The sequence below is a fragment of the Nicotiana tabacum genome, chromosome 16, assembly GCF_000715075.1.
Source record: "Nicotiana tabacum cultivar K326 chromosome 16, ASM71507v2, whole genome shotgun sequence".
In the NCBI taxonomy this organism is placed as follows: Eukaryota; Viridiplantae; Streptophyta; class Magnoliopsida; order Solanales; family Solanaceae; genus Nicotiana; species Nicotiana tabacum.
In genome coordinates, this window is record NC_134095.1 from 3,685,363 (window position 1) to 3,757,451 (window position 72,089).

At 38.9% G+C, this 72,089-nt stretch overlaps 1 protein-coding gene and 1 pseudogene across 1 annotated transcript; one reads left to right on the forward strand and one right to left on the reverse strand.

The window, feature by feature from the left end:
- The first annotated feature begins 12,937 nt into the window (after positions 1–12,937).
- On the forward strand, positions 12,938–24,224 carry LOC107805091 (putative methyltransferase PMT28). The gene is made up of 16 exons (XM_016629073.2): positions 12,938–14,292; positions 14,375–14,524; positions 14,955–15,225; positions 15,318–15,410; positions 16,004–16,178; positions 16,832–17,074; positions 17,171–17,365; positions 18,238–18,409; positions 20,712–21,320; positions 21,420–21,535; positions 22,091–22,266; positions 22,469–22,659; positions 22,761–22,847; positions 23,206–23,363; positions 23,480–23,690; positions 23,795–24,224. The coding sequence occupies exons 1-16, from the start codon at positions 13,282–13,284 to the stop codon at positions 23,948–23,950; spliced, it is 4,014 nt and encodes a 1,337-aa protein (XP_016484559.2). The 5' UTR covers positions 12,938–13,281; the 3' UTR covers positions 23,951–24,224.
- Positions 24,225–41,049: 16,825 nt separating this feature from the next.
- LOC142170626 (uncharacterized) lies at positions 41,050–50,969 on the reverse strand (annotated as a pseudogene).
- Between the last annotated feature and the right edge of the window lie 21,120 nt (positions 50,970–72,089).

A 72,089-nucleotide genomic window follows, 5' to 3' on the forward strand; every position in this document is an offset into this window, starting at 1 on the left:
TGAAAACATGAAATCTCATAACGGCACAATATAACGCTATCCCAAGCAGTAAAATCAGTTATACAGTAAAATAGTGAGTATCAGATAATTCTTCTTTTAAAACAGTAAAGACAAATAATTTCCACAGAAAGGATAAATCAAAAGCTTGCCCCTCGGGCTCAATATGTAAATCTCAGTATAGTATCAGCCCCTCGGGCTCACTCCCAACTCACCAGCACACAACATCAGCCCCTCGGGCTCACTCCCAACTCACCACACACAAGCAACGGCCTCTCGGGCCCACTCCCAACTCACCTGGGTACCCTGCACTCACTGGGGGTGTGTACAGACTCCGGAGGGGCTCCTACTGCCCAAGCGCAATATCAATAGGCCTGAAAGCTTTCACACATCACACACGAGGCCTGAAAGCCTCCTCATATAACACTCGAGGCCTGAAAGCCTCCTCACATCACTCAACATATTCTCACGTATGGCCCTCAGCCTCAATCAGTCCAGAAAATAATCATAAGCCTCTTGGGAATCAGTAAAACAATAGTTCTCAGCTCAACAACATTATAAATATCATTAAATCTCGAGTTGAGTATAAATGTAGCTGAGTTCACAAAATAATATAATTCAATTAGACTGAGTTCAAATTATATTTCAATTCGTGAGGAAAATAGTGATGTAAATTCACAAAAGATTTCAGATAATTGGCACGAAGCCCAAATATGGCAATAAGTCCAATCATAGTGAAAAATAATAAATTTTTATCAATTACGCGGTAAAAATATCAACTGGGATGGACCAAGTCACAATCCCCAATAGTAAATGACCTCGCGCTCGTCATACAATGCGTGTCTCATCTCAACATAGCAGTATGTTGTGCAATCCGGGGTTTCAAACCCTCAGTGCATCATTTAAAATCATTACTCACCTCAAGACGGTCCAATGTCTACTCCGCTATGCCCTTGCCTCTCGAATTTACCTCTTCGCGCGTCGAATCTGGTCAAAACCACAACGAATACATTACAATAGGCTAACGGAATATAACCCAATCGAAAAGACTCGAAAAATATCGAAATTCACGAAATTCGCAAAACCCGAGCCCCGGGCTTACTTCTCGAAAAATTACGAAAGTCACATCACCGGATTCGTCGTCTCGCCACGAGTCCGTACATATAAAATTTACCAAAATCGGAGTTCAAATGACCCCTCAAATCTTCAAATCTTATTTTCAAATCGCTAGGCCTAAATCTTCAATTTACTCCTCAAAAACATATAATTTAGTCGGATTATTTCTTGACAATTCAATATTATGGAGTAGAAATAATCACATACCTCAAGATTTCCCAAGATTTCTTGCTAAAAATCGCCCAAAATCTGAGCTTGGAAGTCAAAAAATGACCAAACTCGGACTGCTGGACATTAAATCTGTCCAGAAATTTTCGGTATTGTTCACGCGGAGCACTGCTCATGCACGTGAGGTCACTGTTCACGCGTGGGTACTGTTCACTGCTGCAGAAAATACAGCAGCTTTTAAGAAATTTGCAGCACAACCATTTTTCACTAAAATGGCTCTAACTCCATCATACAAACTCGGAATTAGACGATTCTTGTTCCTATGAGTCACAAATAATAATACAAACACAACCCTTCAATCGAAACTGAATTCGGAGCTCGTTTGCCCAGTTCAATACCCATTTCGCTCGTTAAACAATTAACTCACATTTCACGTCAAAAACCCAATCACGACTTGATGAAATTAAACCAAAATTTCAGATCAGTCCTATAATTCATGATTTAAATTTTGGAAGTCTCGAAATCAAATTTGGATCTCTAGAACTAAAAATGAACCTTTAGATCATTACATTTATGCTCAAAACGGCAAAAATCTTCCAAAAAAGACCCGTTGGGCATCCGAAACACACCCGAGGCCCCCGGGACCCCGACCAATAATACCAACCAGTCCCAAAATACATTACGGACTTGCTCGAGGCCTCAAATCACATCAAACAATGCTAAAATCATGAATCAACCTCCAATCCAAGTTTTATGAATTTTAGAATTTCCAACTTCTATTTCCGATGCCGAAACCTATCAAATCACGTCCGATTGACTTCAAATTTTGCACACAAGTCCAAAATGACATAACGAAGCTACAAAAATTTCTGAATTCCATTCCGACTGTCGGATCAAAATTTCACCTATCAACCGGAAATCGCCAAAATACTAACTTCGCCAAAATGAGCTAATTTCTTCACCGGACCTCCAAAATTAATTCTGATTGCGCTCCTAGGCCTTACATCATCCCCCGAAACTAACCGAATCATAGGAATTCAATTCCGAGCCCTCTAACTCACAAGTCAACGTCCGATTGACTTTTCCAAACTAATTCTTCCTTAAAGAGACTAATTGTCCCATTTCATACCAAACTCGATCCGAATTGACTCAAATTCACCAAGTACACATATTGAAACATGAATAAGCATTTAACGGGGAATACGGTACGAAAATACAGGAAACGACGGTTCGGGTCGTTACATTCTCCCCAACTAAAACAAACGCTCGTCCTCGAGCGAGTTAAGAAACATACCTGGAGTTTCAAATAAGTGCGAGTACCTGCTCCGTATCTCCTACTCGGTCTCCCAAGTAGCCTCCTCCATGGGCCGACCTCTTCACTGTACTTTCACTGATGTTATATCTATTGATCTCAATTTTTGAACCTGTCGACTCAAAATAGCCACTGGCTCCACATTATAAGTCAAATTTTCATCTAACTGTACTGTACTGAAATCTAAAATATGAGACGGGTCCTTAATGTACTTCCGGAGCATGGACACATGGAATACCGGATGAACACCCGACAATCTAGGCGGCAAAGCAAACTCGTAAGCCACCTCTCCAATCCTCCTAAGTACCTCAAATGGTCCAATAAACCGCGGCCTCAACTTCCCTTTCTTTCCGAACCTCATAACACCCTTCATCGGCGAAACCTTCAGCAAAACCTTCTCGCCTTCCATAAATGATACATCTCGAACCTTCCGGTCCGCATAACTCTTCTGACGCGACTGAGCTGTGCGAAGTCTTTCCTGAATCACCTTCACCTTTTCTAAGGCATCCTGGACCAAATCTGTCCCCAACAACCTAGCCTCACCGGGCTCAAACCAACCCACTGGAGTTCTACACCGCCTCCCATATAAGGCCTCATACGGTGCCATCTGAATACTGGACTGATAGCTTTTGTTGTAGGCAAACTCTGCAAGTGGTAAAAATTCAACCCAAGAACCTCCAAAATCAATCACGCAGGCACGCAACATATCCTCCAATATCTGAATAGTACGCTCGGACTGTCCGTCCGTCTGAGGATGAAATGTTGAACTCAACTCCACCTGAGTGCCCAACTCGTGCTGAAAAGTCCTCCAAAACTGAGAAGTGAACTGAGTACCTCTATCCGAAATAATAGTAACTGGAACACCATGCAACCGCACAATCTCCTGAATAAAGATCCTAGTCAGCCGCTCCGCAGAATATGTGGTACACACCGAAATGAAATGCGCTGACTTGGTCAACCTATCCACAACGACCCAAATCGAATCAAAATTCTTCAAAGTCCGAGGAAGGCCACTCACGAAATCCATAGTAACTCTCTCCCATTTCCACTCAGGAATAATCATCTGCTGAAGCAAACCGCCCGGTCTCTGATGGTCATATTTCACTTGCTGACAGTTGAGACACTGAGACACATATCCCACAATGTCATTCCTCATTCTCCTCCACCAGTAATGTTGTCTTAAGTCCTGATACATCTTCGCAGCACCCGGATGGATGGAATACCGTGAACTGTGGGCCTCCTCAAGAATCAAATCTCTAAGCCCATCAACATCGGGCACACATATACGGCCTTGCATCCTCAATACACCATCATCACTTATAGTCACATCTTTGGCATTATCATGCTAAACTCTATCCTTAAGGACAAGAAAATGCGGATCATCATATTGGTGCTTTCTGATGCGATCATATAAGGAAGATCGAGAAACCACACTAGCCAATACCCGGCTAGGCTCAGAAATATCTAACCGCACCAACTGATTGGCCAAGGTCTGTACATCAACTGCAAGAGGCCTCTCCCCAACTGGGATGTAAGCCAAACTCCCCATACTGACTGCCTTTCGGCTCAACGCATCGGCCACTACATTGGCCTTTCCCGGATGATATAGAATGGTAACATCATAGTCTTTAAGTAACTCAAGCCATCTGCGCTGCCTCAAATTAAGATCTTTTTGTTTAAATAAATACTGAAGACTACGATGATCAGTGAATACCTCACAAGATACACCATATAAATAGTGCCTCCAAATTTTTAAGGCATGAACTATAGCAGCCAACTCCAAATCATGAACAGGGTAGTTCTTCTCATGGGGCTTCAACTGACTAGAAACATAAGCAATAACTCTACCCTCCTACATTAGCACACAACCAATCCCAACTCTGGAAGCATCACAATATACCGTGTATGAACCTGTAGCTGATGGTAACACCAACACTGGAGCTGTGGTCAGAAGTGCCTTGAGCTTCTGAAAGCTCTCCTCACACTCGCCGGACCATACAAATGGGGCACCTTTCTATGTCAACTTGATCAAAGGCGATGCAATAGAAGAAAACCCCTGAACAAATCGGCGATAATAGCCTGCTAGCCCAAGAAAACTCCGAATCTTTGTGACCGAGGACGGTCTAGACCAACTCTGCACTGCTTCTATCTTCCTTGGATCAACCTGTATACCCTCACTAGACACTATGTGTCCCAAAAATGCCACAGAACTTAGCTAAAATTCACATTTGGAGAATTTTGCATAAAGCTTCTCCTCTCTCAATCTCTGCAACACTACACGCAAATGTTAGGCATGCTCCTCCTAGCTACGCGAGTACACCAGGATATCATCAATGAATACCATAACAAATGCATCCAGATAAGGCTGAAATACACTGTTCATCAAATGCATGAACGCTGCTAGGGCATTGGTCAGCCCGAAAGACATAACCAAAAATTCATAGTGACCATATCTAGTCCTGAAGGCAGTCTTGGGAATATTCGACTCCCTGATTTTCAACTGGTGATAGCCCGAACGGAGATCAATCTTAGAAAATACCCTCGCTCCCTGAAGCTGATCAAATAAGTCATCAATGCGAGGCAAAGGATACTTGTTCTTCACTGTTACCTTATTCAACTGCCTATAATCAATGCACATTCTCATTGTGCCATCTTTCTTCTTCACAAATAAAACAGGTGCACCCCACGGGGACACGCTAGGCCGTATGAACCCATTATCTAGGAGTTCCTGAAGCTGCTCCTTTAATTCTTTCAGCTCTGCTGGTGCCATACGATATGGCGGAATAAAATGGGCTGAGTGCCCGGCACTAAGTCAATGCCAAAATCAATATCCCTGTCCGGCGGCATGCCCAGCAGGTCTGCAGGAAATACATCAGGAAAGTCCCTCACAACTGGGACAGAATCAATACTAGGAGTCTCAGCTCCAACATCCCGCACAAAAGCCAGATATGATAGATAACCCTTCCCAACCATACGCTGGGCTTTCAAGAAAGAAATACTAGGGCTTTCAAGAAAGAAATTACCACGCCACTCGATCCTCGGAACACCCGGAATAGCCAAAGTAACTGTCTTAGCATGACAGTCTAGAATAGCATGATATGGAGATAACCAATCCATGCCCAGAATAATATCAAAATCTACCATGCTCAACGGCAATTGATCAACTCGGGTCTCCAGACCTTCAATAATCACAACACATGACCGGTACACACGGTCCACAACAACAGTATCGCCCACCGGGGTAGATACATGAACAGGTAAAGAAGGAAACTCTCGGGGCGTACCCAAATAATAAGCAAAATATGAGGACACATAAGAATAGGTGGAACCGAGATCGAATAATACAGAGGCATATCTGTGGCAGACTGGACAATTCCTGTAATGACATCATTTGAAACAATAACATAAAAAAAACAGGCCCGTCCACCGCCTGATCGACCTTAATCCCTGTAAGCAATAACCGACTCACCAAAATGCCTCAAACTGGAACCAATATAGCACAAAATCGTGCAATCAACTTATTTAATAGCAAACTCCCCAACTTGGCTCAAAGACATAGATCAAAACGCACTCAATAAATCATAACGCACATACTCTATTATTGTCGTAATACCATAGTGAGATTGAACTCACTCCTTCATAAGCTTGTGGAAATACAAATCATCTAGAATTTTAACTCTTCTGCAATTCTTGCATTCACTCACATAACAGTTAAGCCCACTCTCTAGGCGACCAAATTAAGATTTCAACGCATATTCTTTACTTGTAAATGAGATCTTCTAATAGACAGTATAAGAATCGCACCACCTTAGAACACTCCTCAGGAGATAACCCACATGTTTCACTTCTAATTAATATTTTTGTATACCTTCCACCGTCATTCACATTACACAATCACTTAGTCTTCCTAAGTCTAAACTCATACCGTAACATGAAATTTACTTCACTCCTAACAGGAGACATGAAAGGATTCTTCACGCGCCCATAACTCGGGGATACACATCAGATCACAATGAAAATCAAACACTTAATAGATCATCTATTATCCTGACGCCCTTCCTCGTCACCTCCAAGTCATATAGATATATCTCGCAGTACTAACATACTCCCCACGTGGCTATCCAACGATCATTCCCACTAATAGGGACAATACCGGACATATAATTTCAAAACTCTTGCTCGCACAATCAGCACTTCAGTGCTCGAGCCATAGGCAAGGATCCAGCCTCAAGTCCTCCAGACTGGTATAACATCAAACTCATAGCGATTACGTCTCGCCCTTCGTCCGGGGAATTACAAGCCATCAAGGCACATCTAATACTGAGCGCTCGTTCGCGCATACGAACACGTAGATGGAATTGTAAGAGTTACTTTTTTTCAGCTGAATCAAGGACGCACGATAAGAATTCAAGAGTATGAAGTTTTCCTAAAGGTTATGCAGCCTCTCAAGGAAAAATACAGACGTCTCCGTACCGATCCGCGAGACTCTACTAAACCTGCTCATGACTCGCGAGACCTAGTAACCTAAGCTCTGATACCAACTTGTCACGACCCAAAATCCCAACTCGGTCGTGATGGTGCCTCTCGTGAGGACAAGGCCATCCAATCAACAAAACAGTACATCTCTTTATAATTACTTAGCAAGAATAAGTCTAAATCATGGGCAATATAATCTTAAATGCGAAATAAACGTGATAGAACAAGGAAAACCCTCCCAACTCAGCCCGAAATCGGGGTGTCACAAGTCATGAGCTACTACAGAGTTTACTAATATTTTACAAAGTCTGGAATTATCATAAATAACAAAGATAAGGGAGAAAACGGGGTTGCGGACGTCAACAGCTACCTCGTTACTCCTAGTCACCGCCTGGTCTGGAAAGAATCAGCGCTCAGGAGCGAACTCAGCTCTGCCTGTATCTGCACACATGGTGCAGGGAGTAATGTGAGTACTCCGACCCAGTGAGTAATTAAAATAAATAACGACTGAAAACATGAAATCTCATAATGGCACAATATAGCGCTATCCCAAGCAGTAAAATCAGTTATACAGTAAAATAGTGAGTATCAGATAATTCTTCTTTTAAAACAGTAAAGACAAATAATTTCCACAGAAAGGATAAATCAAAAGCTTGCCCCTAGGGCTCAATATGTAATTCTCAGTATAGTATCAGCCCCTCGGGCTCACTCCCAACTCACCAGCACACAACATCAGCCCCTCGGGCTCACTCCCAACTCACCACACACAAGCAATGGCCTCTCGGGCCCACTCCCAACTCACCTGGGTACCCTGCGCTCACTTGGGGTGTGTACAGACTCCGGAGGGGCTCCTACAGCCCAAGCGCAATATCAATAGGCCTGAAAGCCTTCACACATCACACACGAGGCCTGAAAGCCTCCTCATATAACACTCGAGGCCTGAAAGCCTCCTCACATCACTCTACATATCCTCACGTATGGCCCTCGGCCTCAATCAGTCCAGAAAATAATCATAAGCCTTTTGGGCATTAATAAAACAATAGTGCTCAGCTCAACAACATTATAAATATCATTAAATCTCGAGTTGAGTATAAATGTAACAGAGTTCACAAAATAATATAATTCAATTGGACTGAGTTCAAATAATATTTCAATTCGTGAGGAAAATAGTGATGTAAATTCACAAAAGATTTCAGATAATTAGCACGAAGCCCAAATATGGCAATAAGTCCAATCATCGTGAAACATAATAAATTTTTATCAATTACGCGGTAAAAATATCAACTGGGATGGACCAAGTAACAATCCCCAATAGTAAATGACCCCGCGCTCGTCATACAACGCGTGTCTCATCTCAACATAGCAGTATGTTGTGCAATCCGGGGTTTCAAACCCTCAATGCATCCTTAAAATCATTACTCACCTCAAGACGGTCCAATGTCTACTCCGCTATGCCCTTGCCTCTCGAATTTACCTCTTCGCGCGCCGAATCTGGTCAAAACCACAACGAATACATTACAATAGGCTAAGGGAATATAACCCAATCGAAAAGACTCGAAAAATATCGAAATTCACGAAATTCGCAAAACCCGAGCCCCAGGCCCACTTCTCAAAAAATTACTAAAGTCACATCACCGGATTCCTCGTCTCTCCATGAGTCCGTACATATAAAATTTACCAAAATCGGAGTTCAAATGACCCCTCAAATCTTCAAATCTTATTTTCAAATCCCTAGGCCTAAATCTTCAATTTACTCCTCAAAAACATGTAATCTAGTCGGATTATTCGATGATAATTCAATATTATGGAGTAGAAATAATCATAAGTGACTTACCTCAAGATTTCCCAAGATTTCTTGCTAAAAATCGCCCAAAATTCGAGCTTGGAAGTCAAAAAAAATGACCAAACTCGGACTGCTGGACATTAAATCTGTCCAGAAATTTTCGGTACTGTTCATGCGGGGCACTGTTCATGCGCATGAGGTCACTGTTCACTGTTCACCTGCACGGTTACTCTTCACGCGCGGGTATTGTTTACTGCTGTAGAAAATACAGCAGCTTTTAAGAAATTTGCAGCACAGCCATTTTTCACTAAAATGGCTCTAACTCCATCATACAAACTCGGAATTAGACGATTCTTGTTTCTATGAGTCACAAATAATAATACAAACACAACCCTTCAATCGAAACTCAATTCGGAGCTTGTTTGCCTAGTTCAATACCTATTTCACTCGTTAAACAATTAACTCACATTTCACGTCAAAAACTCAATCGCGACTTTATGAAATTAAACCAAAATTTTCAGATCAGTCCTATAATTCATGATTTAAATTCGGGAAGTCTCGAAATCAAATTTGGATCTCTAGAACTAAAAATGAACCTTTAGATCATTACATTTATGCTCAAAACGGCAAAAATCTTCCAAAAATGACCCGTTGGGCATCCGAAACACACCCGAGGCCCCTGGGACCCCGACCAATAATACCAACCAGTCCCAAAATACATTACGGACTTGCTTGATACCTCAAATCACATCAAACAACGCTAAAATCATGAATCAACCTCAAATCCAAGTTTTATGAACTTTAGAATTTCCAACTTCTATTTCCGATGCCGAAACCTATCAAATCACGTCCGATTGACTTCAAATTTTGCACACAAGTCCAAAATGACATAACAAAGCTACAAAAATTCTCGGAATTCCATTCCGACCGTCGGATCAAAATTTCACCTATCAACCGGAAATCGCCAAAATACTAACTTCGCCAAAATGAGCTAATTTCTTCACCGGACCTCCAAAATTAATTCCGATTGCGCTCCTAGGCCTTAAATCATCCCCCGAAACTAACCGAATCATCAAAATTCAATTCCGAGCCCTCTAACTCACAAGTCAATGTCCGGTTGACTTTTCCAAACTAATTCTTCCTTAAAGAGACTAATTGTCTCATTTCATACCAAACTCGATCCGAATTGACTCAAATTCACCAAGTACACATATTGAAACATGAATAAGCATTTAACGGGGAATGCGGGATGAAAATACAGGAACCGACGGTTCGGGTCGTTACACTTTCATTCTAAATGTTGTGAGCTCAGTGCGTATCTAATATAGACTTGGGTTTAATACCCCCGAGTCTTAGTATAGGTTACTTAGTATGCCATAAACAGTTAAAATTTCAGTGTTCATAATCAGTTCAAGAATACATGTCTCAGTCTAGTCCTATTCAGCATTCCAGTATTATGTAACTCAGTGTGATTCAGTATTTCACTATCATGTATTGCAGTATGATTCACAGTTCCTGATTTTAAATTCCTGAATGTTGAACAACTGTATTTGGGCCTGAGGCTGTAGTCTATGCTTTATGCATGTTTGGGCCGTAGTTTAGGCTTTATGCATTTTTGGGCCTAAGGCCGTAGTTATGTATTGTATATTTGGGCCTGAGGCCATAGCTTGTACACATATATATTGGGCCCGAGGCCGTAGCTTATTCAGATAAACAAGTTGTTCATCATTCAGAAGAGGGAGTATTCATATCCTTACTTCCTTTGTTCAGTTCAATTATTAGTTATCAGTTCAGTTATCAATTATCATTTCAGTTTCAGTTTCAATAGTTATCATTTTAGTTATCAATTATCAATTCTTAGTTATCAGCTTAGTTTCAGTTTCAGCATTTATAATTTTTTCTTTCAGTTGTTTTACATACCAGTGCAATTCAAACGTACTGACGTCCCTTTTGCACGGGGCCTGCATCTCACAATGCAGGTAATGATTTACAGGTTGATGATTCTGAGTGCTAGGATTCTCGCACCAGCTATTTGGTGATCCCCAGTTCTTTCGGGGCATTATCATTACTTTATAGTCTTTCAGCATTTACAGATAGTCAGTGTTTTCAGTACTTCATTAGAGGCTTCAAAGACTAGAGTAACAGTTAGACAGAGTCTCAGGCTTTTCATGTTATGCTATGTTGGCTGCAAATATGTTTCAGAATTGTATTACTATTTCCGCACCTTCAAATACATACTTTACCCATCGACCTTGTCCCCAAAACCCTCTTACACACCTCTTAAATACGGGAATAATATTGCACACCAAAACTTTTAAAGGTGTATCAATTACACACCACTTCGGTGTTTGACCATATCTGCTCAAAGATTGCTCTTAAACGTGCCAATCAGCATCTGCCATGTGTCAAATCGAGAAAAAAACTAAAAAAAAAACCTCTGCACCCTCCCCCTTCCCCACCAAACCCCCTCTTCTCATCTTCTCAAAGAAAAAAAAAATACAGAAAAGAAACCCTCCCCCCTCCTCTTCATCTTCCTAACCCCATCATCTTCTCCATCACCACCAACCCTTCCACCACAAGAACCTTCTTCCATAACTATAGATTCAATTCTTTCACAAATCCTTATACAAATTTCAAATTCAAGCTCAAACCCAAAGCTTCAAACTTGTTAATGGTGTTTTTTTGAATTTTATCAAAATTAATTACCTAAGTAAATTTTTACTCAACAATAATTACGAATTCAAACTAATTTTTTAGGTCATGAAACACCAAAATCAACAAGACCCGATTAAATTTTTAAGCTTTTTCAAAAAGTCAATAATGATGATTTTTACAAGACCAATAGCTCATATGTTCTTCTTCTTTTTTCTTTTCTTCTTAGTCATGGGGTTGGAGAGATGAAACATGAGGGGTAGATAAAACTAGGATGGGGATTGGGGAAGAAGACGAACCAGGGGAGGGGGGAAGAGAAAACGCTGGGTTTTGGAGTTGGGGAAGAAGACATGGGTTATATTTTTTTTTCTTTAATTTAAAGGAAATAGTTAAAAAAGGGGAAAAAAATTAATTTCAGGTGAATTTTTTAGTTTTCACGCGCCTCTTTTATGTGTAATACAAGCGTGTGACAGATGGCAAAAGAGGTGTGTAATTGACACACTTTTAAAAGTTTTGGTGTATAATAATATTCCCGTGTTTAACAAGTGTGTAACAGGGATTTGAGTACAAGGTCAATGGGTAAAGTATGTATTTTGCCTTTATATCATCCAGACTTTCAGCATATCAGCATGTGTTAGTTTATCTTCCGCATTCAGTATGTTATGATATCACATGTTGATTCAACCAGCCAGTTGGTTTGCTCGGTCACATGTAGTCAGACACCGAGTGTCGTGTTACGTCCAGGCCCAGATTCGGGGCATGACACATAAAATTTTAGAAACTTTGTATAATAATATACATATATAGGTGTAATAATAAATTTTAAATAGCTACTTCAATAGTCGGTTTGGTTTGATTTTTTCGATTATTTTTTTATTTAAATCAAAATCAAATCAAATTTGTTTGGTTTTTCAAATTCAAAATCAAAACCAAATCAAACCAATTTTTTTTGGTTGGTTTGGTTCGATTTTTTAAATTTTTATGAACACCCCCTAATAGTAATCAATTTTTTTTAACTACCTTAACCTAACTCGAGAAACGAGTCTTTTGAGGTCAATATAAAAGTCTACTGCTACTTTGCAGCAAAATGAGCTAGAAATTTTTATTACTGTATTTTTTTTATCCTAAGAGAATAATAGAGGTCAAAATACAAGAATCAATATATCCAAGTTTTAAGATTGTGTATTGAAAGTTTTATTTAATAAAATACTACTCGTATAAATTATCAACTTTTACAGTTAAAATGTTTTTCTTTTAAATCGTAAAAAAATGTTATAACTCCTTAAACCGAACTGCTGTCATCAGCCAAAAAATTTCAACGCGACACTCGATTTGGTAGAGCATGTTGGAAATCCGACAAACTAATTAAACTCCTCTTTCCCCTGCCTAGAACTTTTCTTTGTTACTTAATCACGTAAATGACAATTGCTAATTACAAAACCAAAGTAACAAACCCCACATAAACACCATCTTTTTTCAGCATGTTAAACATTGATTACATTATAACTAGGGTAATCTCTATGTTTGAACTTATCCTTTTACCAAGATACTGACTGTTCCCATAAATGACTGCAAACAAAAAGAAACATTTTTATATCTACTAATGAATCTTGCTTTTACTTCACTTCACTTTGTTTCAAGTTAGAACTTCACTATCATTTCTCTCTTCAGCTTCCAAGATTTGTTTTGGGTCAAAAAATTGTTTCTTTTCTTGTTTTTTCAACTTCTGCAAATAGGCTAAAATTCTGGGAATGTCTCTGAATTTCCATTGACTTCAATGAGGAAGCAGCACACAACTTTAACAAGATTTGGGCGCAAGGTAAAGGGTTCATATCAATCTTTTGGATTAGGTGTAAAGTTAGCTGCAGTAGTAATCTTGGGTCTTTGTTTTGTTTTCATTTGGTCTGTTTTTTCACCTTCTTCTTATTCAATAACATATCAAAGAGAAAACTTTGATGATATTAGAGAACCCATTTCAGCTGCAAATAGAAAAAAGGTCACTTCTTTAGTTCCTTCTAACAAGAAATCAGAACCCCATAAAGGTCATGTAGTTAATAAAGAAGATAAGAAATTGAAACATAGATCAAGTTCTGGTGAAAAAAAGAAAAAATTTGATGGTTCTTTGCCTTCAAAATCTGGTAATAATTGGCATAAAAATGAGAAAAATGGAGTTGATAGAAAAAGAAAGGTTGAGGATCTGAAATTACCCAAAAAAGTTGATGAGGTGAAAGATCAAATTTTGGAAGGATCTGAAACTGAGGAAGAGAAAATAGAAAACAAGAAACAAGAAGAAGAAAAAGAAGTAGTTGAGGGTAAAGAGAATGTTAAAGAAAAACCAAAAAATAATAAACAAGAAGGAGAAGAAGACGAAACAGTTGATGGTAAAGAGAAAGAGGAAACAGATACTAATAAAGAAGATGAAGAAGGTGGAGTAGATGGTAATGAGGAAGGGGAAGGTAATGGTGAATTGACTAATTCTGAGGAGTTGGATCAAGAGGTTGCTGAGAAAGTGGAAGATGAGGATGAGAAATCTAGAGATACCGAGAAGAAAATGAAGAAGAATTTAGGACCGCTATTCGACCCCGAAGCACATTATACTTGGAATTTGTGTAGTACTAAAAGCAAGCACAATTACATTCCTTGCATTGACATTGAAAGTGTCAGTGGAAAGTTGCGTAATTTTCGGCATCGCGAAAGAAGTTGCCTTAAAGCATCTCAAATGTGTCTTGTTCCCCTTCCTCCTGATGGTTATGAGACTCCAGTAAGCTGGCCTGAAAGTAAGTTAAAGGTATAGAACTCGAGCCCATCTTCTCTAAATACAGCTTAATTCTTCTTTCTTTCTTATGTTAAGTTCATAGTAATATTTGCAGATACTTTATAAAAATGTGGCACACCCGAAATTAGCGGCGTTTGTTAAGACAGAAAGCTGGGTGGTGGAGTCTGGAGAATATCTCACTTTTCCATTGAACCAATCTATGCCCAAAGGTGGAAGTCAACATTATCTAGATTTCATAGAAGAGGTGAGTTCCTTTTGTTGACTCATGTTTCTCTAGCAGTCTTAGTGCTCTAAAGTCTAATGATTATCTTATACAACAAAACTTCATACATATGGTTGAAGTGACAGAGTCCAACATTGTCTTTGAATCATCATACTACAGTTTAAAAGTATGATATTTTTCCGTTAGTTGAGAAGATGAAAGATAACTTGCCTTCACCGTGTTTAATGCTGGTGCAGTAGCTGGTTGTAGTTGATCTGGAATCGGTTAAATCTTTGTTAATTATGTTTCTTCTGTTGAAGTAGCTCGATTCAGAATCAAGGTGTATGTCTGGGTCGTTTGAGAATATTGCTATCTGTTGTATGATTATTTACTAATTTAGATGTCAATTGAAATTTTAACTGCAAAATCTCTACTTGTGTTTGATGTGTGAACTGATATTGGAGATTGATAGATGGTACCAGACATTGAATGGGGGAAGAACATCCGTGTAGTGCTGGATATTGGGTGTAAAGATTCAAGCTTTGGGGCTTCTCTACTCGAGAAAGGTGTATTAACACTTACTCTAGGCTTAAAAGATGACCTAGTGGACCTAGCACAAGTTGCGCTTGAGCGTGGTTTTCCAGCAGTAGTTACCCCATTCGGAACTCGGAGGCATCCCTTTCCTAGTGGCGTCTTTGATGCTATTCACTGTAGTGATTGCCATGCGTCTTGGCATTCTAATGGTTAGTGTTAAAGTTAATAGGCTAGAGATTTTTTTTTCCGTTTCTGTTTCTTTGTCCATAATATCAGGAGGTTTAATTTAGTTTACTTTCAGGGGGGAAGCATCTTATAGAGATGAACAGGATTTTGAGGCCTGGAGGTTATTTTATTTTGTCTTCAAAGCACAGTAGCATTGAAGTTGAAGAAGGTTTGTCCTTTATAAGTCAAGAATAACAGCTTTTGCTTTTCTGTTTTTCTTTCCGTTCAGGTTAGTTAAAGGCTATTTAATTACACTTTTGCATGTTTTACTCCAACCAGTAAATACCTTCCTGAATGATGAAAATGCCTTTAGCTCACTGTACTTTCCTACAGTAAAACCATTTCGGAAGTGAACACTTGTCCTCCACTGTCACGGGATACTTTAGTGGAATCATGAAATCGTCGCCTCTATTTTCACTTTTAATCTCAAGCTTCTTGTTCTTGCTAATGATGACTTCCTGATATTCTCATATCACTCAAAAGACTTGCTATTGAACTCATATTAGTTTCACTAAAGAAACTCTCAATTTGGATGGATGGATCATTTTCTGGCTTGTAGCTTGAAATTATTTTGCATCGTTATTAAGACTTTTTCCCGTGTGTGGAAACTTGAAAGATGAACCTTCATTGTGTGATCTCTGGTATGGTTCATCTTTTTAAATTTTTCAATTTTGCGTGTTCTGCTTTTTTTTTTTAAGCATGTATTTAAGCTAGCCCATTTTGTAGAGGACTCATTCTTATAAATTTTACCTTCTTTTCCAGCTATGTCAACGCTGACAGCTTCAATTTGTTGGAATATCCTTGCTGATAAAACTGATGAAATCAGTGATATCAGGATTAAGTTATACCAAAAACCGCAAGCAAATGACATATATCAGTCGAGGAGGAAAAAAGTTCCACCTCTATGCAAAGCAAACGAGAACCCGGATGCTTCCTGGTGAGTTGCAAAAGCTTGAGTTGGAATACTTGTCTCTCTCTCTTTGGTCAATATTGCATTTCCTTTGCACATACTTCTGCTACTGCATATGGACGAGTGATCTTGGGAAATAAGTGCACAACTCATTATTTGTATCTCCTGCAAAATGTGTTCCTTTCGTCTGTTAATCCCCTGCAATTAAAACGTTTTAGTCATTAGAAGATTTTGATGTGGCTGGATACCACTGTTGAACGACCTGTCTTTTACTTTAGTATCATCAATGAGGATTGAGAGCAAAGCCTTCGAGCGTGATGCCTGCTTTTTATTTACATATGTGTTCTTGCCTTGAAGTGGATTTCCTCTCGCTTAGATCAGAGCATGCTATATCATTATTTAAATAAGCTATACTCTCTCAGAATTGGTAAAATAAGCATGTTTTATAGTAAACCTAAGAGTCAAAAACACATAATTTGTGAAATTGCTTTTGTTTCTTTGCCTGAAAAGAGAAGCAGCGTTAATGCTGTGGAAAATATCATGCTTCTATTAATATAATAATATTTGATTTTTTTGAGAAAGAATACTGACTATTGAACACCATTGATGCAAGCAATTATTCCTGTTCGTCATTCTTAATACTTTCAAATGTTAAATTTTAATTGATTTATGCGCAACAGGTATGTGCCAATTAAATCTTGCTTGCATAGAATTCCTGAATCCATAGAACAACGAGGGACCGAATGGCCTGAGGAATGGCCAAAGAGACTTGAAACTTTTCCGGACTGGATGAATAATAGAGAGAAATTGATCGCAGACAGTGAGCACTGGAACGCTGTTGTTAACAATTCTTATCTAGTTGGCTTGGGTATTGATTGGTCCAACATTCGGAATGTAATGGATATGAAAGCCATCAACGGAGGGTAGGCTATTGATCCTTCCACTTCTTCTGATTGTAATATTGTACTGCATTCTATTGCCACTACAAGTATGCTAACAACTGAGTAAAAAATACACAGATTTGCAGCTGCCCTTGCGCAGCACAAGGTTTGGGTGATGAATGTGATCCCTGTACATGCACCAAATACCCTTCCCATAGTCTTTGAGCGAGGACTTGTTGGCGTGTACCACGATTGGTGCGAGGCATTTGGTACTTATCCGAGATCGTATGACCTTCTACATGCAGATCATCTCTTCTCAAGGCTTAAAAACAGGTTAGCGACCTTTTCGCCTTTAGTTGTTCACTTCGTTCAGTTTTCCCCTCCTAATTTTTTATGGATCATTCTCTTTTCACCAATCCAAGTGCACAAGTAATTGTTCTTATAACTTTAATCTATGAAATTGAATTTTAATGGCCTAGCAAACATGGTTGTATTTGGCATAAATGCATCATTGAACACTATTTTGTTTACCCCATTGAACTTTTGTTGCAATATTAAAGTTGACTTGCTTCTTGATGTTTGGATTAAACCCATGAGGTTTATGGTCTATTTCATTCCTAGTCGTCATAATTAATGCGAAAGGAGATTCATACAAGCAGTTGCAGGGGGGCTGCATGCGTATTCCTCCCTCCCCATGTCCACCTGAATGATGTTCTACTGCTTAGATAGATTCATTTTCTGTTAGAAAAAAAGGGAAAAAGATAGGGATACGCTGTCAATAGCAGATGAGTAAAGGTGACTAGTTGTTGCTGTTCCCTTGACACTAAACAGGAATCACATCCAAAATCTTTTCTGGCATCCCACCATACTCTGGTTGTATTGTTTATTGTCCCAGATATTTCGTCGGATGCCATAGGGTTTTGGAGTCTAACCAATAGAGATTATTCTGTTTGTCATTCTTCTTGATGTTCCACACACTTGCTATTTTGGAACACTCAAGAAATTAAATAAGTTATACTATTCAGTTACATAATTCCTATAGTATTTGTGTGTTATCTTACTAAAGTATGATAATGGTAAACAAACCTTTAAAGCTTTTAGAATTTCTTCTCCATCTGAAGTCGCAACCTAGTGGGAATAAAGCTTCAAACTTTCCATTTATAGACTTTAAATTTTTCATTTGTTTTCATGATCATTCATTGCAGGTGCAAGCATCCCATAGTGATTGTAGTTGAGATGGACCGCATATTGCGGCCTGGTGGTTGGGCAATTATACGTGACAAGGTCGAAATACTTGATCCGCTAGAGAGTATACTGAGAAGCTTGCATTGGGAGATACGAATGACATTCGCAAAAGATAAGGAAGGCATCCTTTGTGCACAAAAGACCATGTGGAGACCTTGATGAATGGAGCAAATCTTTCGCTTTCCATTTTCCAGATCTTCCCTGCAGAAGTATCGAGGCAAGTCATTTGATTATTTGGATAAGCAAGAAGGATACCACTTATGGTTCCAGTCTTACAATCATTCTTTACAAGATCTGCTGTTTATCCATTCGAGATTGTCTATACGTCGAGTAACACATTGTCACTACTGCTAACAGTTGTGATTTCTTGTACCGATTTCTTGGCCTCAGTCTTTACATACTGGAAAAGTAATGATCTCTTGTAGTAACTAGTGCGAGTGATCTATTTTTGCTCTTACAATTGATTGAATCGAACATTTGTGCATAAATTGTAATATGTTTTTTTTCCCAACCTCATGTCCGTTGTTAGAGTATTATATGAACCGTATACTATGATGTGGTTTCTTTACATCTTTTGTTGCATTGTAGAAGGGTAATAGGTCGTAGTATGTTTTTCTGATCTGTTCCGGATTTATTAGGCTAGCCGGCTAGTCTTTGATTCTTAGAGTGCTAGTATTAGAGTTGTTTTTAGTACTATCTTCCGCTTTGGTTTTCTAGTACCCTATCATGTTACTACTTGTTGCTATTGCTTTTTTCCAGTTGTTTTTTTTTGCGTCTTCTTGTTGATTTTTATTTGTTCTTATTCTTCCTCTCGAGTTGAGGGTCTTTCGGAATAGTCTTTCTGCCTCCCCAGGTAGGGGTAAGGTCTGCATACACATTACCTTCCCCAGATCCCACTTGTGGAATTTCACTGTGTTGTTGTTAATGATTAGTTAACCAACTGAGAATTTGCATGACATGAGTCCTCCACAAGGATCTTGGTATAGGTATTTAGTGGCTTTATTTCATTGAAACAATCGGCCAGTGATGCCAATGGCTGTCCATATCACACCCCTTGGGGTGCGGTTTATCCCTAGATTCTGCGAAATACTTCGTGCACCGATTTTCCTTTTTTATCATCAATAATTTTGGAGTCAGTTGTACGTTATGAGCTTGACGAATATTGAGAAACATCAAAACAAACATGTTATAAATAATTGATTGCAAAAAAAAAAAATGAAAATGATATCTTGATATTTTTGTTATTTAGATTTTTGTCACATACGTCGATTATTTTTATAAGTTCCTTGAAATATTGCTAATTGATCAAAAGGTTTAAAGAAAATTTTGTCATTTTTAAGGATTCAGAGGTCATTGGCCAAGTTTTCGCTATTCCCCATTTACTTAAATTCAGCATAATGTTAAAATAGAGAAAATATAGAAGCAAATAAAAGAAGTTTGATTTCTTTCATGTTATGGATTTTGAATAATTATTTGAAGTTGAACAAACTTCCAACTTACAAAAAAAGAAGAAGATAAATTTGAAATAATTATTTCCAAGTAAAGTTGTTAAATAAAAAAATTACATTCGTTTTGTTTAAAATGAAATTTAATACTATCTTTTCAAGAATTAGTTGGAGAAAGGGATCTCAAATTTATTATGTCAATAAAATATTTAATTGAGCTCAATTCTCCTAAGAAAAGAGTAAGTAGCGGAGGAACCTGGACACGTTAATAGGAAGAAAGAAAAATGTAGGAGCAATGAGATTCTTCCCTTCTAACTAAAAATCTCGAATTTGAAAATAAAAGTTAATAGATTTTACATTACGCGAATTCAAATTAATTAGGTCAATTAATCAGATGATAAAACAAAAAGAGACGACTAGGATTACTATTCAAATTAATTAGGTCAATCAATAGGTTACTCTTGAAAATAGATAGAGCTAAATTACTAACCCGGTAATTTTTTTAATTCTTTTCAGTTTATTAAACTGTATTCCTGCTTGGTAATTAATTTCGATAATCATTAAAGAAGAAAATACTTTATTTATTCATCCAAAAAAAAAAAAGGAAGCTCAAAAGAGAGCGTTTTTTTTTTCTCAAAAACATTTGCCGCCATTGATGCACTGAGATGTAACATCGGACAGATCAAAGCTCCCTTTAGAAAATACCCACCATGTCTCCGTCCCTGTCTTCTTATCCCACGCGCCTCGCAATCCTCACGCTCCTCTCCGCCACCACAGTCTACTTCTTCTACAAATCCCGCCGTCATCTCTTCAAACGCCTCACATCCTTAAACCCTAACCCTAAAACCCCAAAAGGCAAAATCTTCTTCATATCCCAAACTGGCACTTCTAAAACCCTAGCAAAAAATCTGCACAGTTTGTTAAACCTCAATGGATTTGACTTTGACCTCGTTGACCCAAAAGATTACGAGCCTGAGGATTTGCACAAGGAGAGCTTTGTATTAATTATAGCTTCCACTTGGGAAAACGGGAAACCACCTTCAAATGCTGGGTTTTTTATTGATTGGTTAAATGAGAGTGTTGATGATTTTAGGGTTGGTTCTTTATTGCTTAGTAAGTGTAAATTTGCAATCTTTGGAGTTGGGAGTGGTTCTTATGGTGAAACATTTAATGCCGTGGCGCGTGATTTTTCAAAGAAATTGAGAAAACTTGGTGGGGTTGAGGTTTTAGCGGTGGGTGAGGGTGATGTGGATGAGGGTAATTTGGATGAGGTGTTTGGTGAGTGGAGCAAGAGAGTTATTGGGGTTTTGAGTAATTTAGGGGAAAATGGAGGGTATATGGTGAATGGAGTTGGTGATGGTAGTGAAGATGAAGTTGTGAGTGAGGGCGATGATGATGATGATGAGGAAGATGATGATGAGTTTGAAGAAAATGACGAGGAGTCAGGAATTGTTGATCTTGAGGATATTGCGGGTAAAGGGCCTTCGAGAAAGAAAGGAGTTGGAGATAAATTAGTTAATGGGAAGTTGAATGGTGATATTGTGAATGGAGAGAAAGAAATGGTAACTCCAGTTATTAGGGCGAGTTTGGTGAAACAGGTATCGTGGTCAAATAACTAACTTCTGACGTTATCAAATTAATTAGTTTAATTATTTTGATGGACAGTTAATATAGTTTATTTTGTGATGAAATTGCAGGGCTATAAAATAATTGGTTCGCATAGTGGTGTGAAACTTTGTAGATGGACAAAATCACAACTTAGAGGGCGTGGAGGTTGCTATAAGCACTCATTTTATGGCATTGAGAGTCACAGGTGATTGTTTATAGCATATACATTTTTACTATATTCTGTCTAAGAGTTGTGTACTGTTCTTTGGTCATCGGTTGACTGGATTGCATTTTAGCTTTCAACAATATTCTCATTGTCTCCAAGTTGCAACTCTGTGGTCACAGGTGGATGTGATCATCTTTACTCTAGTATTGATGAAGCATGCAGTGAATAAGAGAATGAAATTTTGCAATTATGTTTGCATGTGCTTACCCAAAAAAAAAAAAAGAATTATTGTTAGACAAGTCTGTTATATGGAATTTATCAAAAATAGAAAACGAATTGTGCATATAAAGCATGTAAGTTGATTGATATACCAGTAAATGATATGACAGTTTAAATTGTCCCAAACAGGGCCTCAGTAGAAAATCTACTGTCAAGTAGCTGAGTGAACCCTCAAAAGAGAACAAAAAGTACAAAACATGATCAGTTTCAATTGCACTGACATGTTGTGCCCCATATAGTACGCTCAATATCTATCGACTTCCTATCCTGCATGCTGATTTTAAAGCTGAATTTGCACTTTTGCCTGTTGCATAGGTGCATGGAGGCTACTCCTAGTTTAGCATGTGCGAACAAATGTGTTTTTTGTTGGAGACATCACACAAACCCTGTTGGGAAGAGCTGGACGTGGAAGATGGATGACCCCCTTGAGATTGTGGACACAGCTATAGATTTGCATACCAAAATGATAAAACAGATGAAAGGCGTTCCAGGTTTGTTTTTTTGTGCACATGCACTTGTATGTGGGAAAGTTGAGTAAAGCCACATGAGAAATAATGTGTTTGGTTGAAATCCTTTGGTGATTTTTTAACATGACTCTGTTAGGTGAATTTGCTGTATCCACCCAAGACAATGTACCTTGGTTGAGTTGTATTTTAAATTTACGCTGTTGACCAGAATATTCCACCCTTGCAGGTGTTAAAGCTGAGCGTTTGTCTGAGGGTCTCTCTCCTAGGCATTGCGCCCTGTCACTGGTTGGCGAGCCTATTATGTATCCAGAAATAAATTCACTTGTAGATGAGCTGCATAAGAGGCGGATTTCGACTTTTCTAGTAACTAATGCACAGTTCCCTGACAAGATTAAGTTGTTGAAACCAATCACACAGGTCTGCGAGGCTGTATTATTGTTCCTTTTTTTTATCAATCTCTTAAGTATGTCAATGTCCAATTTCCATATCTAAATCTTGCTTCATCTTTAAATGTACAGTTGTATGTCAGTGTAGATGCTGGTACAAAGGACAGCTTAAAAGCAATTGACAGACCACTATTTGGAGACTTCTGGGAGCGTTTTCTAGTAAGTATCATGAATAAGAAATATTTTTTTGATGAAAACTAGAGATTTAAGGAATATCCATTAAGTTAACGGATGACGAAAAGGAAGGGGAAAACAGACCTTATCAAAAGGAAGGGGAAAGCAGAGTCCAAAAACATAGTTATAGTTGTCAGCTGCACACTAGTAAACCGTAGCAACCTGTATCAAACTGTAGTTTGTGATATACCAGTGAGTGGAAAGATTAAAATGCTTACTTTTACATCGGTGCTTAAAAAGATTCTGCTGCCACAGGAAACACCATATTTTCTGTTTTTTCTTATTTGTATGCTACAATTCAGACTGGCTCAATATTGATTTTCTGTTATTCTGATTTTGTTAGGATTCCTTGAAAGCTCTCAAGGAGAAGGAGCAAAGAACTGTCTATCGATTGACACTTGTTAAAGGGTGGAATGCAGAAGAAGTGGATGCATATTTTAACCTATTCAGCATCGGAAAACCTGATTTCATTGAAATCAAAGGTGTCACTTACTGTGGATCGTAAGTTCTCCCTCTTACTTTTCTTTTATTCTTTTCCCCCTATTCTGCTAGGTTGATTTGATTTCAGAACTCAGTGCATGCGAATTCAGTTAAGTAACGAGGAGGATTTTACACAGGTCGGCTACATCAAAGTTGACAATGGAGAATGTCCCTTGGCACTCTGATGTGAAGGAATTCTCTGAGGCCTTGGCTAAAAAGAGCAATGGAGGATATGAGGTTGCTTGTGAGCACGTGCATTCTTGCTGTGTTCTTCTGGCTAAAGTCGATAAGTTTAAGATAGACGGTCAGTGGTACACGTGGATAGACTACGAGAAGTTCCATGACCTGGTTGGTTACTTCTCTTGTTCAAGCTTTTCAGTACATAGGTTATAGCTATAACATTCCCATTTCCTTTAGCGTAATCAATGTTTTTTAAACCTATGGTGCTACAGGTCGCGTCTGGAAAACCCTTTACCAGTAAGGATTACATGGCACCTACACCATCTTGGGCCGTCTATGGAGCTGAGGAAGGCGGGTTTGATCCAGAGCAATTGCGTTATAAAAAAGAGCGACGCCACAAATCATCTCGTAAAGAAAATGGTTCTTGAAAGTGCAAAGCAGTTTTCTTTACCTCTGATGGCTTACAATTTTGTTTCACAGTTAGATTTTGCTTTCCTTGCATTTCTCCTTGAAGAGCCAGCTTGTACTAGTGGTGTTCATCGGTAGTTTGGTGTTTTGGCTTTTCAGTCTTAAAAATGTTATACCAATATCATACCAAAATAAATATGGTTCCGGTTTTTCATTTATTGGTTTCGTTTTTTTTTTTTTTTTGGTTGGATACATCTGTATTACTCTTTAAGGTTATAACTTTGTGTTTATTGATGATTTCCTATAAAATGTTAGATAAAGGAGTAACCATTACCAATTCACATAAATAACTTGTTTTATCAAATGAACTTTTGAGAAATATATTCTCTTGTTTTAGTATTGCAAAAGCAAAAATATTCTAACCAGTCTTGTGGAAATTGAAATGCTTACCATTAAAAAAAAGATTGTATAGAAAAAGAACCATTTAAAACATATAAATGGGGACAGGTTATTGACATCAATTGAACAAGAAATAAGTAAGATAGGATATGAGATGAATGAAAGTATAAATCAGAATTTTCAGGCATAATCTATCCTCCTATGAACACTTGATACTCAGAGGCAAGGCTGGTTACCACTAGAGGTGCGACTAAACCGAACCGATTATTAGGTTTTCTAAAATAAAATGGTAGGTTTTTATATAAAATTATAACCGCACGAATAATTAGGGTAAATTTTTAATTTTATAAAAATAAATCGAAAATATATCGAGCCGCCGCCGAATAATTTTATATAAGAAAAGTATATCTTATATATTAAATTTAAAAATAAGAAAACATTACTCCCTTTGTTTCAATATAGATGAGTAAGTTTGACTCGCCCACGGAGTTTAAGAGAGGAAAAAAATACTTTTGAAACTTATGATCTTAAAAGTTTAAGGGGTAAAAACTTTGTGGGGGCTATGACATTTGTGTGGTAATAAAAACTTCCCATTAAGGGTAAAACGGACAAAATGAAGGGTTTAAAATCGAAATAATTTTCAATTGTAAAAATGTGTCATTCTTTTTGGAACGGACTAATAAGAAAAGTGTGCCATCTATTGGTACAGATGGAGTAATTTTTTTCTTGGGCCTTGTGATTATAGAAACATTTACAAGCTAACAAGGGGGCATTTGCATCTATACCCGATTTTTGGGTCACGTTTTAACTTGTCCCCGCTTTGCAAAAAAAAAATTGCAAGCGTACCCACTTTTTCGCGTAACTTCAGCATACGGGGCTGAAGTAGCAAAGACAATCACGTAAAATTTCAGCATTCTAGTAGACTGGCTTGAAGTAGCAAGTGTGCTGAAGTTTTTGTTTGTAATTGCTGAACTTAATCATAGTAGCTGAAGTTTTGTTCTCTATTTGCTGAAGTTTTTGTTTGTAATTACTGAACTTAAGCATAATAGTTAAAATTTTGTTCACTATTTGCTGAAGTTTTTGTTTGTAATTGCAAGCTGAAGTTTTGTTCTCTATTTGCTGAAGTTTTTGTTTGTAATTGCACTAAATAAGCTGAAGTTTTTTGGTCCTGGATTCATTAGTTTTGTCATTAAGCTTTTTCAAAAACTTCAGCAGAAGATGCTGAAGTTATTTAATTCATTTATAAAAACTTCAGCACTAAATAAGCTAAAGTTTTTTTTGTCCTGGATAAGCTTTTTCAAAAACTTCAGTAGAAGATGCTGAAGTTATTTAGTTCATTTATAAAAACTTCAGCATTAAAAGCTGAAGTTGTTTTGTCCTGGATTCATTAGTTTTGTCATAAAGCTTTTTCAAAAACTTCAGCAGAAGATTCTGAAGTTATTTAGTTCATTTGTAAAAACTTCAGCACTATATAAGTTGAAGTTTTTGAAAAAGCTTTCTAACATACTAGATAAATAATCAGATTGCGAACATTATCTAAATCATAAATTTTGGAAATAATAAACGTGAAAAGAACAGAATTATCATTGTTTACTAACTTACGTACGTGGAAATATTCACAAATTATTGTCTACTAACTTACATAATTATTTATAATTTATTTTTAAATAATCTAGTAAACATATTTATGGCAATCATCCCATGAACTGAAGTTTCATAACAGCACCAACAGCATTAGAAGAAAGAAGAAGAAGAAGAAGAAGAAGAAGAAGAAGAAGAAGAAGAAAAACGAAGGAGGAGAAGGAAGAGGAGAAAGGGGGCTAAAGTTGTTTAAAAAGTGGGTACAAGTTAAAACTTTTTTAAAAAATAGGTATAGGTTAAATGGGGGCGATCAAATAGAACGCCCCGTGCAATTTTTACGCTAACAAGTAATTAAAGCCCAAAGTCTCAACTTTCAAACCTATTATGTTACTCCTATCGGAACTAAATCAGTTCTAGCTATCATGTTGAGTAGCAAGGTATTCCAGCGATCTTGAGTAGTAAACCTTAAGGTATCGAATATCTTTTCTCTCCTATGATTTAGATTTTTCTTATTGTATACTTAATCTTATAATAAACTATATTCTTGAGTATAATCTTGATTAATATATTCCAAATCGTGTGTTCCATATTTATGTTGTTTGTAGAAATATCTAGAAAATTTTGCCAAAGTCCTAAATAAGTTCATATTTTATCGCGTTCTAACTTCTACTAGCGACTCTTACATGATGTTTTAAGAAAAGTACCAAAAATTAACCGAACCATACCGATATGAAAGAGAACTGAGATAATTTAGACGGTTTCGAAAAGTCCAATTTTGGTTATACAAAACAGAATAACCGAAAAATTGATATGATGCCTATCTTATAAGATAACCGGCCGAACCGAACCAATGACACCCCTAGTTAGCACCTTCATCAATACTGACAGGAAAAGAATTTAGGGGTCATTTGGTTTGAAGAAGTTATGCTGAGTTAGTTATATTGGGATTAGTTATCCTGGTATTATTTCTTATTGATTGTTTGGTAAGTTGTATTAATCCTGGGATTGTAAACTTTACTGCTTTATCCTAGGATAGGTTATCTAAGGATTACTGTTCCATCCTCAGGCAGGTATAAGTTATTCCGGTACTACTTTTAACCCTAGAATAATCTATCCCAGAATTAGTAACCGTACAAAGAATAAGGCGGTACTAAATTTTTTATCCCAAAATAATTTTTATGTATCCGTCATACCAAACGACCCCTTAGTACTCATTGTAAACTTCATTGGTACGTATAAATTATAATGTTATAATATCACATACAATAAGACTAAACATTACTAGTCATGGGAGACTAGAATAACTTTTTAAAAAAATTGGATGCAGAAAAATTTCACATTTGATTTAGCCTGATTCTGCGTAAAAAATCATATTGCTACATGAGATGAGACAGCCTCATATTGCAGAGACAATAAATGATCAGATTATCACTGCAGAATTCAGAGAAGGAAAATGCTTCACGTCTGCCCAGACGAATATGACATCCCCTAGCCACAAAATCATATAAAAAACAAAGAGCATACATCTTTTTGACAAAATCCCCTCAAAATTGCTCTTTAGCAAAAGCTGCGACCAATAAAGAAAAGTTTGTATACACACTAATCTCCTCAGTCCCAGTAGGTTTGACTCGATGCTTAAAAAGAGTTATTCTTTTCAAAAAAAGACTAATGAGAAAAAAAAATCACAGAAATTGAAACGAAAAAATTATTTAAAGTCTTCTTTAATTAAGAATCAGTTAAATAAGTATTAGAGTGCAAGCTACTTATATACCAAAATGATTTACTATACATATATTGATGGTAAAAAAAGTTGCGCCAAATCTATAACAAATTACTTGTCTCGTTTTCAGCTTACTACTCCAACGTATGTAAAAATTCTTTTATTCACGAAATATATATAAAAATTAAACTCTTGATAATCCTGATCATGCAATTTATTTTGCCTTTTTTTTACTTTTCTTTTCTCATTCCTTTTCAAAGAAGAGCACATCCTAATCAAAAGTGCCAAACTGCATGAAATTTTGTCTATACAGAGTGTTTATCCAACTTTCTTGAATTGAGCACACTTTACACAAAAGTCATTACAGTCAATATCACAATTCAATCCAGAGTGTAAAAGCTGACCATTTCCTTCCTAACAAAATGTTTCTCACAATTAAAAATTTAAAATGGACATACTAAAACCAAAAAACTAACAGCACAAGGAACAAATTCCAATAGATGAATAAACTTGTTCATCTTTGATACTTCCCTTTACAACAACATACCATGGTATTCCGCCAAGTGAGATTTAGGGTACGGAGACGTTATTTTTATCTTGTGAAGATAGAGAGGTGGTTTTCGAAAGACTCATACTTCCCTTTATTTCAAAAATTACCTACAAAGAAAAAGGAGACTTTTTAAAGTGATTTTTAGCAGCTCTTTCTTGGCTTGCTTTTTCTTCTTGCTCTGCTCCTTGTAGGTTGCTGCTTTTGTGGCTCTAAATTTTCTTCAGATTGTTCTTCTTCTTCTTCCTTCTTTTCTCTTTCTGCTTCTTCTTTATTTTCTGATTCTTCACCTTCATTTGGTTTGAGTTTCTTTACTTCTCCAGTTGTCTCTTCTTCATTTTTTACAATAATTTTCCTTGGTCTTCCTCTTTTCCTAGGAGTAATCTGTTGTTGTTGAGAGTCTCCACTCATTGCTGATGATTCTGCTATTGCTACTGATAACTCCTTTGTCTTCTTCAAAATTTTCTTCTTTCCCATCAATCTTTTCACAACCCACTAAGCTATTTCAGTCTTTAAAAAAGATTATATGATAAACAATATCCAATCTTGAAAATTACCCAGAAATAAAAATCCAATCTTTAATGTTTCTGGTGCTCTACTTTGCATATATCTATATACATATGATAACAAATCCAATCTTGAAAACTGACAAAGGTGAAGTGCAGTTTATTAAGCTCCCTCTTTGCGCCGAGTCGGGAAGGGTCGGACCACAAAAGTCTATTATAACGCAACCTTACCCTTGCATTTCTGCAAGAAGCTGTCTACAAGTTCGAACACGTGACCTATTGGTTACATGGCACCAACTTACCAACTACGCTAAGTGTCCCCTTCTAATCTTGTAAACTACCAAGTGAGAAAAATTCAATCTTTTCACAACCCACTAAGCTATTTCAGTCTTTAAAAAAGAATATATGATAAACTAAATCCAATCTTGAAAATTACCTAAAAATAAAAATCCAATCTTTAATGTTTCTGGTGCTCTATTTTGCATATATCTGTATAAGCCTTATAATATATGATAACAAAATCCAAATTTGAAAACTACACAGAAATAAAAATCAAATCTTTAAGGTGTCTGGTGCTATATATGCACCCCCCCTTCCACCCCCCCCCCCCAAAAAAAAAAAAAACATGAAGACACAACATACCAATAGCAAAAATTTAAATAAAAAGTAAGGAAATGAAAAACTTACTTTTCTGAGAAGCTAGAGCCAATAATCATAAGAAATAAATCATATGTAGTTCTTTGTGGTGCTATGAATCAATCCACACAAAAGCAGAACCTTCTATCTTTTCATACAAAACCATAGAGAGAGAGAGACTTAAGTGGAAATAGAAAACAAGAGTCAAATGCAGTATATAAATATATGAAATATTAGAAGCTACCTAGCAAATCTTTCCTTTTTCTTTTTTCTTGGCTTATCTATTCATTCAACTTTCTTTTTTTCCCCTTCTTACTGCCAACATGGAAAACAATTGTATTAGAAAAGAAATTATAATACTATATAATACTACAAAATAGTACGAATTATAATTGGCTGGACCAGCTGTTTAGCAGAGAAAGGACGAAATAATAAGGTGGAAACAAAGAGTAAGGAAGAAAAAAAGAAGTGAGACAAATAGAGGGAATAAGGAAAAGAGCTATTTCACTAACCATGGTTAGTTTGAACTTTGGTCAATGACTAAAATGGAGGCTGACGTGGGCTATTGTTTATTTATTTACTAACTTATATACATTAAATAGTGAAAATCAACTTCCATTATTAGTATTTTAATTTAATATGTTATAATATATTGTCTGTTTTACTTTTCAAGTTACTTATTTTACTTTTTACCGGTGGTTACTATTAGTTAATTGGAGTATCTTGTAAACGATTGAATATTTAAAAAATTCTTTTACATCGCCAGTATCTACACTTTATAATAGAAGTTTTTAAAAATATTATCAAAGAGTATAATGAAATGATAAAGATTCTTTTACTTTTAATAAGAATTCTTGAGTTTGAACTATATGAATGAAATTTTCTTTAGTATGGAGCGCTAAATCTCATGATAAGATTTATGCTATGCAAATCTGGATTAGTATAAATCCAATTATGAATGCAATAATAAACTAAAAAAAACAAGGCATTTTGAAGAGAGAGGTGTGGGGTATTGTTAGTGATCAGTAGGAGTCAAGAGTCTCAGTGTCACAGTCTGACCATTTCTGTCGCCTTTGGCGCCTATGGTTTTGGTTTCTTTAATCTTTTTGTCCGTGTGAATAAATATAGGTTAAGTTTTTAACTCAAATGGTTAAGTTTGAAGATAGGTTTATTTTTATCCGAGAGCGGAACCAAAGTATGGTTTATTTTTAGTAAAAATACTCAAATAAGTGTAAAAAAAAAAGTTACCAAAGTATATATAACGCCACTAATAGTGGCGCTATACAGTAACGTTAACTGTACCGTTACTGTATAGCGCCACTATTAGTGGCGTTATACTGACAAACTTATATAGCGCCATTAATAGTGGCGCTATATGCCTTATACCTGAAGACATAGCGCCATTAATAGTGGCGCTATACCCCTTAATACAAATCCCCCATCTTCTTCTTCTTCGTTCCATCTCCCTCATTTTAACTTCTGGTCCCCCCCACCACCACCACCACCGATTCTGCCCCCATTTTAAAAAAATAAAATAAAAATTTGGGTCTCCCGTCACATAAAAATTTAATATTTGTGGTCCCACTGTCGAGTAGAGCTTCGTGTTATTGTGGATTCACTCTTCCGGAGTCAAAATTTCGATCTATCTACATTTCGAAAATTCTAAATCGAGGTATTTCGATTTATTTTAAGTTGAAACTTTTATAACAATGCATATTACTTGATTTGTATGTGTTCTATTTCGGTTTGTGTTTATTTTTTCCGAAACTAGCATGTTAAATTTTATCCGGATTTAATTTTAGTGTTGTATAAAAATATGTAAATTAGTCTAAAAATGTGTTTGTTAATATCCTCATGTATATTTATGTGTTTTTATGCCGTTTAATTTAGATTATTTTTTAGCGTAGTAAAATGTATACTTTTTTAGCGTAGTAAAACGTAGACCTTTTTAGCGTAGTAAAACGTAGACCCCTTTAGCGTAGTAAAATGTAGAGCCTTGTAGCGTAGTATTGTGTAGTAATTGTTTAATTATCTTATATTCTAGCACGAAACTCATATATATATATATATATATATATATATATATATATATATATATATATTATTTTTACAATTTAGTTATTAAATAAATATGAATAAAAATTATTAAAAAACATAAAATTATTAATGATAGTTTGGTAACACTGAGCTTCAGAAAATCTAGCACGAAACCCATAATTATAAAAATTATATATATATATATATATATATATATATATATATATATATATATATATATATATATAATTTTTACAATTAAGTTATTAAAAAATATGAATAAAAATTATTAAAAAAACATAAAATTATTAATGATAGTTTGGTACCACTGGGCCTCAGAAAATCTAGCACGAAACCCATAAGTATATATATAATTTTTACAATTAAGTTGTTAAAAAATATGAATTTAAATTATAAAAAACACACATAAATTTTAATGATAGTTATTAAAAATTATAAAATTATTAATGATAGTTTGGTACCACTGAGCTTCAGAAAATCTAGCACGAAACCCATAATTATAAAAATTATATATATATAAGTTTATATATAATTTTATACAATTAAGTTTAAAAATATGAATTTAAATTATAAAAAACACACATAAATTTTAATGATAGTTATTAAAAATTATGAATTTTCAGTTGACGACATGGATGCACCTATACATCCCGGCCCTCGGACGTCGGAGCTACTACCCCTACAGCCCCAGCATAGATCCGAGCATATATGGGGGGAGAGTTGCTTACGCAGACTTTTCGGGGCAGGAGAGTGGATTTATTGTGGGAGTTTTTGACTCCTCCCCGCGTTCTACATCCCCGTGTGGTCCATCACCTGGAGGAGATGGGATTATATAGGATCATTAGCATTGGCCGGATACAGCTCGACTATGCTTTGATCACGGCGTTGATTGAGCGGTGGCGACCGGAGACGCACACTTTCCATCTGTCCATCGGCGAAGCCACCATCACACTCCAGGACGTCGAGATTTTATATGGCCTTTCCATCGATGGCTTGTCCAGTTTTACTGCCTGGGAACATGAGATATTTTAACCGGGCTGCATATATGGATATGCTGCACAGGCTCACGGGCTTCAGGTCCGAGGACCCAAATGTAGCAATTGGGAGTAGTCGCATGCAGTTGGTCCCCATTAGAGATCATTTGGTGCAGATCCACGATACTATCACCGACGACTTAGCGGAGGTGGATGTGGAGCAATATACGAGGCTGTTGTTGCTCCTTCTATTTGGGGGGGGTCTTGTTCCCGAACACTTCGGGGAACCTAGTGAGCCTTCGTTTTCTGCATCATATTACGGACTTTGATGATACAGTCAGCTACAGCTGGGGTGATGCTGTCCTATCTTTTTTGTACAGGCAGATGTGCCGGGCATCCACGGGCACACAGAGAGACGTTTCTGGCTTTCTGCCACTTCAACAGGTGACAACTTATTCAAATAATTTGTCGTTTAGTTCCAATTCTACCTAGTTAGAGTTAATCTTTACGTCAACTTTCTGTTTTAGGTTTGGGTGTGGGAGCGATTTCTGCAACTTCGGCCACCTCTACCACAGCTACCGGCTAATGTACATATTCCTGATCTCCCTCTAGCTTGTAGGTGGGTATTGCGTCGTAGACTTGCACGAGAGTATCATGGCCATCATAATCTCCCCTTCTGTAGGGATGTGTTGGATTTTCTGGAGGATGCACAGGTGAATATCTAACTAAACTTACCAATTAATTTTTAACTAGGTATTGCGCATACTAACGGTTTGTGTTACTATTTGATAGTTCATCTGGACGCCGTGCAGCGAAGAGCTGATAGGTACCCTGCCAGTGTATTGCACGCACGGTCGCCATATTTGGAGGGCTTCCGTCCCTCTCACGTGCCTCGATATTGTTGAGCATCATGCCTCAGAGCAAGTATTTCATCAGTTTGGATTTCCGCAGTCTATACCGACTCAGCCTGCATGGGATCCTTTACATTATGAGAGGGATGATAGGATGAGAGTGGACGACACATTTATTGAGTGACTGACAGCGCAGTTGGGTATTTGGGACAGCCGAGGGGACTTGACCCCAGCTCCGCAACACTTTCCTATCGAAGTTTATATGGCATGGTACCGCACTGTTTCCCGACTTTTTATCGGGAACCCAGTTCATCAGGTAGATGGTCGATACGTCTCATACGCCGGGAGACATGAGGCTCTGGTATGTTTTCTGTTATTATCAATTACTTTAATAGTAATTTCTAGTCAAATACGTAGTTTATATTAAAAACTTTTGTGCAGGCGATTGGATTGCATACCGTATATCGTATGGGGCAGCAGATGCAGAGTTATGTCCACGACCCTGTGATCATGCAGGACTATAGTCGTCGCTTAATGGATGTGGCTGCCCAGACACTGCAGCGAGGCCGATCGGATCAGCGTTTGGCACACCAGCCAGATTATGTTGACCCAGCCACATACCAGCGAGGTCGTGGTATGCCACGGGGTGGTGGCCGACGAGCTGCTGCTGCTCCACGATGACCTGCTGGTGTTGGACGACGCGGTCGTGGGCGGAGAGGAGGTCCCCAGCAAGGGGGCTTTGAGGCTCCTGCTGATGATGTTGCTGCTGATATGGGAGGTGGCCTGCATGAGACCGACATGCCGTCTTACAGCCTTGGCATTTATGACACTCCAGGTACGTCGCAGGTGACCCCATCGGGTCAATTCTTGATCATGGGCTCGGATTTTCAAGGAGTGGAGTTGGGTAGATATTTCCCTGGCCCGTCTACCACTGATGGGTCTCGACCAATCCGAGATTTTGATAGTGGGCACCGACTGAGTTATGGCAGCTCATCACATGCTCAGGTATGAGTTTATTAGTATTAATTTTATTACTATTTTTACTATAACTTATTTATTTTATTTTAACTTTATTAATTTACTTTTTTAGGCTTCATGCGATGCTGCGACAGATGACTACATTCAGGATCCAGACACGATTATGGTAAGACAATATAAATTTTTGTGAATTGTTATGTAGTTTTCTATATTAAGTTTGATATTATTATGTAGCCTTCTACTGGACCTGACAGCACCACCGATACATGTCATCCTGTGCCGCATCCGGCCATAAGGAGACGACTTGATGATGATGATCCTGATAGCGTATCCGGGCGGCAGGGGATGCGCCTCAGGCCAACGGCTACTTTGAGACACACCGGATGCGGGACACATTGATTCGGTCTTCCATATTTTTGTTTTTTTGGTGTAAATAATATTTTTTTGTACATTAACAACAATATTTAGTCGAATATGACAGTTACTTTTTTTAGTTCTCATTTCGTTTTATAGTTTTTGGTATAGTAACACAACAACTTAAACTTAACTTCCACTTAAATTAAAATAAAATTTAGTACAACAAACAAGGAAAACATTACTACAACACAAACACAAACATAACAGGCCAACATAATAAAAATACATGACATATGAAAATGACACTAAACACATACACGTCAATGCTCCATCCTCAGTTGTCATTTATTCTTCGCTCCAACCACTTAAATCGTTCTTCCATTTGTTCTTTTTCTTCTTCTAACTCTTTCACTCTCGTCTTCACCTCCGCAAGTTCACGTTTATATTTTTCGTTGCGTTCCTTGTGTGCTTCACAATTCCATTCTGCTCTCCATTTTTTATCTTCCACCTCCTTTAGTTTCTCCCTCATTTCTGTAATAATTCTATCTGCCTCCTTTTGTATTCTATGCTGGTATAACAACATATTATGAAATTCCTGCAATCTATCCCTGTAGCTTTCCTGATAACATGGTTCCTCAGCCCATTCATCAAATTCACAAGTAGGTTCGTCGGGTTGCTTGTACAACTTGTTCATACAACACCAATAGCGGCGTCCAACGTTAGCACCTTCCCACCCACAATCCATCATGCATGGTTTTCCACATAAGCAAATTGGTGGACGACCAGGTTGAGCCATTTGTGAACTATTTGCTTATAATAAAAACCTTACTTACTTTTAATGAAATATTTCTTGGGGGAAATTTTTAGCACACAAAATAACTACAATGACCCCATTATTTATAGGCTAAACAAGACACATATCTAATGGCGCCATATCTAATGGCGCCATATCATGATGTTTACGAGACGACTTTATGTCAGCCGGTCACACATATCTAATGGCGCCATATCATGATGTTTTCAGCTTTTTCAGTTCGACAAGACAAGACACACATAGCGCCATATGTATATTTTGTGTATTAAATATCGTGATAGCGACAAGACAACACACATAATAAATATACCGATAATTATATTAAATTATTATTTAAATAGGTAAAAAGGGATAGTACAAATCATAATTAACAAAACAAGAAAATATTATTTCATAAATACTTAAATCGTATACATAACAACTAATTATTACAACATGAACTCATGGGTAGTTAGGTACAATAGAAGAACACCTGCCCTGAGCTTGATTATTGTTGCCACCCAAAGGACATTTTCTACGGTCGTGGCCTGTTTGCGAGCATATACCACATTTGCGTGCATATACGATATCACTAACATCCATTTGGTTCCGTATACACGTTCTCTTCTGCACCTGTCTTTTACGCAAATAGGACTTGTTACACACCATTTAAATGGTTCTGGGGGCCAGTAATGCTCAGAACCCAGTGGTTGCAGCTGACCACTATATGTGTTTAGGTATTTGGAAACACTATATTGTTGATCAATATAGTTGGTCTCCGCATAACCAACACGTTGAAAACACTTGATGGCATGTGAACAAGGCATGTGGTAGATTGACCATTTCCCACATGAGCATAACCTTGTGGATTCATTTACAGTATGTACATTATTACCCCGATTCTTATGGATAGCGGTGCGAACTTCAAAAATACCTCGTTCGTTATCATATTGCAAAAAGGAATGCCAATGTGCTCGCCGTCTGTATTTCTCTAATCTCTTCATAGGCACTGGCATAAATTCAACACCCCTTTCCATCAATTCCGTTGCAGCTGCAGACCGTTGTACAAACCTCTCCGCCATCTGCTTGAACGACATACGCACCATGGCTGTGACGGGCAATCCTCTTGCCGACTTTAATAACCCGTTGAAGGATTCTGACATGTTTGTAGTAAGAATTCCCCAGCGTCTGCCACCGTCTGCATGCAATGTCCACTTTTCAGGATCATGTCGCATTAACCAACAATATGCTACATCGTCTTCTTGCCTGATAGAATCCATATGCCTCCAGAATTTATGTTGTTGGTGGTCTGTTGCTGCCATCCACATCAAATCATGTAGATCCTTTTTGGGATGTGCCTTCTTGAAATTGGCCTTAAAGTGCCTCACACAGTAACGGTGGTATGCATAAGGTTCTTGCCAGGCAGGAAGGTTCTCCACAGAACTTAATATACCCCCGTGCCGATCAGATATTAGACAAATACCTGAACGATGTTTGACAACGTGCTCTTTCAAGTGGTTCAAAAACATTGTCCACGTCTCTGTGCTTTCATTTGACAAATAGCAAAGGCTAGAGGAAATATCTGTCCATTTGCATCCACAGCCACGGCTATCAATAGCTTGATATCGTACTTTCCATAGACATGAGTTCCGTCTATGGATATTACGGGCCGGCAATACGGAAAACCATCAATTGCTGGCTTAAACGCCCAAAACACGTAATTGAATATATATTCTGCTTTACCCGGACTCCGCTCAAGCTTCCATTCAATAACTGTTCCGGTGTTAAAGTGCTGCAGTGCAGCCATGTAGCTAGTCAGATCTGCAAATGACTTATCCCAGTTACCATAGACTATTTCAAACGCTCTTTTGCGCCCAAGATATGCCTTTCTTTTAGTAATTGTGTGGCCATATTCCTGGTAGACTGCTGTAATGCACTCTTTGATTTTATACCTTATGGACGCTTCGATGTGCGGAATAAGTACAAGAGATATCAAGTCAATATCCAAGTTGAAGTGATTCCCGTTGAAAGTGTCCATTTCGCATGTGTGGGTGGGAATGTATTTACCCACTTTCCACATACCTGTTTTCTTCTTCGACGCACGCAACATCCAATTACATGGCCAAAACCACCTGCGGCAAATAGCCTTGTATACCGTCGGACTTGACTCCGATACCTGCATCTCATGACACTCTTTAACATTGTGCATTTTACAAGCCCTGCTTACGCGTGCTTTATCAGGAAAAAGCATCCCTTTTGCAAGCACCGTTGGTCTAGACTCATCCCACATTACTGTCCGGATTTCATCAAAATCCCTTGTGAAAGCTTCCACATCCGGCACGGCTGGCAAGTTATCAATATAAGGAATCTCCCTTGAATGAAACGGCACTTCAGACTCGTTCACTTTTCGTCTATGGGGGGCTCTCTTCAAATCCGGTCCTTCCTCCTCGTCCTCTTCATCACCATCCTCACGAGCAAATGGTGTCTCGTCTCCCGATTCATCGGCATTGTTATCGTAATCGCTGTTCTCTTCCTCACTCTGTTCATCTGCCAGATCCTGATGTAATACGTCGTTTTCGGGCAATTGAGTGAGTACGGGTAGTTCAACTTGCTCGTTTTCACTGCACATTTCAACAAAAATATAAGCTGCTAAATTAATAAATGCTTTATATATGGCTGTAGCTTTTCACTTACAAGTTGTAATGTGATGACATTCCATGATGGACGTTTTCAGTTAGGTGATGACTACCGGATGGGTCACTTGTAAAATTCATATCCGGCCGGTACCCCCTATTAAATAAATGAGCGTTAAAATTTATTCAATACGCAAAAATATACATAATTAACAAAAATGAAAATTGAAGTTTACCACTCTTCTTGTGAATTATGGAAAGTAGGGTATAAATTATTTTCTCGCTTCTCATTCGCCGACGGTGATAAATTTAAATCAAGAAAAATTCTTTCATCTGGAACATGTCCGGCAAAAACTGATCCAGAATAACCACCCGATGACTGGGGGTTATCTCTACTACGCACAACCTCATTTTTTGGAACGTCTTCGACCTTCACGTACATCTCCAACATTGTGATTACAAGAAATTCCCGGCATTCATCCGGAGTCCTCAAGAAATCACTCAAAGTGTCATCATCGTCGATGTTAAACTCTGAGTAAAAAGCAACCCCTTGCGGCATAACGGAATACGGATATCTTCCGGTTACTTTGAGTATCACTGAACGTTTTCTCACACTCATTTTTTTGCATAACAACGATATCAATGTTTCGTACTCCATTGAAAGTGGCAATTTAACATTACACTTAGCAGGTAAACTGTAGCCCACAGAGTTATTCTCCATCACAACCTCACCCCCCAATATAATGATACTATTATTCTACGTTCTTCAAACATAATGAAAAAATGCTGGATAATTTAACAACAATAGAAACCAACAAGAGTTAAAAAAAAATTTGAATGAAGTTGGGGCGATTCTACGATGTTTATATAGAAAATGGCTAGCCGGGTTATTTTTTTTTTTTTGTATATAGCGCCACAAAAAGTGGCTTTATACGCATTTAAATTATTGAACCCAGACATTATTGGTGGGGTCAGGTATAAGGCATATAGCGCCACTATTAATGGCGCTATGTAAGTTTGTCACTAATAGTGACGTTATACAGTAACGGTACAGTTAACGTTACTGTATAGCGCCATTATTAGTGACGTTATATATACTTTGGTAACTTTTTTTTTTTTACACTTATTTGAGTATTTTTACTAAAAATAAACCATACTTTGGTTCCGCACTCTTTTTATCCTTATTGTATGTATTATCTTTAAGCAAATTAGCAAATAAAATTAATGAAAATGTTGTGTTTTTCACGTGACTAATGTTAGAGCTGAAGAAATAAATGATGAATAAGTGGATTTTTAATCTAATGGAAAGTGTAAAAAAGCCAAAGAGAAAATAAGAAAAAGATATACAATAGTAATTAGAAATGGAAATACGGCTTAATTCTCTACTAACCAAACCAATAATTCACTCGGTGTGCGTATTTCTTGCTTGCTTCATTTATCGTGACAGAAATAGAATTTTCACTGAAAAAATTCAAAAAATAATTAAAAAATATATATGAAAAAGTTAAAAGAGATTCAATATATAAAGAAATTAACCTATATATAATGTAATTTTCGGACAAAGGGGCTCGACTCTAACCTTTTTCCACAAGTAGCTCCGCCCCCGTTCATTTATGTGGACGTAGCATTTAGTGCCAAGTTGAGCCTCGAGAGTCGAGAGATGAGCCTATTTTAGTTTATACACGTGAATTTTCAATGGGCCAAAAAGAATTTTCTTAATTTAAAATAGTGCCATTAGCAAGTGGGAGAATAAAGCAAAAGCAATAGAGAATAATTAGAGGAAACAAAAGGCATGAATCATGATTACAAATTTATTAGTGTTTGTTTAGAGTTTGTAAATTCATGTTTGAGTTTTTGGTCCAAAAGTATTCACGGAAAATAATTTTTTTTATTTAAACGAACTAGTTTAACATGTTCAAGGCAGCAAAAAACTATTAGCACTATATCTATGTTAGTGTAGTTTTATCAGTTCCGTAACAATTGTATTTTATGAATTTGTAAATTTAAAGTTTTAAAATATTAACGAATTATCTTCGATTTATTTTTGTAAACACATTTATACGATATCATGATTAAATATATTATTAAATATGTAATATCTTGTAATTAAAGAAAACAATTATTTGACGTTAGGATAAAATGAAAGCGCATTGGCCCCCAGATTTAAGTGATGGGGTAGTCAGTGCATGACCAATGAATTTTTCAGCCTTGGAAATGGGAAGAATAAACAATAAAATAATTAGAAAATCAAGAAATGCAAAAAACAAAAAGGTACTATAGTAGAAGAATAATAATTGAGTAGATGAGCCACAAGTGTCAAAAAGATGGGCCCTTCAGTATCACGTATTCCATTCAAAATCACTCTCCACAAAAAACTTTTTATATCCCCGTGATAAAATTAGGACAACAAAAAAAAAAAAGAGGACAAGAATTTATATTATCCATACCGTCCCATGTAGAAATTAGTCCTTTCACCTAATTTAAGTGGTACTAGTCTTATGATACGTGCGCTGTATACTATCTTAAGTGGTAAAAGATTTTTTTAAAAAGACGTACAATGATCTTGGCGATCAGTTGGTACATTGTGTTGCACAGACCAATTGATCTGAAGTTTTTCAGCATTGTGGTATTCTGGCATTTTGGGATGAAGCAGAGGTTGGTTTTGTTACTTCATTGGGGATGATGCTAGTGGAAAAGACTGTGGCAGAATTGAATTACCTTGCCAGAAGGTATGTGCGAGTATTTCTGGTAGAAGAAAAGGTGGATGCCATCCGGGCCGGGAGCCTTCCAGGGCTTGAGGGAGAATAAAGCACGCTTGATCTTAACAAGCCTAAGGGTGGAGTTAATGATGCTCTGCTCCCTGGTAGACAGGACATTGATACAATCAGTAGTGTGGGTCTTGTTCAACACTGAGCTGTGGTGTTCAGTGGTATAGTGGTGAAGTAGTTAAGGATTGTGTCTTTAATATCATTTGGGTCCTGAATGCCGGTTCCCATTTTACCTTTTAAAGACATGATCCTATTTCTCCTTCTTCTGTTAAGAGTGGATATATAGAAGAACTTAATGTTAGCATCACCTTCACTTAACTAGCTAATTCTAGATTTGTGCTTCCAGAAATCTTCTTCACTTCTAAGGATGATAAAGAACTCATGTTGTAGCTTAGTTTCAAGTTCCTGGAGAAAGGAACTGAAGGGGTATGCATTGGACGTTTGGATGCCAGAAAGCCTAGCAAGGATGTGCCTTTTCATATGGAAAATATTGCCAAACACATTAGTATTCCAATCAGCCACCATATTGGTAAAAACAGAGGTAGCTTTCAGGATATTAGTATTGGCAGAGAAGCTATCTTCCACAAGGGTAAGGAAATCTGGATGGTTAGTCCACATAGCTTCAAACTTGAAAGGTGCCTGGTCAGACTTTGCTGGATTAGACTTAAAAGAGAGGACAATGATCAGAATGGGTCCTGAGAAGATGGGTAACAGTTGATTCAGGAAAGTGTTCAATCCAGTCATCAGTAGCAAAGCACCTATCTAGTCTTTCTAGGTTAGGTCTTGCTTATTGGAGTATCTTTTATTAGACCAGGTATATTTTGAGCCCTTAAAATCTAAGTCAACCAATTTGTAACTGTTCAAGCATTTCCAGAATCTGTTACTTCTATTGGTGTTCAATGTATTTCCCCCAAATTTATCCCTGGCTTTAAGAAGTTCATTGAAGTCCCCCTCCCTCCCGAACAAGCCAACTACCCCTATAGACAGAAGAGAGATCCTCTAGTGTGTTCCAGAGAATAGTTCTACTATTAAAACAATTACTAGCATATATAACAGAAAAAAGCCATTTAGTAGGGGAGAGGAGTACCTTGACCATTACATGCACCCCTTGTGGAGTAGTGGCTACTTCCTCAAGCTTAACCATATTATCCTTCCATATAAGGACAATCCCACCAGACTATCCAACAGCAGGAAATTGAAATTGGGCATCAAATTTGAGCTCACCAGTGAGGTGTTTGTGGTCTGCCATTCTAGTCTCAAGCAAAACTAGCATGGCAAGGCTATGGTGCTTTACCATGGATGAACAATTCCTACGAAACTTGGCACTATTGGTCCCTCTAGTGTTCCATATTTTGAAATTCAATAACAAAGGGTTTTTGGCTGGAGCCTTCCTCTTGATTCCCTTCCCTTTGCTCACTGGGGTCGGCATCACCATACCCACTAGGGGGACCAGAGTCACTGCTGAATTTTTTGAGTTTAACAATGAGTACACTCGGAGATCGAGTTTGCAACTTCTGAGTTTTTTGGGGTAGAGAGAAATAAGCATTTCTCCTGACTGCTCTTTGAACTCTATCTCGGGGGTTCGTGCATAAGGAAGGCCTTTGTCTTTGACATCCCTAGTTTTTCTAGCATATTCTCCAAGTCTACATTGGACTCCCTGAGTAAGTCCAATACGATGGTGGTCCCTCTACTCAACAGATCGGTGGGTGAGAGTGGGTGGGATAGTGGTTGTGGAACTTGAACTATTGGTGGTCATAGTTGGAAGGTTGGGATGGGACTGGAGTCTCCATGTTTATGGTAGGGAAAATGGCATGGTCTGGCAAAGTTGGCCCACGAACGTGGTGATCTCCTTTAAAGACAGTGGTTGTTGGTTCCCTATGTACTGGGCTCGGAGCAGGGTGGACGACCATAACTGGAGGCCAAAGTTTGCTAGACCCTAGTGAAGGAGCTGAGTGGCCAGCCGAGCTAGGTACCAGGGGTTCTGGATGGCTATTTACATCGGGACAGACCCTACCATCATTTGTAGGTTTTGGGAATGTAATTGGAGTGCCATTTCCAACCATGATTCCGGCATGAGATCTGGAGGCATTGGAGTGGTAGTGATGGTTAGTAGAGGTGTGGATTGTGTTTGGGGGTGGGAGTTTTTATTCTCCATCGGAAAGAGCAGAGTGAGAGGGACTATTATGTGACTTAAGGTGTAAGAAGGGGTATGAGGTACATAAAAACCTATCTCCTTTATGGGATTCGTGTAGGGTGATTTGCCTTCTGCCATTAATCTTGAGGGATTGACAGGCATTGTCACTTCACTGATGGTATTGATTATTGGGTTTTTAGCAAGCACTTGATTATTTCTAATGGAAGAGGCAAGGTCGGGGGAGAGATGTTGGCGGGTTATGTGATACACATACTCAGGCTTGCATACTCAGGCTTGCTAAAATGGCCTTTCATAAGCTCGTGGGCCAATTTAGGATGAGATTGTGCTGACAAGGGATATCTTACCAAAAGGGATATATTCTCCTTTCGTGTAAGGATACCCAATTTGGAGGCGTTGGAGTCAAAGGGGAGGGGGTGTGGAATCTGCATCCCATTTTTGTAGATTGTATTTTGATTTTTGGAGTGTGTATATTCTTTAAAATGGCATCTTTTGGGCTTGTGCCTGACTTAGGCAGATGCCATTTCAGCCCAATTAGCTTTGCCTGTGGGTTTTTAGTAATTATGATTTAGCACATTTGTAAAGATGGGCCTTCATCAGAGTTGGTACTTAAAGACCCAAGTCATGGTGATTAGTTGTAGCCCACCCCATAGAGCCCAAGCGTTTACCTGGGTTCAGTTGTTCATGGGCTTTAGGGTTACTTCCACTAATGGTGGAGTTAGGCAGGTGAAGGAATGTATCCGTGGCTTCACTGTATCGTTTTTTCTGATGCTGTTCCGACTGGCGCTTGTAGGCGATTTCCTTTAAGGGTTCCTTTTTGTTATGCTTGAATGAGACCATTTTCCATAGCGAATTTTTGCTAGAGACTGCATCAGTATGAGTGGTTGTAGGAGTTGGGTTGCCTGTAGTGTAACATATGGCCAATCCTCCCACATCCCTTGCAGAGAATCCCTTCCCCTTCATAGAGGATGGGTTGAGTATGGGTGCCGATGGTGACGGCGGTAGTGACAGGAATGTCCGACGGCACCTGAACACAAATCCTAGCATATCTCCCCCTAAGGGTGGAGAAGGTACATGTATCAATTTTCAGCAATTTACTAACTTTATTGCCCTCTTGCTCGAGGATCGCCCTATCATAGAATTTTGTTGGGAGCTGAGGGAGTTTGATCCAAATTGCTGTAATGGCAAGCCTTGATTCCGTTGGGACAAAGATTGGTTCCCATTTCCGTATTGATAAGAAGTGGCCCGTCACAAACCAGGGTCCCTCTGCTAGTACTTTGTTCCTGCTGGCTTCTAAGTTGAATTTGACAATAAAGAAATGTCATCCCAGTTCGATTAGTGTTAGCGGTTCAATGGGTTTCCAAAGATTTGCAAGCTTTGCTGGTAGTAAGTGGTGAGAAATTTTCCTCCCAAATAGTTTCACTATTAGGGAGTATCTCCAGGAGAAGTATAACCTGTCCTTGTCCTCTGTTGACAAAGGGATGGGGATATTTCCCACATTTAATTCGAATAGAGGAGGGGAGTGATTTAGTTCAAACGGAACGGAGGATAACAAATTGCTTTCCAGAAGAATTTCCTTGAAAGAATTATTTTGATGGGTATCCTTTTCCATCTCGACTTGGGAGGTTGCAACAAGGGGGTCTGGTGGTTCCGGTGGGATTTTGGAGGATGGATCCTCTACTAGGGGTGGGAATGTGGCCATGTCAGTGGTATTTGGTTAGAGAGTGGAGAGAGGTGTAGTTCCTCTCTCTTGTTCTAATATGTCACTACTTGATAGAAGTTGTTGTTGTGCTGCCAAAGAAAAAACTCCAAAATGTCTAAACCTAAAAGAAGTATAAATATTAGGAAAATAATTAAATGTCTAAGCCTAAATATTAGAAATAATTAAATATGTAATTTTAAATATTTGAGAAATAAGTAAATGACTATTTTATCTAGTGTCAAATCTATTATAATGGATAAAAAAGCCGAACGACATTTCGCTAAGGGCCTTCGTGCTTTTAATATACTTGTAATAACCCGACTGACTATTTTGCTTTTTAGATCCCCGTTCCCTAAATAAAACTCCATGTATGTGCTTCTACTGTTTTATGACTTGCGGGGTTTGTCACGATCCAAACTCGAGGGCCATGACTGGAACCCGGGCCATACTTGTGGAGCACCAGTGCACATTTTATCTGACCTTTCTTATTATCTATAAGGGCCGATGAGATCAATATAAATGGTAGACATGAATCCTAAACAACAAACAATGACAGATAATGTCATGAACATATATAACATGGCCCGACAAGGTTGTCATGAAGTTATATATAACGTACGAGTTGACAAGCTGCCATGAGAAACTATACAATAAAAATCAGTCGACAAAGCAACCAAACTATACATGAATCGACACTTGCCTATGAGTCTCTAAAGGAACATAAGTGCTACAATATTGCCGAACTTGGGGCCCGACATACCCATAATGTCTATACAAAAATGCATACCAAGACCACAACAAGTCCGGAGAAGGGATCTCGCCAATAACCGCTGAACTAGGTAGCCTACTGTGGTGGGAGAGCTGCGTCTACCTGTCTATCAGGACCTGCAGCAAGACATGAAGCATACACAAATAAAAAGGATGTTAATACGAATAAAGTACTAAGTATGTAAGGCAGGAAAGCATAAGTAAGAACAATAATGTAAACAGGGATAGAGAATATACAACCTGTAACATCTGGGTACCTCTGCGGGCTACTGACATGAAATGCATGATACATACATATATATACATAAACTTTTAAAACATACACCTCTGTGGGCATCATCATCATCATTATATAGTACCCGACCGTAATAGGCTCGGTAAAAATCATCATATCGTACCCGACCGTAATAGGCTTGGTAAAAACGTACCTGGCAATCATAAAGCTAGGTAAAATCATACCCGGCCATCATAAGGCTCAGTAGAATCGTACCCGGCTTCGTGGAGCTCAGTAAAACCCAACTGATTAGTGGTTGCACAACAGGTGTCATACCCGACCGATTATAGTGCAGCTCGGTAGAGTAAAATAGATATATATATATATATATATATAATGCTGGACTTATTGGAATTATATTCTAAATATTTTGGAGTGACGTAAAGTCGGTATCCTCCGTACACGTTATTAGTACTAACTCTTCATCATAAATCTTATAAGTATCAGGAAGTACCAACAACATTAATAACATAAGAATAAGAGAAGCAACATCAACACCAGTTGTTCCATAAGAAGGGAAATAATGTAAGTAGTTCTAGCTTCTAAGAGCAGAGTATCTTTGGAAGCTCGTTCATTACATTATGTACAATCGGAGTCGTGCAAAAGAAGGAAAGAGATAGCCTCACATACCTTGCATATACTTCCCAATCTGAAGCTATGCAAATGTCACAACTCCTTAGTCTACAATAAGAGAAATGACACTATCGTTATCATTTAAGCGTCGTAACTATTATGCATCGACCGCAACCTATTTTACGTTGAAATGGACAACACCTCCCATATTTATATGTGTAACGACCCGGCTGGTTGTTTTGAGAGTTATAGCCCTGATACCTATTAAATACTTTCCCCATATCTATTTTTGCTATTATGACTTGTCGGGAGGTTTTGTTTCGGATTTTGAAGTGTTCTGGGATATTTAGTCCCTAAACAGAGGCTTAAGTCTTAGGATTTGGACCGTAATTGGAATTGTGTAAAGATGACTCCAGAATGGAATTCTGTTGACTCCATTAGCTTTGTTGGGTGATCTTGGGCTTAGAGGCGTGTCCGGATTGTATTTGGAGGTTTGTAGCTTATTTTGGCTTGAAATGGTGAAAGTCAAATTTTTGAAAATTTTGATCGGTAGTGGACTTTTTGATATCGAGTTTAGAATCTAATTTCGGAAGTTGGAGTAGGTCCATAATGCTAATTGTCACTTGTGTGAAAAAATTGGGGTCAATCGGTGTGGTTTGATAGGTTTCGGTATCAGTTGTGAATATTAAAGTTTCAAGTTCTATAAGTTTGAATTGGAGGGTGATTTGTGATTTTACATTGTTTGATGTGATTTGAGGGCTCGACTAAGTTTGTATGGTGTTTTAGGAATTGTTGGTATGTTTGGTTGAGGTCCCGGGGTCCTCGGTTTGATTTCGGGTGCTTAATGGATCAAAAGTTGGATTTGTGTTGTTGCTGGAGCCTTCAGGCATCTGGTGTTTTTGCACCTGTGGTGGGGAGACCACAGGTGCGGGACCTGTCATGCCCCGAACCATAGTCTAGACGTAACACGACACTCGATGCCTGACTGCATGTGACCGAGCGAACCAAGTCTATGGCTGGATCAACATGTGGTATAACTATGAGCTAGAGTCAAATATAAAACATGATAATCTACTAAAGAGTCTAACTAAAATATCATAGATGCGGAAAATACTGAAAGGTCTGCAAGTATAAACAGATAGCCGACAAGGCTAACACATAAAAGCCTGCTAATATTTGACTGACTGGGTTATAGTCTATGAAGCCTTTAAAGAATACTGAAAATGCTAACTGTTTACCGGGACAAGGTCCCTGGTATACCTTATTAACTGAAATATTATAATGACTAAAAAAAGAGGGATAAGGCCCCGAAAGACTGGGGCTCACCAATAGTTGATACGAGATGTCCTAACAAGCAGAATCGTCAACCTGTAAATTGTTACTTGCATCGCGAGATGCAGGCCCCGGGCAAAAAGGGACGTCAGTACATTTGAATTGCCATGGTATGTAAAATAACTGAAGAAAAGAACTGTAAATACTGAAACTGAAACTAAACTGCTAGCTGATAAACTGATAACTGAATAAGGAAGTAAGGATATGAATACTCCCTCTTCTGAATGATGAACAACATGTTTATCTGATAAACTATGGCCTCAGGCCTACGGCCTCTAGCCTAATATATATGTGCACAAGCTACGTCCTCAGGCCAAGTATATGTATACATAACTACGGCCTCAGGCCCAAAAATTCATAAAGCATAAACTACGACCTCAGACCCAAATACAGGTGTTCAACATTCAGGAATTTAAAATCAGGAATTGAGAATCATACTGCAATACATGATACTGAAATAATGAGCCATACCGAGTTACATGATACTGGAATAATGAATAGGATTAGACTGAGATAAGTATTCATAATAAGTTGATTTGTCATAACTGAAACTCATAGAATATCGAATGATTATGAAACTATGTCATCTAGGGAATAGAAGTTCTACTACTATTCAGGGAACTAGGGTATAGTTACTTTCTGAGGAAACTGGTAATGTTCCTAATAAATGGGACGTAGGGAGAATTATAGACATTCCCAAATGTAAAGAGTTAGCCTTACATACCTTAACTTACTTCTCTTGAGCGTAATACAACGTTTGTCAACCCTTTCAACTTTAATCTATAGCAATACAAGTCAAAGGGATTCCATATTAGCTATGATGCTCATATTTTGGTCACTTAAGCATTTTATCAAACACTTGGTAAAAATGAAGCTTCATAGTCCTTATTAATGGTGTCTCTACACGCAACAATCCATTCTCTTGTTCCTAGATAAATTCTAAAGTCTCAAATGATTATAATCAACATTATTCTTCATCACCCATAAGGTAAACAACACCCTTAACCACTAATCAACCATCAACACCCCAACCCTATAATCATTCATGTTTTTCTATCAAACCTATCAATTCATATCTCATGAACTAGGGTTTATAATCATTAAACAAATGCTAGAATCAATTAGAGGGTGAAGACATTACCTTTTTGAAGTTCAAACCCTTTAAATTCGAGTTCTAGGCTTCCTTCTCTTAACAATGATGTCCTAATCGAATATCTAATGATATGGAGGGTTTACCCATGTTAATAAGATGTTGGAAAATTGAAATTAACTTAGAATCACTATTAGAGCTTACCTTGGGTGGTGGAAGGACCCTTAAGGAGTTAGGTTTTTTAGAGTTCCACTATCTAGAGCAAGTTTTTATGTTTTGGGGCTGTGGGGGACGAAATATAGCTTTAAAACGACCCCCCAAGAGCACACCCGCGCACCTGGAGATCAGCCCACGCTACTGACCACACAAAACGGCAGTAACACTGCCTCAAAATTAGCGCGGTCGCGCTACCGGGAGCGTATATCGCAGACTGTTCTGTAAAACGCGCATAACTTTTTACACAGAGATCCGTTCGGGCTCCATAATATATCGTTGGAAAGATATTGCAAAGTCCTACAATCTTTGTGTTTTGGGTCTTCCTAAACTATTTACAAATATTTACTAAAACCTGCTGGAAGATAGAACTTCTGCAAACTTAGTTGATTTTGTCAAATCTTATGCACCTTACTTTCCATCTTGATTTTGAAACAACTATTTTCATCCATAATCATCCTGATGGGACTTCACATGTTCACAATATAACTTTACCACTCATTTAACACATTCACACCTAAGCCAAATTTACGGGGTGTTACATTATCTCCCCCTTGAAATCATTCGTCCTCGAATGATGGTCCTGGTTGCAACTACAACTATCTATGGACATTAAACGGGTGTGATGGTGATATACGAATATTGAAATATCATGAATACATGTATATCAAACTGAACGAGTATATAATAATTGAATACTAAGCTTAGTAAACACTGAAGGACATGGAGATTATAATATAAGGCCTGAATGGAAAGGTTGATTACCTTCCACATTTTCCTTTTGCTCTTCAAAGAGATGGGGATATCTAGACTTCATGTCCTCTTCAGCTTCCCATGTAGCCTCTTCAATCATTTGATTCCTCCAAAGCACTTTTACTGAAGCAATTTCCTTAGTTCTAAGCTTGCGGATTTGTCGATCAAGAATAGCCACTGGAATTTCCTCATAAGACATGCTGTCTTTAACCCCTATAATCTCCGTAGGAACCACAAGTGACGGGTCTCCCATGAGTTTCTTCAACATGGACACATGAAACACTAGGTGTACAGTAGCTAGTTCTTGTGGCAATTCTAACTCATAAGCCACTTGTCTGATCCTTCGCAGGATTCTATATGGCCCAATATAGCGGGGACTAAGCTTCCCCTTCTTCCCAAATCTCATAACGCCTTTCATGGGCGATACTTTTAGAAACACCCAATCATCAACTTGGAACTCTAAGTCTCTATGACGTATGTCTGAATAGGACTTTTAGAGACTTTAAGCCGTTTTCAAATACCTTTGTATCAAGTTGACTTTCTCCATAGCCTGATAGAACAACTCGGGTCCTAACAACTCCGCTTCTCCGACTTCGAACCAACCAATTGGTGATCTACACCTTCACCCATACAGAGCTTCGTACGGTGCCATCTTGATACTAGAGTGATATCTGTTATTATAAGCAAACTCAATGAGAGGTAGATGATCATCCCAATTACCCTTAAATTCAATAACACACGCCCTCAACATATCCTCAAGAGTCTGAATGGTGCATTCCGCCTGGCCATCTATCTGAGGATGAAAAGCAGTGCTGAGGTTCACCCTTGTGCTCAATCCTTTCTGAAAGGATTTCCAAAAGTTTGCTGTGAACTAAACACCACGATCTGAGATAATGGACAAGGCAGTCCCATGCAATCGGACAATTTCTTTGATATACGACTTGTCATAATCCCCGACCGAATCTGTAGTCTTCACTGGCAAGAAGTGAGCAGACTTGGTAAGTCGGTCTACAATCACCCAAATCGAATCATGCTTCCGGAACGAGAGAGGTAGACCTATTATGAAGTCCATGTTTATCATCTCCCATTTACAAATGGGAATTTCTATATTCTAAGTTAAGCCATCAGGCCTCTGGTGTTCGACTTTTACCTGCTGACAATTTGGACACTTAGGCACGAAATCTATTATATTCTTTTTCATATCGTTCCACCAATAAACCTCCTTAAGATCATGATACATCTTTATGGAGTCTGGGTGAATAGAATACCTGGAATTGTGGGCTTCTGACATAATCCGCTCTCTGAGCCCATCTACGTCTGGAACACATAGTCTGCCTCTGTATCTCAAAGTACCATCATCTCCCCCTTGTTCAAAAGCCATAGTCTTGTGTTTGTGAATTCCCTCCTTCAGCTGCAATAAGTAGGGATCACTGAACTGTTTTTCCTTCACTTCAGCTACTAAGGAGGATTCAGCCCTGTTTTGGAGAACAACGCCACCATCTTCGGATTCCAAAAGTTGAACTCCTAGACTTGCTAAGCGGTAGACTTCCTTCATCATAGTTCGCTTGTCTGCCTCAACATGAGCTAAGCTGCCCATAGAACGCCGACTGAGAGCATCGGCTACAACATTTGCTTTCCCCGGATGATAGAGGATATGAACATCATAATATTTAAGTAATTTGAGCCACCTTATCTAACGTAGATTTAATTCTCTTTGCTTGAAGATGTACTAGAGACTCTTGTGATCTATAAAAATGTCAACATGTACCCCATACAAATAATAGCACCAGATCTTAAGCGCAAATACCATAGCTGCTAATTCAAGATGATGAGTCGGATAATTCTTCTCGTGAGCCTTGAGTTGTCTCGACGCGTAGGCTATGACTTTACCGTGCTGCATTAATACACACCCAAGACCAACCCCTGAAGCATCACAATAAACAACGAACCCTTCGGTTCCTTCCGGTAATGTCAGGACTGGAGCTGAAGTCAACCTTTTCTTTAACTCCTCAAAACTTTTCTTGCACGCGTTCGACCATTGAAACTTTGACTTTCTTCTGAGTTAATCTAGTTAAAGGGGACAAGATAGAAGAAAATCCCTCTACAAAATACCTATAATACCCTGCTACACCCAAGAAACTTCTTATATCGGATATTGAGGTGGGTGTAGGCCAATTCTTCACTGCCTCTATTTTCTAAGAGTCCACCTTCACGCCTTCCCCTGAGATGACATGGCCCAAAAACGCTATTGATTTCAACCATAATTCACACTTAGAAAATTTTGCATATAGCTTGTGATCCTGCAGTGTCTGCAACACAATTCTGAGATGTTCGGGATGGTCAGTCTCACTACGGGAATAAATCAAGATGTTATTAATAAACACGATAACAAACAAATCGATATAAGGCTTGAAGACCCTATTCATAAGGTCCATGAAAATTGCTGGTGCATTCGTTAAACCGAATGATATTACCAAAAATTCGAAATGCCCATATCGAGTCCTAAAAGCTATTTTTTGAATATCAACTTCCTTAACCTTCAATTGATGGTATCCCGATTTGAGGTCAATCTTGGAATAACACTAGGCACCCTGAAGTTGATCAAATAAATCATCTATTCTGGAAAGAGGGTACTTGTTCTTGATGGTGACTTTATTCAACTGATGATAGTCAATGCACATACGCAAAAACCTGTCCTTCTTTCAGACAAACAAGACCGGTGCGCCCCAAGGTGAGACATTTTCCTTATAAATCCCTTATCTAGAAGATCTTTTAACTCTTTTAACTCTGTTGTAGCCATTCTGTAAGGCAGAATAGATATCGGCTTAGTGCCTGGAAGTAGATCAATTCCAAAGTCAATCTCTCTATCGGGAGGGACTCTAGGGAGATCTTCGGGAAACACTTCTGGAAACTCATTTACAATTGGTACCGACTAGAGAGTGGGGATATGAGCATCTGCATCCTTAACTCGAACCAGGTGATAGATATATCCCTTGGAGATCATCTTTCTGGCCTTAAGATAGGAAATAAACCTACCCCTAGGCGTTACTGCACCACCCTTCCATTCTAAGACTGGTTCACCAGGGAATTCAAAACTTACTATTTTGGTTCTACAACCCACTGTGGCATAACATGACTCTAACCAATCCATGCCCATGATCACATCGAAGTCTACCATCTCCAATTCTACTAAGTCTGTTATAGTAAGACGATAATGCACTTTGACTGGACATCCCCTATAGATACACCTTGCTATAACTGATTCTCCAACTGAAGTGGACACTTCAAAGGGTTCACACAACTTTTCTGGTTCTATCCTAAATTTCTTAGCAATATATGGGGTTACATAAGATTGGGTGGATCCCGAATCTATAAGAGCATAGACATCAAAAGTGAATATTGTTAGCATACCTGTGATAACATTTCCATGAGCCTCTGTATCTTCACAGCCTGCCAGTGCATACAACCGGTTTTTAATTGGTGACAATCAGACATCTTAATAGAAGGATTTAAAACTGCACCAATTAAGTAAATCGGAGGAATTGGAAAGAAATATTTTTTGAATTTTGCTTGCATTTTTTCAACAACATCCTTATATTTTTCTTTCTTCTTAAATCCAGAGAGTAGAAAAGAAATTTCAGCTATATGTACTAAAGCCATAGTAATAGTAGGGTAATATGCTCCAGAAAACTCAACAGTAGCTGTATAAAATTTATGTAAAAATTTAACAACATCACTAATGACCTCCCAAGTACTAGTTGTTAACATACAGTTTGGATCAGTACAATGCGCATTAGCAACTTCAGTTATTGGGAATCTATATTTGTAGCAACATTTTAAAAATATATATTTATAATTCCATCTAATAACAATTTCGTCTGGCATGAATCTGGATTTAAGGTTATACTGGACACACTTATTCTTAAATTCCTTTATTCTAGATTGTCTATTATTTCCTTGAATAACAACAATTGCTCTTCTAACATGAGTAATCGCAGTTGAAAATAAATCAAGGCCACTTTTAACAATTAAATTATAAACATGACATGCACACCTAACATGAAAAATTTCATCAAGAGGTGGTTGCAAATGCAGTTTTAATATTGAAATTGCGGCATTATTGTTAGAAACATTATCAAAAGACATACACAATACTTTTGCTTTAGATTATAAAATTCAAAAACTTCACAAATAGTACTACTTATAAACGCAGCAGTATGACTCTGATCTTCATCATATCTAAAAGCGATCATACGTTTTTGCATACAAGTAGTATCATCTATCCAATGACATGTAATTGTCAAATAATCATTTCCATTAACACCATGGCCAATATCAGAAGTTAGAGAAACTCTACAAGGAAGGTGGCTAAACAAATAACGTATGTATGTTTGATATTGTCCATGAAGTCTAAAGATATCAGCTCTACAAGTACTTCTAGGGATACCTTTAAATAAAGGATTGTAAATCTTTTGAATATACATAATAAGATATGATGAAGAAGCAAAAGAAAAAGGTAGACAACCCAAAGCAATCATTTTTGCTAACTCCCCACGATCCTTCATTTTTTCATATTTCACTAGACCTCCAGTAGTAGGGTTAATATTTGTTTGATTTCCATCACCATCAGCGCCCCATTCTATGGGATGCTCAGTTCTCATATGTCTACTAAGCGTCCCAGTCCCCCTTAAATTTCCTCCAGTCAAATGTTTAAAATCACATTTACAAATTTTGCATTTAACTCTATCAGTACCTTCTATTATTTCAAAAAACAATTCAAACCTTACTTCTTTTTCTACGATTAGTAGTCAGAGCCATATGTGGTCTACTACTAGTGCCTCGACCACCACCCCTTGTAGCAACTCCAACACTACCAACTCCAGCACTAGTAGGTGTAGCTGGTATCTCATCTTCCATTCCTATTTCATTATCTTCTATTCCAAATTTTTCTTGTAATTGTTCATAATCTATATCTATATTATCATTAGGCGATGTTTCAGAAACATGTGAAAATGATAATGGGTTATTACTATTACTACCAAATACTGAAGGACTATCTCTTTTTTATTTTCCCTACCAGTAACTCTTTTATACGCTCTTTAGCAGCATTAAACATATTGTAAAAATTAAAGTATAAGCTAAAATTAAATATGCAATTAAAATAGTAAATAAGAGAAAGAGTTGGAGGGAGTGCACCGAATTCGACAATAAATTGAGCACTTGATAACTCAATTTTGATGTTACCACGAACAAATGTCAAGCGAGTATTTCAATTTTGAACTTCAATTGTTCAAACTTCAAATTCCGAATGATAAAACACGATAATTTAAATTCAAGAAAAGAGAGCCAAATAAAATTAGAAGATGAATTGAAGACTTGAAGTCTTGCAAATTGGAGAATGGGAGAAATTGAGATTGAGAAATAAGTATTGAGTGAAGAAATGAATAAGAAGAGGGGGGTATTTATAGTTTTAGAGAAGGTTAGTTTTGTAAATTGAAAAAGGGTTAAAAAAAAGAGGTTATTTGTGCAATTTTCCCGTTGGCCAACAGACCAATTCAAGGTCTGACCGTTGCCAACGGTCAGTGGGGCCCACCTATTTTGAAAATTAAAAAAAACAAAAAAAAGTTTCTAGCCATTGTACCGGGTCGGTTAACCCGGTAAGGGTAACTGTTCATTGGATCGGGTTCAACCGGTCCGGTTACCCGTTTTAAAATTCTAAACGGACCAACCCCCTCTACCCCTTCTACCCAGCCCAACCCAACCCCCTTTAACCAGTCTTGGCCGGTTTCTGGTTTAACCGGTCTGGGCCAGTCCGGAACTGGGTCAACCTAGCCCGTTTAACACCTATAGTCTAAATTGTAGGATTTCGTGTTGTAAATATTATTTCTATTGTTTGAGCTATGTATTTACTTTGGGACTACGGAACGGTATATCAGGAGATCCGCCTGTATTGCATATTTACTTTGAGACTACGGAATGGTGTTTCGGGAGATCCCCCTGCACATTTACGTTTGAGACTACGAGACGGTATCTCGAAAGATCCCCTGTTGTTATCTCTATGTACTGAGCTGTTGTCTTCTATAATTTTACTCTTTTTAAATTTCAGTCTTTATTTTACTTCGGTATTTCATTCTATTTTGTTTTGATATATATATATATATACACACACACACACACCCTAGTAGGGCCCTGACCTGACCTCGTCACTACTCAATCGAGGTTAGGCTTGACACTTACTGGGTACCGTTGTTCTGTACTCATGCCCTTATCTACACATGTTTTTTTCGTGTGCTGATCCAGGTACCGCTTATCAGCCGCATTATCAGTGAGTCGAGGTAGCATTGGAAACTTCAAGGTATATCTGCCGCGTCCGCAGACTCAGAGTCCCTTTCTATTCTTCCCATGTCAAACACTTCTTGTATTTTTATTTTGTTAGACTTTGGAGTATAGAGATACTATTTTTCTTTCTGTAGTTTGTGACTCATGATATTTCGGGTTTTGGAAAAAACTGTGTACGTCCAATGTTTGGTTATTGTACATGCCAAGCGGCATTATTATTGGTTATTCAGTATCAAATGCAATTAATAGTTTATATTGTTTCCATTGTTGATATTTTCGCAATTTGTTAGGCTTACCTAGTCGCAGAGACTAGGTGCCGTCACGACATGTCTTGGAGGGATGTTTGGGTCGTGAAAAGTTGGTATCAGAGCTCTAGGTTCATAGGAGTCGTGAGTCACAAACCAGTTTATTAGAGTCGCACGAATCGGTATGGAGACGTCTATATTTATCTTAGGGGAGTTGTGGAACTGTTAGGAAAATTTCACTTCATTTGATTCTTTATTGTGCAAAATTATTGACTTCAAAATTCTAAACTTCTGTCTTCTATTCTCTCACAGATGGTAAGGACACGTGTAGCCGAAGATGACCAGACACTCGCGCCCCCTACTAGAGCCGCCAGAGTACGTGGCCGAGGTAGAGGCTGAGGATGCTCGCGTGGTGCAGCCAGAGCACCCGAGCGAGCTGCTATAAAAGAGCCACCAGTAGCTCCTGTCGGAGCGCAGGCACCTGAGACACCTACTACTACTATAATAGCTCTTTAGGAGACTCTTGCACAGTTCCTGAGCATGTTCGGTACTCTAGCTCAGGCAAGGTTGATTCCCCTTACTCTAGCCACATCTTAGGCCGGGGGAGGAGTACAGACTCTCGCCATCCACACCCCAGAGTAGCCGATTCAGGTCGATAAGATTCTAGAGGTTATACCGATGCCACCTATAGCCCCAGTTCAGCCCGAGGGTAGGCAGCAGTTTCAGAGGAGGAGCATCATAAGCTCGAGGGGTACCAGAAGTATCACCCTCCTACTTTTAGTGGTCTAGCGTTAGATGATTCTTAGGGATTTCTGGAGGGGTGCCACCGTATCCTCCATACTATGGGCATAGATGAGTCGAGTGGGGTTTCTTTCACAATATTTCAGCTTTGGGGAGTAGACTATCAGTGGTGGTGTGCTTATGAGTTGGGCAGTCCGGCCGAGGTAGCTTCCCCTACATGGACTCAGTTAGGATACATGTTTTTGAGAGTGTATGTCCCTCAGAGCCTCAGGGACGCATGACACGTGGAGTTTGAGCAATTGCGCTAGGGTGCTATGACATTTTCAGAGTATGCACTCTGTTTCATTGACTTGGCTAGACATGCACCTGCCTTGGTTTCTACAGTTCGAGAGAGGGTCCGTTGGTTTATTGTAGGGCTCCATCCCAGCATCGGACTAGCATGGCTCGGGAGTTAGAGATGGATATCTCGTATCAGCAGGTTGTGAGTATTTCCAGGAGAGTGGAGGGCATGCTTGCTCGAGAGAGAGAGACCAAGAGGTCTCGAGAGTCTGGCTATTATTCAGGTGCCCGTACCCTAGCTACAGTTCGACATGGTAGGGGCTATGTGAGTCACACCGTTCATTTAGATCTTCAAGCTGCCAGTGGTATTCCAGCCCCTTCTAGGCCTCAGGAGCCTTATTATGCACGTCCGGTATCTAGTGTGCCTCCTACACGAGGTGTTTTTAGCGGTCAGCCCAGCATACCTGGCCCGAGTCAGCCACAATAGCCATGCCTTCTTAGAGCTTGTTTTGAGTGTAGTGACACTATATGGTGAGAGATTCCCCAGACTTAGGAGGGGTGCACCTTCACAGAATCTGTAAGGTACAAGATCGTAAGTGTGTACAAGCTTCGATTTAAGTCTTAAGAGACAAAATCTGTATCTACAAGGTAGAAACTTTATTTCATTTCTGTGCATAATATACAAGACCGTAAGTGTGTACAAGCTTTGTGTTATGGTTTAGATGGTCTATGTGGGCACGGTTCATTTGACCGTTTAGCCCTTATAGTAAATCCTATCCACCGAGCTCAGACTGTTCAAGCACAAAGTTTCATTCCTTGCTAAAAATCATCATCCAAGGGTTATGGCCCCCAGTATTCGAGGTCGATCATTGAGATGGCTCAGATACTATTAACGTGACCATCAACTCCGGTTTATAACTGATCTTTGATTCTAAGTTAGCACGATCTACTGTTGCCTCGATAAAAATCTAGTCAGAAAACCCATTTGGGATAAAATCGGTTCAAGGGAAAAAGAGTGCAATGCGTGCTTTCAGGCCTAACAACGACATCGTCCTCTGGCTATTCCCTGCTAGTGTTATTCTAATTCGTAATGTATATAAATAAAATGAGTGGGGTCATACCTTAGCAGTAGTATCATTTTGTGTAGGTCATGTTCCAGTTGTTTGGTAGCCTCTCACCGTTCCCTACTTCGAGTTTGTATGAACCGTTATCGGTAATATCGATAATTAGATAAGGACCTTCCTAATTCGGTCCTAACTTCCCTTCGTTCGGGTTTCGGGTATTTAGTGTTACTTTTCTTAACACCAAGTCATCGATATTGAAGTTTCAGAGGTTGGATCTTCGATTATAATACCTTTCCATCTATTGCTTCTAGGCAGCCAATCGTACAGGGGCTGTTTCGCGCCTTTCGTCCAATAGTTCCAGGCTCGTGCTCATGGCCTCGTCATTTGAATTTTCGGTTGTGTATTAGAACCTGAGACTCGGTTCTCCCACCTCGGCCAGTATTAGTGCTTCGATACCATAGACCAACGAAAATAAGGTGGACTTGGTGCTAGAATTGAGGTCGTACGGTATGCCCATAGGACTTCAGACAAAATTCCTTCCATTTTCCTTTGGCATCGGTCAATCTTTTCTTAAGGTTCTGGAGTATGGTTTTATTTGTAGACTCTACCAGCCCGTTCTCACTAGGGTGATAGGGTGTTGTTAATATCCTTTTGATCTTATGGTCTTCGACGTACCTTGCTTCCAATGAATTGCTTCCCGTTGTCACATATGATTTCTGTTGGCATTCCGAACAAACATATTATGTGTTCCCAAATAAAATCAATAACTTCTTTTTCCCTGACTTTTTCGAATGCTTGGGCTTCAACCCATTTAGAAAAATAGTCAATCATAAATAGTATAAATTGAGCCTTACCATGTGCCCATTGCAAGGGACCGACGATGTCCATTCCCTATTTCTTGAATGGCCAAGGTGACAAAATCAAGTGTAGTAGATCCCCGGGATGATGGATCATTGGCGCATGCCTCTGACAGCCGCTGCATTTTTGCAAGAACCCCTTCGCATCTTTCTCCATGTCGATCCAGTAGTAGTTGGCCTTGATTATCTTATAAACCAATGATTCTACCTTAGAATGGTTTCTGCAGGTGCCTTCGTGAACTTCCCTCAAAACATATTCATTGTCTCTTGGTCCTAGACAAATGGCGAGTGGGCCATCGAATGTTCTTCTGAATAGGGTATTATCCTCAGACAGGCTAAATCTGGCCGTCTTCGTGCTCAGAGCCCTCGACTCTTTAGGATCCGAGGGAAGCTTCTCGGTCTTTAGGTAATCTATATACTTATTTCTCCGGTCCCATGTTATGCTTGTCGAGTTTATCTCGGCATGTCCTTGAATAACGAGTTTATCTCGGCGTGTCCTTTCTCCACTATCGATTTCATTACTTGTATGACCGTTCCTGAGCTGAATTCGACGTCATCAACCGACAACCCCAAGTTAGCCAGAGCATCAACTTCGCTATTTTGGTCCGGGGGGACGTGTTGTAGGGCCCATTCCTTGAATCAATGAAGCGTTACTTGTAGTTTATCCAAGTATCTTTGCATTCATTCCTCCTTTACTTCAAATTTCCCATTGACTTGATTCACCACAAGGAGAGAATCACGTTTAGCTTCGATCACTTCAGCCCCCAGGCTTTTAGCCAATTCGAGACTTGCAATCATGGCATCATGCTCGGCCCCATTGTTAGTCAATTTCACAGTTCTAATAGATTGCCTACTACGTTACCCAAGTGCAGCTTCAACACGATGACGAGTCTGGACCCCTTTGCATTCGATGCACCGTCCGTAAATAGGGTCCAGATCCCTGAGGAGGTCCTCGAGGTTAACAATAATTCTTTTCGACCTCGAGTATTAAGGCTGGCGTGAAGTCGACCATGAAGTCTGCCAAAATTTGAGACTTGATGGAGTTCAGGGTCGAAATCCAATATCATACCTGATAATTTCCACGACCCATTTGGCCACTCGTCCCAAGAGCTCATATTTGTGCAGTATGTTTCTCAATGGGTAAGTAGTCACGACACATATTGGATGACACTGAAAATATGGCCTTAACTTCTTGGAGGCACTTAGCAAAGCGAGCGCCAATTTTTTAAGGTATAGATACTTTGTTTCGGCCTCGCCTAGAGTCCTGCTAACACAATACATTGTGAATTGCAAACCTTCTTCTTCCCGGACTAAAACTCCGTTTACCGCTATCTCGAATACTGCCAAGTACAAGTACAATTGTTCATCTACCTTCGGAGTATAAAGATAAGGTGGACTCGAAAGGTACCCTTTTAGTTTTTCCAAAGCTTGCTGGCACTCCGGGGTCCATGAGAAGTTATTCTTCTTTTATATAATGAGAAGAATCGATGGCTCTTATTGGAGGACCTTGAAATGAAACGACCCTAGGCGGTTATGCGCCCGATTAGACTTTGAACGACCTTGACATTATCCACCACAGTGATATCTTCTATGGCCTTGATGTTGTCGGGATTGATCTCGATGCCCCAGTTGGACACCATGAATTTAAGGAACTTCTCGGACCCGACTCCGAATGCATATTTTTCTGGGATCAATTTCGTATTGTATTTCTTCAGTATGTTGAAGTTTCCTGCAAATATTCCAAATGGTCCTCTGCTCGTAGGGACTTAACTAACATGTCATCAATGTAAACCTCCATTAAGTTCCCTATTTGTTCCTCGAACATCTGATTTACTAAGCGTTGGTAAGTGGCACCAGTATTTTTTAGTCCGAATGAAATTATGTTACAACAATAGGTTCCATATTTAGTGATGAAGGAAGTCTTTTCTTGGTAGCCCGGATCCATCCAGATCTGGCTATACCCAAAATAGGCGCCGAGAAAGCTGAGTATATCGTGGTTGGCCATCGCATCGATCATACGATCAATGTTAGGCAAAGGAAAAGAGTCTTTTGGTAATGCCTTGTTCAAGGATTTATAATCTACGCACATTCTCAATTTATTTTCCTTTTAGGCACTACCACTACGTTCGCTAACCAATCCGGGTACTTAACTTCCTGAGTGGAGCCTATTTTAAGAAGTTTGGATATCTCGTCTTTGATGAATGCATACTTGACTTCGAATTGAGGCCTCCTCTTCTGTTTAACCGGGTGAAACTTCAAATCCAAGCGCATCTTGTAAGTAGTTATTTCTTGCGGGATCCCTATCATGTCAAGATGGGACCAAGTGAAGCAATCTATGTTAGCTATAGGTAATTCAATGAGTTTTTTCCAGAGCTTGGGAGATAGCCTCGTGCCCAAGTATACCTTTCTATCGGGCAGGTGCTCGATCAACCTGACTTGCTCCAGCTCCTCAACTGTTGACTTGGTGGCGCAGAATCATCAAGGGTTGTGAAAGACCTAGGGACTCCGTAGTCGTCATCCTCACATGTCTCCTCCTTTTCTAGTTCGGTTAGGGCCGGCATCAATGATTGCTATTTGGTTTCTCCCTTGGTGACCGAACTCAGGTTCTTCGATGTCGAAAGTGCAGATATCGGGACCACCTCACCGACCGCAAGCATTTTCTTTGCAGTCGGGTGCTCACTGTAAACTGGTTTGATCCCTCCCGATATAGGAAATTTCAACGCCTGATGTAGTGTCGAGGGTACTGACCTCATGTTGTGAATTCATGGCCTCCCAAATAAAGTATTGTACCTCATGTCTTCTTCGATCACGTAGAACTTTGTGTCCTGAACTCAACTTGTGAGTAGTTATTTCTTGTGGGATCCTTGTCATGTCAAGATGGTACCAAGCAAAGCAATCTATGTTAGCTATAAGGAATTCAATAAGTTTTTTCCTGAGCCCAATAGATAGCCCCGTGCCTAGGTATACCTTTCGATCGGGCAAGTGCTCGATCAACCTGACTTGCTCCAGCTCCTCAACCATTGACTTGGTGGCATGGAATCATCAGGGTCTATGAAAGTACTAGGGACTCTATAGTTATAATCCTCGCCTATCTCCTGCTTTTCTGGTTCGATTGGGGCCGGCGTCGATGATTGCTATTTGGTTTCTCCCTTGGTGACTAAACTCAGTTTCTTCGATGTCGAAAGTGCAGATATCAGACCATCTCATCGACCACGAAAATTTTCTTTGCAGCTAGTTACTCACCATAAACTGTTTTGATCCCTCCTGGTGTAGAAAATTTCAATGCCTGATGTAGTGTCGAGGGTACTGCCCTCATGTTGTGAATCCATGGCCTTCTGAATAAAGCATTATACCTCATGTATTCTTTGATTACATAGAACTTTGTGTCCTGAATGGTCCTTGCGGTGTTTACCGATAGAGTTATCTCCCCTTTAGTGGTCTAGCATGCCATGTTGAATCCGTTTAAGACTCGAATTGTAGACACTATTTGGTCTTGCAGACCCAGCTATTCTATGACCCTCGATCTAATGATAGTGGTAGAGCTACTTAGATCAATTAACAATCGCTTAACTTGAGATTTATTTATGAGTATAGATATTACCAGTGCATCATTGTGTGGCTATATGATGCCTTCAGTGTCCTCGTCATTGAAAGATACACTTCCCTCTGATACATAGTTCGAGTTCGTTTTTCTCTTGTAATGGAGACTTTAGTACATTTTAACATTTGCCCTTGGGGGATGTCAACTCCACCAATGATCATGTTAATGACGTGCTGAGGTTCCTCTTACTCGATCTGTTTGTTAGCGTCCCTATTCCTGAAGTGATTTTTGGCTTGATCATTCAGAAATTCTCGAAGGTGCCTATTGTAGAATAACATGGCTACTTCTTTTCTAAGTTATCGGCAGTCTTTGGTTCTATGGCCATGGGTGCCATGATATTTATACATTAGATTGGGGTCCCTTTGGGCAGGATCAGACTGCAATGGTCAAGGCCACTTAGTATCATTGATGCGTCAGATGGCTGATATGATACCTGTGAGCACGTGACTTTTGCCTCGCAAGAATTACTCCAAAAGAAATCACAAATAATTTTTCTTTGTATGCAATTTTTGAATTTTCGTGACATTTCGTCTGTGCATGTGCATTTTATTCTAACTAAGGAAAAATACAGAAAATAGTAATATAGGTACATGTGCATTTAGGAATTAATGTTGTGTTTTCATAATTAATTAATCATGGGTTTATATAAAAGGATAAAATAAAATATATTTAGGAATTAAATAAACCATAGTTGGTTTTAAAAGAAGAAAATATGCATTTAAAGTGTGCCATCGTGGGATTTTATTTTTTACTTGTGTGGTAATTGTTGATAAGAGTTAATATTTTGTAGTTTGATTTTGGTTTTATATTTCATTTTTTATTTTAGAATTTTTGTTAAAGTGTTGATTAAAAGAAGAAATGAGAAGAATTAAAAACATAGGCCAATCAGATCTGGGCCAAGAAACTTTAAACCAAAAATCAGGCCCAAAACTTTTTCTATACCCGGCCAAATCCAGTCCACCTGCAGCCAATCCAAACGACGTCGTATTGGAACCTTACATCTGGACCGTCGATCAAGATGATTTAATGGTCAAGATCAATTCTCCTGTTAAACCAAACGACATCGTATGGCTGTATTTGATCAGGACCGTTCATCGTTATTGATCCAATGGCTCCCAGGCTTTCCCTCCTAACTCGACCCATCCCCATCTGAGACCGACCCAATCCCCACTAAACCAAAACGGCACCGTTCCTTTAAGTTGAGAGATCCTGGCCATCGATCTTGCCTGATCTAACGGCCCAGATCAGACCACCCCTCCCCTCTATAAATTCAATTCCTAACCCAGCCCCCTAACCAAACACCCCCCCTCATCTTCCTGTTCATCATCGTCTCTGAGACGATGCCCCCCAAACCCTAGCCGCCCTAGCTCCCCTTCGCCTGAAACCCGACGGCAACTACGCTTCCGGACACCAAACCAACACCCTAAGACCACCTGACCACCCTCTATCCAAATCTGGTAACCACTTAGCTCGAATCTTCATCGAGCTTCTCGAATCTTCATTTGAAGATTCGAGCCAAAATCAGATCCAAACCAACCAGTCCCTAATTAACACCACAGCACCCCCGAACCACCCTCGTTACAGATCTGTTGGTTGTTCACCTCGAATCACCCTACATCGTCTCGAATCTTCAATCGAAGATTCGAGCATAACCTAAACCTACCCCAATGTACCCCAAACTCACACCAGTCACTCTCCTAACCTCACTTGGTTTGGTTCGAATCTAACCAGAAGTGGTTGAGCCCTAAATCAGACCCTCAAGAACCCTAAAATCCCAAATCTTGGAATTTGCCCAAATTAAGTAGAAGGTTGAGGTCTAATCGACCTTAATCGAAGTATTTTCAGTTGAAAATACTTCGACTAAGGTCTGTTCGATTTCAAAGTGTCGGAATCAGAGTTTCGAAGACTGGGTCCGTATAATTCTGTTATTATGAGGTATTTTCTTTCTTTCCTTCGTGTTTGTTTTCATTATTTACGTATCTGTTTATTTACTATGTTGATTTTGGTTGTTTTTAGTCAAATTGACTCTATTCATTTTCAAAGGACCTTTTATTTGGTCTGATTTTGTCTATTATTTATAGTCGCCTTAACTGTGTATGTTCTAAATTGTGAAATCGAGTCCTAAATTGCGTCGCTTAATTAATTCCCTGATTAGTATATAAGTTCGTCAGTAACACTGTTTGATAGTTGCTTTTTTACTGATTTGTTTAAGTGTTAATTGTAATATATAATCGATTAATTAAAGAGGTCGTTCATATAATTTGAGTCACTTAGCATCCTGTTGATAATAGTGTCCGAGTAGTCTCATGTTGTTGTGTTTGATCCTTTCTCTCTTAATTATTTACCATCTTTTGCATATATTTCCATTCAAAGTGTTTACAATGTTCTGTATCTAGGATTTGTATATATGTCAATTGTTATTCTAGTTAATCCAATTTCTTGATCCCTATTCTGATGCTACTCAATCTGATTTGAGCCCTATGTGTTGAGTAATCTGAATTGGTTATAGTTGTTGGCCAGAAGTAATCTTAGATAACTGTTAGATTAAGCAGAGGTCAGATTTTAAAAGTTGTAATGCAATAGTGTTTGTGTTAGGAAGACAGTAATATTAAGAGTTTTTAGGGGTATTATGGGAATGAAACAGTAGAAATATATGTTAGTATTAGTGTGTTATTGGTGGAATGTTAATGGCTTTAATTTAATGTGATAATGGGGAACAAAAGGAAATGGGGGGCTGAAAATCAGGGAAAAGGCTTCCTTAATGGGATTTAAAGTAAAAAGAGTAGATTTTGAGTGGGGAATTCTGATTTTTTGAAAAGAAGAAGAGTCGGGCAGCACTTAAGGAGAGGGGACAGACTTGTATAAAGAGAGGGGGGGGATCTGAAAAAAACAGACAGAGATTTTTAGAAGAAAAAGGTAGACTGAAAAGAGAGAAAACTGGACTAATTTTCGAAAAAAGTGACATTAGGCTGGACTCTTTAACCTAAAAGACCATTGTATTTCAAGAGGGATAAGGCTGAGGTTTATTTCAATAGTCTCATTTTGTTTCATTTGAGTGTTCAAAGTAAGGCAACTCTTGTTACTTTGCATCTATTTCTCTTCTGCTTTGACTGTGGCTGCATTTTGGTATTACTGGGTTTCATTTGGCGTTGCTGTTTATTTTGCTTGAAGCTACTATTGGATATTCTTAAGTTTGTTGTTGGTTTTTCAATCTGCTAATCTGTTATTGGTTTCACTGGTTGTATTGTTGGATACTGTTGAACCTACTATTGCTGTTGTTGTTGTTTACTACTGCAGTACTGATCTCCCACATCTTCTTTGCCTTTCCAATATCAGGTACCATTTTTGAACTCGCTACCATGTAACTAAACTGGAAGTTGGAATAAAGAAGTTCCATCAATTCTATGTGCCAATGAATGCCTCCTGTTGATTGATAGAACTTAGTTATTTTGTGGTAGTTATGCTGACATTGTATAAGGCTGATGATTTCGTGAAGTACTTGGCTGTATAATGGGGACATTTACAGTTTGTTTAGAACTATGTTAATTGGAGTTTATATTGGACTATTTGAATTGTATTAACTAGACCTCGAATTTGAATTAGTTGGATTATTAAACTCTGGAACATGCGGCTTCAATGAAGCGTAACTGAACTTGTGTGTTAATCATAGCTATACGAAATCATCAAAAACAGAATCAGTTTGCCATTATTAGTCGTTATTTCCAGCTTGTTGTTCACTTAGTATAAATAAGTTGGTCGTTGTTTCAAGCCTACGTAAGTAGTAAAATACGATACTAACCTCATGTTTACATAATTAATTTGTAATGACCTGGATTGCCTAACCCAAAATAATTGGTCCATTTTGTGTTTGTAAATCACGTTCCATTTGGGATTTCACATTAATATTATTGGAGAATTCAAGTAAAAGTCAGTAGGTAAAATGACGGGAATTAAAATGCAGTCACTTAACATTTGGTGCACTTGGACCCATTAAGAATCAATTTCAGTAGGTGTTCTCATCTATCTGGGCTATCAGATCTCCCAGGTGCCTTTGGGCCTTGTTACTTGTGTTGAAGGCCCAGGTCCTGTCATAAGTATTTGTCTATTTGGACCTGGGCCAAGCTTCACTGGTCTACCCTCTGTCCGGTGTGGATTGATGTCGGGCCCAATATATTGGTGGGTTGAAATTTTGTCTTGGCCGCATGTGTCATTTTGCTTCGGGCTTCTTGGGCCCAAGACTGAAGTGGCCACTGATTCATTAGCACTTAAATGACAGACTATGGGTTTTAAGTTAGGTAGTGGGTTCCAGCTAAGAGGTTCGTCCTTTTGTTTGGACCTGGACTTGAATTCGAAACCCGAACTTTGAAGTTAACCAATTAGGATCTTTTCTTTTTCTTTTAGAAACAATAAAAAAAATTATAGAAAAATATAGTTGCTCTTAGGTTTACCCTTTAAAATAAAATGAGACGAGCCTCGCTCAAGAAAACACAAAATGCGGGGCCCTCAATAATTGGTTATTGAAAAATTTAGAAATTCGGGACGGGCCGTTTAGCAAGTTTCGTGGCCTTCCCAAAAGATAATGATACGTTAGACACTTTAGACGCGATTTTAATAAAATTACCTTCTTAAATTCGGGTGTGCATTTCATGCGACCCAAATCCAAATCCCAAAACGTTGAATAGAGTGTGTTTAGGATTGCGGGTGCATTTCATGTGACGCGATTCGAAGGCACGCCTTAAACGACGTTCACTTTCTCTTAAATAAATACATGTTGAATAAAAGCGGTTAAAAGTAAAATTGGCACATAGGCTCTTCATGTGATAAAATTAGATGAATAAGCTAAATACAACAGTTAAGCAACCGTGCTAGAACCACGGAACTCGGGAATGCTTGACACCTTCTCTCGGGCTAACAGAATTCCTTATCCGAATTTCTGGTTCGCAGACTGTAATACAGAGTCATTTTTTTCCTCGATTCGGGATTAAAATTGGTGACTTGGGACACCCTAAAATCTCCCAAGTGGCGACTCTGAATCTTTTAATAATAAATCCCGTTTCGATTGTCCTTTAATTGGAAAAACTCCCTTATACCGCCTCGTAGGAGCGGAGAAGGAGGTGTGACAGCTCTAGCGACTCTGCTGGGGAATCGACCCAGAACCACTGGTTCAGGGTTAGAAATTCGAGCTTATATAAATTGTTATATTTGGTTTTATCTGATTTTGTTACATGTTTGGCTCAATGTGCTAATTGATTGCCTTTTACCGGTTTGATATTATGTGAACTATATATAAACTGTGCCGAAACCCATCTCCTCTCCGAGTCTTCTGAATCATGAAGAAGGGTGCACTTCGTGTGACTTTTTTTCTGTATAGTTTCTAATTCCCAATTTAGAACGAGGTTGGATAAGTTTCAAAGCCGGTGAAGCTTCTGTATTCCCGGTACGCTGCCTCCCCCTCGGCTCGAGCTGTCCGCTCGGGTAAGCCAGGTCTAGAACAAACACCCAGGTTCTGAACCTAAAATAACTCAGCCTCATGCCGGATCCCTAATAGGAACACTTATTTGCATCATGTGCATTTTGACTTAGGGGACTCAACACAGGGGTTGGGTCCGTCTAGGGATAGCAACCTGAAATAAAGACCGTCCTGATGCATCTTATTTGTTTTATGTACATTTATTTGCTCGGTCTTGCATGTTGACCGACTTCTGAATCTCGGGAAAGTTAAAAAAAGGGGTTAAAATTCAAAAATATTTCTTTAGACGTCTTACTTTTCAAAAAAAAAATCTTCGTCCTCAAAGGCCGTATTTGAAAGCCGGGTCATTTGGAATATAGATAGTTTTAAGTCCAATAAAAGTTTTTCCTTCTTTACTCACTATAATAAATGTGCAGGATGAGCACAAGTCAAAATGAACCGTTCTCAGTCTGTAGCGAGGTCCCTTTGCAACTCCACATGTGGTGGAATGATATGGAAAATGATAGTAAAAAGATAGTGGAAAGAGTTTTAGGAGGTTTTGTCGATCTGTTGAATATCAAGCCAAGGACAGATATCATCGAGGCTCTAATACCGTTCTGGGACCCAACCCGCAACGTATTCCATTTTGTTGACTTTGAATTTTCACCTACACTAGAGGAAGTCGCCGTATATGCGGGGTTGAATGGGAAACTAAGAGGGCAGTATTTACTTCCACCAAGACCAGTATCTCCGCACGCGTTCTTGGATTTGCTAAGCATTAGTCGGAAGGTGCAGAATGATGATTTGTCGAGAGTATGTTTTACTCTCCAATTCTTGTATCAACGGTACGGAACTCCTTAGGGTTTTGAAGAACCAAACCTCGGATTAATTCACACTGGGAACAGAATTAAGTGGGAAGTAAGACGTACTTTGGCATTTATCACAGCATTCCTAGGAGTCGTGGTCTGTCCCCGCAAAGATAAAAAAGTAGAGATAGGCCTTGTAGGGATGGCCGATGTTGCAATCAAAAGAACCGACAGTACTGTGGTTCCCTTGATTTTGTCCGAAATCTACCGAGCTTTAACTATATGCCGAGAAGGAGGCAAGTTCTTTCAGGGATGCAATCTGTTACTCCAACTGTGGATGCAAGAACACCTCCATCATCGAGCAAGAAACATGAACCACGGGTTGACTGAGAGAAACTGCATCAGCGGCTTTGAGAAACGAATGACAGACGTCATATTTCCCGAAGGCGTCGAAGCATGGCTTACACGATTGAGGTCAACAACAGCCGACCAAGTTGAATGGGCATTTGGGTGGCTGACTGATACTGAGGTAATATACATGGCGGCCGAGGAATGTCATGTTCTTTTGATGGGACTTCGCAGCATCCAACCATATGCTCCTCATCGGGTACTGCGCCAACTAGGAAGATTTCAGGTAATTCCCACTGATGAGGATCTAAGCAAGCACGCCATTGAGTTGAGTCCAGGAGTCGTGTTCCCCGAAGGAAAAATTAGAAAGCTATGGCACTAATGTAGATTCCTTGAGCCCAAGACTATGGTTCGAGAACTGGCTAAGGGTGAGGTAGACCCAAAGTACGATGTTTGGTTCGGGAAAAGGTTCCAGATTCGTCAGAGACCTGCTAAAAGATCTCACGTCCAACAATTTACGGATGATTCGCAGGAACAGTGGGGCCGGTTAGTGAGAGAGGAAGGCTACCGGGCTGAAATCGGAAAGCTAAAGCGACAAATTGAAAGGTTTATGTTTGAAAACAACGTGCAAGTAGCCTCGGAGCAGGGTGAAAAGAACAAATTAGCCAAAGAAAACCAGGCACTGAAAGCCCGAATTCACCAAGTCGGTAAGAGTGATAGCGACCAACAGAAACGTCGCTCTGATGAAAGGTTGATAGCAGAATTGAGAAATCAAGTCAGCAAAAGCCGAGAAGACTTGGAGAGATCCAAGGCTTGTATAGCAAGAATGCGGGTCAGGTAGGCCAAAGTTACAGCAGCACGGAGAGAGCACCTATGGCAAGTGAAAAGGGACTACGAAATGAGTGTTACGACATTGAGAGAAATAAACTCCATTCTCAATAATCGGGTCCTTAAACAAGCTCGGGATGCTAGAACAGATAGGGAACGCTGCTATGAGTCAATAGCCCGAATGGAAGAACAAATGGAGAGGTTCCAAGATCAGCTCATTGATAATACTCGAATATTGGGACTAAAGAATCAACGGATAGAACAGTTGTGCATAGAGAGGGATAGAATCAGGGGTAGGATCAATGAGATAGGGCGCTACATCACCACAAAGTGCCTAACATGTGAAGAGATGCCCCATGATATCCTTTTTCCTCAGTCATGGATTATGTCCACCGGATCATGGAGGAACTAAAAAGCTTGCAAAGAAGCCTGACACCCAAGCTCGCGGAAAGGCCGAACGATGCCTCGCGGGCACCAAAATTCAAAGCTTTAATGTATCCCTAGTTCAATCTTGCACTTGTTTGTTTTTCGAGTCTGTTGTCTACCCATATGTTCTTTTCAAACATTCTTAAAAAAATATAAAGTCTGTATTTTCATTTGTTTTTTTGTGATTACTTGTAATAGCATATTTTGAGTAATAAAAAAAAATTGGGTCTTTATTTTACTTATGGCACGAACTACGCTTGGTCTGATTCATGCGGGGTCACGATACGTAGGCAATCTCCATAGGATTCGACCGTAATCGTAAGAAAAAAAAAGAAGAAAAAACAAAGAAAGAGAGAAAAAAATAAAAATAAAATATATATATATATATATATCTGTCAGAACAAAAATAAGCCGGGATGATGCATGCGGTCAGAGCAAAAGCATGTTAGAAATGATTAACTGCCTAAGAGCATTGCATCCCCCCAACGTGCAATTACAATATCTGTTAAGACTCTAACACTGACAAGTTTGTTGTTTTTCCAATCAATATCAGTTAGTTGTTAGAGCGTACTGGCACCGTACCATTATCAAACAAGATCGAAAGGTTTTATACCAGAAAGCATGACTGGATCAGACAACAGTGTTGAGTCGGAAAAAACGACAAATCAGATGTTGAAGGAAGCCATGGAAAAAATGAGGCTGGAAATGAATGAAATGCAGATAACCTTGGCTAGAGCCCAAAAAGGGCAGGAACTACCTGTTACTCCTACGCTCCAACCAGGACACACATCAGAATATCCCTCTCCCGGTCCTTCAACAAGTTTCCCAAGCCATCACTATTATCAGGGAAGAGAGGCTTATGATCCCCAAGCACCACCACCCACTCAAAACCCTCCTCCACCAAATGTTCCCATCTTTGTGGCACCTCCCCCAGCCCCATTGCACAGATAATCCAGTGAGCCACTGTTTCAGGCTCATGACACACAATACTACCCCCCTGAACTCACATTCAAAGCAGTCGAGCCACATACCTATAATCCCCACTTTGAGGTCCCGACAGAGATTGAAAAGCTGGCTAAGAGCCCAAAGCAGGACGAGGTGATGCGGAAATTTAAAAGCCTGGAGCAGTCCTTCAGGAAAATACACGGGTTAGGCAACCAGGTCAGCGTGGCCTACAAGGATCTATGCCATTTCCCTGACGTTCAATTACCAGCAGGGTTCAAAATGCCCAAGTTCGATTTGTATGAAGGGCATGGCGATCCTATGGCACATCTACGGGCTTTTGTAGCAAAATGAGGGGAGCAGGGGGAAAAGATGAGCTACTGATAGCTTACTTTGGCCAGAGTTTGAGCGGGTCGGCATTAGAGTGGTATACAAGACAAGATCCGAGCAGGTGGTACACCAGGGATGACTTGGCACAGGCTTTCGCAGGACACTTCCAATACAACCTTGAGATAGTCCCAGACCGTCTCACATTGCTAAAGCTTGAGAAGAAACCCGGAGAGAGCTTCCGGGAAT

What these genes read in the sequence shown, in the direction of transcription:
- LOC107805091 (XM_016629073.2), top strand. Translation starts at nt 13,282, where the DNA reads ATGAGGAAGCAGCACACAACTTTAACAAGATTTGGGCGCAAGGTAAAG. An exon ending in ATGAAAGCCATCAACGGAGG is followed by an intron (nt 17,075 to 17,170) that starts GTAGGCTATTGA and finishes AAAAATACACAG; the next exon opens with ATTTGCAGCTGCCCTTGCGC. An exon ending in GGGCGAGTTTGGTGAAACAG is followed by an intron (nt 21,321 to 21,419) that starts GTATCGTGGTCA and finishes ATGAAATTGCAG; the next exon opens with GGCTATAAAATAATTGGTTC.